The sequence below is a fragment of the Camellia sinensis genome, chromosome 5 (assembly GCF_055761805.1).
Source record: "Camellia sinensis isolate YWXY chromosome 5, ASM5576180v1, whole genome shotgun sequence".
NCBI classification, from domain to species: Eukaryota; Viridiplantae; Streptophyta; class Magnoliopsida; order Ericales; family Theaceae; genus Camellia; species Camellia sinensis.
Window position 1 is genome coordinate 96,645,155 of NC_138965.1, and position 72,089 is coordinate 96,717,243.

The window sequence follows — 72,089 nt, forward strand, 5'->3', positions numbered from 1 at the left end:
AGTTGTGACATGGCTAAAGAAATTTGAGACAAACTTGAAGTTACTTATGAAGGCACCAACCAAGTTAAAGAATCTCGTATTGATATGCTTGTTCATAGTTATGAATTGTTTAAAATGAAATCTGATGAATCTATTTGAAGCATGTTTACTAGAATTACTGAAATTGTAAATTATTTTAAAATCTCTTGGAAAAACATATACTAACAATGAGTTGGTGAGAAAAATTCTGAGGTGTTTACCAAAGAATTGGGAGGCTAGAGTCATAGCCATTATTAAAGCAAAGAACCTCTCAACTCTTAGATTAGATGAGCTCATGGGTTCTCTAATGACATATGAAATCACTATGAAAGGACATGAGAATGATGAGGATAAAAAGAAGAATGAAATTGCATTCGAAGCCTTATCCCATGAAGAAGAAAATGAGGACTAGTGAATATGAAGGATATGTCATGTTTAGTAGAAATATCAAAAAGTACAATAAGAAGAGCAATCATGGAGGAAGAAGACCTTTCAAGAAAGAGTACAATAAAGATAACATCCAAAAGAAAAAAGCCTATCATTTGCTATGAGTGCAAAAATTCGAGACACATCAAAATGGATTGTCCAAAATTGAAGAACTATGGAAAAGACTACAAAAGAAACAAGAAGGCTATAATAGCAACTTGGGGAGAAAGTGATGATGATAGTTCAAATGATGAAGCTGAAAATGATGAAGTAGCCAACTTGTGTCTCATGGCTCTAGGAGAAGAAGAATCCACTCAAGATGAGGTCACTTTTAATTATGAAGAACTTGAGAGTGCTTTCAATGAATTACATTATGAGTTTAGAAAAGTATGTGCCAAAAATAATGTGCTAAAAAAAATAGTTGCATCTTTATCTAACAATATGGATGAATTGAAGAAAGAAAACCTTGCTTTGAAAAATGACCTTAATACCATTTCTAGTGAGAAAATTGTTTCGAAAAATAATGTTGAAGATTTGAATAAAACTCTTGAAAATTTTGTAAAAGGAAGAGATAATCTCAACAAGTTTCTTGGTTATCAAAGATGTGCTTTTGATAAAGCGGGCATTGGATATGACCCTATTAAGAAACAAAAGAAACTCAACACAATTTTTGAAAAAGGACCTCCCATGACACACTCTCATATTACATGTCATTTTTGTATGAGGAAAGGCCATTACATATCTATTTGTCCATTCAAAAAGAATATGAACATGGGGATTAAAAATATTTGGATTGTAAAAGGTACTAATCATATTAACCAAGAATGACCCAAGAAATCATGGGTACCAAAATCCAACATTTGATTGTCTTGTTATAGGTTTACCTTAAGTCCAAAGTTAAAGAAGGGAGGTCATACTTTGATAGTGGATGCTCTAGACACGTAACTGGAGACAAATCCTTCTTCACTACTCCATCATCCGAAGATGGAGGATTTATTACTTTTGGAGACAACAAGAAAGGAAAAATCATTGGTATTGGTAGCATCAGTATCTCTCCTAACCCCTCTATTGAAAATGTTCTAATTGTAGATGGACTTAAGCATAATTTATTTAGTATTTTCCAATTATGTGATAAGGGCAACAGAGTTATTTTTGATAAATCACATTGCACAATTAATCACAAAGCACTATTTGTTGGTAATCGTCCTGACAATATTTATGTTTTTCATTTTAATAATCTCTATGCTAGTGATATTAAATGCTTGTATGCTTGCAATGATAGTAGTTGGTTATGGCATAAAAGACTTGGTCATGCTCATATGGATTTAATTGCTAAACTTTTGAGAAAGGATTTGGTCATTGGACTTCCAAAATTAAATTTGAAAAAGATCGATTTTGTGGTGTTTGTCAACAAGGAAAACAAACCAAAACTTCTTTTAAATCAAAATCTCATATTTCCACCTCTAGACCTTTACAATTATTGCATATAGATTTATTTGGTCCCTTAAGGACATCTAATCTTGCTAGTAAACATTATTGTCTTGTTGTTGTTGATGATTTTTTCAAGATTTACATGGGTTATGCTTTTAGTACACAAAGATGAAACATTCTCTTCTTTCACAAAACTTTGTCACAAAATTCAAAATGAGAAAAGTTTTCTTATTACTAATATTTGAACTGACCATAGCAGAGAACTTGAAAATGAGAAATTTGAATTGTTTTGTGATGAGTATGGAATTGGACATAATTTTTCAGCACCCAGAACCTCTCAACAATGTAGTAGAAATGAAGATAGAACCTTAAAAGAAATGAGTAGAACAATGCTTTGCGAAAACAATTTTCCTAAATATTTTTGGGCCGAGGCCATTCAAACCGCATGCTATATTTTAAATCGTGCCTTGATTAGACCTATTCTCAAAAAGACTCCTTATGAACTTTGGATTGGTAGAAAACCCAACATTAGTCACTTGCATGTATTTGGTTGTAAATTTGATTCAAAATTTGATGAAGCAATTGTTCTTGGCTATTCTTTGACTAGTAAAGCTTATAGTGTTTTTAATAAAAGAACTCTTGTTGTTAAAGAATCTATACATGTGGCATTTGATAAATCTAACATATCTTCTCCAAAGCAAGTTGTTAGTGATGATTTTGTAGATTTAGAATCAAACGTGAAAGATTCAAGCATCTACAAAGACGAGGACCAACCATGTGAAGTGGACAAAGAGAATGAAACCTATTCTCCCTCCTTAAGAAGAAAGTGGAAATAGTGATGATTTGCCACAAGAATGGAAGTTTATTCATAATCACCCAAAGGATGTAATCCTAGGTGATCCCACCAAAAGTATCACCACTCGCTCTTCATTTAGAAATATTTGTGGTAGCTTGGCTTTTCTCTCACAGATTGAGCCAAAGAAATTTTAAGAAACTGAATTCGATGAACATTGGATGATGGCTATGCATAAAGAGCTCAACTAATTTGAGAGAAACAAAGAATGGGATCTAGTGCCATTACCTAAAGATCATTCCATTATTGGCACAAAATGGATCTTTAGGAACAAGCTTGATGAATCCATAACCATTCTTAGAAACAAAGTTAGACATGTAGCACAAGGGTACAATTAAGAAAAATGTATTGATTTCGATGAAACCTTTGCTCCGGTTGCTAGATTAGAAGCCATTCACATGTACTTGCATTTGCTTGGTTTAGAGATTTTAAACCTTATCAAATGGATGTAAAGAGTGCATTTTTAAATGGTTTCATAAATGAAGAGGTTTATGTCAAACAACCTCTGGGTTTTGAAAATCATGCTTTTCCAAATCATGTGTTTAAACTTTCAAAAGCTTTATATGGTTTGAAACAAGCACCTCGTGCATGGTATGAATGTTTGAACAAATTTTTGATTGAAAATGGTTTTACTAGAGGAAAGATTGACGCAACACTTTCTGTTAAAACCAAAAATGATGATATACTTGTTGTGCAAATATATGTGGATGATATTATATTTGGTGCTACTAATGAAGCTTTGTGCAAGGAATTTGCTAAGTGTATGCAAGTTGAGTTTGAGATAAGCATGATGGGGGAGCTAAATTATTTCCTTGGACTTCAAATCAAACAATATAAGGAAGGGATTTGTATCAGCCAAGCTAAGTACATAAAGGAACTACTCAAAACGTTTGGTATGAATAACCCCAAAGTAGCCGGAACACCTATGAGCACATCAATTAAGCTAGACAATGATGAAAAGGGTAAGTCCATTGATCAAACAAAATATCAAGGTATGATCAACTCACTTTTCTATTTAACTGCAAGTAGACCCGATATTATGTTTAGTGTTTGCATGTGTGCTATATATCAATCAAATTGTAAATAATCACACCTTAGTATTGTTAAAAGAATTTTTAGCTATCTTGTTAGCACTCAAAATTTGGAACTATTTTATTCCAGGGGTGTAGCATTTGATTTGATTAGTTACTAGGATGCCGACTTGGTTACTCATTAGTATCTTGGTTTAGCGAAAAACAAAATTATGTTGCTTTTCAATGGCTGAAGCTGAATATATAACTTCTAGAAGTTGTTATGCCCAAGTACTATAGATGAAACAACAATTGGAGGACTTTGATTTGCATTATATCACATCCCTATTAAATGTGATAATACTAGTGTCATCAACTTAAGCAAAAATCCGATTCAACACTCATGCACAAAACATATTGAAATTCGACACCACTTTTTAAGAGATCATGTTCAAAAAGGGGATACTGTTATTGAATTTGTAAACACCAACAAACAATTGGCGGATATTTTCACAAAATCCCTAAGCGAGGAACGTTTCAATTTTATTCATGGAAAACTTGGAATGTTGAATTCAACTTAAAGTTTTTGTTGTGAATGTGAAACTTGAATTTTACTTAAAATGAGGTATGTGTACTATTAAATTGATAAGGAAACATTTATATCATTTGAATGCTATCAAACACTCTCAAACATTTTCATCTCTAAACTGGTTTTATGCTTTTGCTTGGCAACCCTGTTAAACTTTGCACTGTTATGTTTCTGGTACTATTTTGGATTCTCATTGACAAATGCTTCAAAGTGCCCTCATATATATTTCATGACATTTTCTCTTAAGACATAACAATATATTGCATAAACTTCCTATCTTCATGAACTTGTGCCTTCGATAGAACCTCCTTGCTAAAAATCTTCTTTATTGTGATGCAAACCATCAACTTATGTATGTTGATTTTCAGATTGGATCATGCTCAAAATGCTTCACATATCCTAATTAACAATTTGATATATCTATGGTTCTTGATTGAAATTGATTTATGCTCTCGCTAGAACTTGCTTGTTTACTTGAGATAGCATCATCTTTCATAATTGATGAACTCATTGATTCAAAACTCTTGCTATATATTTCCTTGCTCAACCAAATGTGTGCTCTACTATTGATTATTTGAGCTAAATTGTTTCTTGGTATCGCACTTATTGTTATATCATTTTGGCTAAACTTAGCATATCTCTCCATGACTTGATTTGAAATCTTCAAAGAACATACCATACCTTTGTGAAATCATGGCATATAACAGCACCTCATGCTACATTATGAAATCTATCATTTATGTGTTTTTGATAATGCCACAGGGGAAGAAAATGGCGATGTTTTATTTTAAGATAGATTGGGAAAGAAATGGTGATATATTTTTGAACTATATCTGTTATCATGCTATGCTTATATATATTGCTTTTGTGCTAACATGGTTATACATCTAGAAGAAGTAATCATTCAGTTTGAGCATGACTTAAGGGGGAGCTTTTCTTATTCTCAAACAAATCAAAACATCATGGTGTGCATCATCAAAAAGGGGGGAGATTGTTAGACATATTGTATTTTGATGATTGTTTTCTACTTTGTTTTAATTTTGTTTTGATTTATTTAAAAGAGAAAAATAGATTGAATACTTATAAATGATTTCATCATATCTTCATCCATGTTTATATCCTGATCATGCCATTCTTGAGTTCAAAATAAGGCTTAAATAGGTACCAAACTAGTGCACCAGAGTAGCAGAATGCAAGAGGCCAAAACCAACAAAGGCCAGTCAATCGGGCGATCGACCAGTTGGGCCAAAAGTCGGCGAATTTCTTCTGTAGCCTTGGGCAAGTAGGGACAACTGAGTGGATGTCTGAGTGGATAACCAGTGAAGGAAATTCGACCCAGTTCAGCTCTAGTTCAATCTGCTTCGCTCTGGACATTAGACCAACGGTATGCTCGACAATCGTAGTAGTCACCCTTCACGACCGGGACTCAACCAGACAACCTGGTGGTTGACCGGACGGATGACCACCAAGAGAAAATGTTCACAGTGGTAATCCAAGTAGATGACCACCTTGTGCAGAGCTCATTAAAACTATCAGATGTTGAGAGCAAAAAAAAATAAATAAATAAAATAAAATAAAATAAAATAAAATAAAAAAATTCACCCATCATTCAATGGGCAAAACACACATAGGTAACAAAGATTCTCTGAGCATTGAATTATTTATCATCTTCAGCCATTACTAACCCATCACTCAATGGGAAGAAGAAGATGGGCTCTATCAGAGTATAACAGAGCAACATCTCTGTTATATACAAAGCTCTGTACATGCAGTAAAGAAACACTGATACAGAGAGACATACAACGTGCTAAACATTTTCAATCTTTCATCAATCACACATTCTTCATCTCTCTGAGTTCTGAAGCAGTTCTTCATCTGGGTTTCATTTTTGTTCTTCAGAAAATTATACACAGAGCCTTATAGCTTTAACCCCATTTACTTGTGAGAGGTCCTTTTTGTTAATATAACTCAAAGCTTCAATCTTTGTAATATTTCTTGAGAGAGTTTCATTTCAAGCTTTCTATGAAAGCAAACTCTATTATTCAATCTAATAAGAGTGCAGCACACTCAAGTTTCTTGATTTCTTGAGAGTGATTGTGAGTTATCTAAGGTTTGCAAGAGTTTGAAGACTTGGAAAGTCTGTATAAAATCTATGGAGAATTGCTCCATTTTTGAAGAGGTTGCTAACACCCCTGTGAAGCTAGAAGATAGTGAAAAATCTCAAGTGAAGCTTGCGGAGTAGATGTAGGCTTCATTAAAGTCGAACCACTGTTAATCTATTTGCCTCATTTTCCCTTATGTTTTTATGTTGCTTCACTGCTATATCTATATCTGATATACTATTTGCTATTATTGTGCTAAACATCTAATATATTCAACTGATATAGCTATATGATTTTTGTGTTATTTGCTTCACTTGATTTGACAAACTCTTTGTGTTAAAATTCTTTCACCGGTATAGTTGTTAAAAGTATTTGCTAATATTGTGCAAAACATCAAATCACTTCATTTACCTCATATAGCTATCTGTTTTCATCTTTCATTGAGTGTTAGTTGATTATTTATCTATATCAAAATTTCTTAAGTCAAAATCATTCACCACACTTTTGTTTAGCTACTTTTCTACCATTTTCTCTTTGTGCTTGATCAAGTCATTTTCATTTAATTAGCTATATTTATCTGTTGTGTTAGTTATAATTTTTATTGGAGTATTATTAATTTTTATTTGTGGAAACCTAATTCACCCCTCTTAAGTTGCTTTTTGGGTAACAAAGTTGGATCTATTTATATCTTAGATTATATTATTATTATTATTATTATTATTATTATTATTATTATTATTATTATTATTGTGTTGTTGTTGTGTGCTAATAATGATGATGAAGAAACAAATTCCAGTTTAATTTAGTTGTTTAGTATATCCAGTGAATTCATATGATATAGTTGCTGTGTTGTTGTAATTAATTATTATTTTTTATTCTTGTGTTAAATAATTGCAGATCTTTGTGAAAAAGCTAATTGGAAGCAACAGATAGAGAAAGAAGAGATGGGGAGTGAGTGAACAAGTGAAAGAGAGACTCTCTAGCATAGAATTTAGACCCAAAAAAAAAATGAACAGATAGATAGAATTTAGGGAAAGAAATTTAACAAATGGTCAAAAATTTGAACAGATAGACAAAACATTTAAACATATAGATAAAAAATTTGAATAGATAAAAAAATTTGAAAAGACAGATATAAATTTGAATAGATAGTCAATGAAAATTCAAACAGATAAAAAAAAAAAAAAAGTCTAGAGGTGAAATTGGAAACAAAATGTTCTTCAGGACTTTTTACCAAACTATGTCACAAAGTGTGGACCTCTTACTAATAAAAAATATCGACCGGACCTATTGTTTTATCTCCTCCTTAGATTGGATTTATCACAAATTTTCTCCTTTACTATTATAATGTTTGACTTTTATAATAAAATAAATTCAGAATTTTTAATTTTAGTCGTTAAATTCAATCTAAACATATGTCTATTTTTGTTAAGTAAAATTGATCCAAAAAAATAGTATTATAGTCATTAAACTCAATGTAGATAAAATACATAAATTATCTAAAATATTACTTTCTACTGAATTTAATGACTAATTTTTTTTTTAAATTTTACTGAATAAAAATATGCAAATGCTTTAAATTAAAAAAATCAAAATATTAAGATTTAAATTGATAAAATTAAAAACTCATAATTTATGTTATTACAAATGTCAAATCGTAATTTATTTTTATTTTTTATAATTTCTCTTTATTTTATTTTATTTTTATTTTTTTTAGAAGTGGCAAACGTCATCCAAACTATATAATATTACTATATATTATTTTGGTTTTTTTTTTTTTTTTTTTTTTGAATTAGTGGTGCCGCCCTCATGAGCCACTAGTGGATAATCATTGGCATGGAGACAACAAGAAGTGGGATGCAAATTCGACTTTGTCAATAGCTATACATATATATCTCAATCTCATTTTCACAATTTTGTTCAAAGTCATAATCATTCAAATCCTATCATCAACCAACCAAACCAACCCACGAATCATTCGCTTGAGAATCTCATTGGCAATGAAGGGTTTTACCTGAGATATTTGACCAAATCGTAAAAAGAAATACGTTAACATCCAAAGATGCACCATCTTTCTAAAAATAATAAATCATATCTCAATGAATATCTCTTTTCTAATCATCATTTATATGTTTTTCAGGTAATTGGTTGTCCTTTATAGTCTTGTTTCATTTAAGAGATAAATGGTGGAATTGCATAGATGTCATGTTTGTTTTAAGAAATTGTCATAAAATTAAAAATATGTTTATGGTATTATGAAAAAAAGGAGGGGACTAGCAATAGCAATCCCATCTATTAGAGGTAAAAAAAAAAAAAAATTATTGTCTCTTATTTTACGAAAATAATAGTCACATTTTATATAATAAGAATTTTTACGTAATTTCATATATTTAATTCTAATCAATTAATATAACTGCACTAATACACAAACAAAGGTAATGTTAAAGGGTGTGTATCATATCTAATTTTGACATTTTTAGAATTTATTACCACAAATATCATAACTTAATTCTATGAGTCAAAACTAAAAAATAATAATAATAATTAGTTATAACCAAACATCACCTAAGTTATTACAGAAGAGATCTTGAGTTATAATTAAAATAATATCATAATCAACATCACAATAAATCATAATTAACACTACAATTTGTATAGTCAAGCTATAACTAACACAACAACCAAATATCATAAAAGCCGTAACTATGGGACATGCTACACACCCCAAAGAAGGTGTACATTATAGAATTTCCCTACAAATAAAATATAATTTATTTTATATCTTCAATCTAATATTGTTACACTAGTAATTCCCTTCTTACCGATCCTACACTACAAGAAAATGGGGCTTAAAAGATGGAACTTTTTGCGACGGCACATTTGTCATCGCAAAAAATGTGACTTTTTGAGATGGCACAACTTGCCGTCGCCAAAAATAGAGTATTTGCGACGGCGTAAAATGCTATCGCGAAAAATGAGAGTATTTGAGACGGTAGAAATTATTGTCGCAAAAAAAAAATAGAGTATTTGTGACGGCAGAGATTGCTATCGCAAAAAAATAGAGTTTTTGCGACTATAATAGGTATCGTTGCAAAAAAAAAAAGTAAAAAAAAAAAAATATATATATATATATATATTGTGGCTTTGAGATGGCTTCATATATATATAGTCACAAAATGGTTTAAATAAATGCAACGGTATTTTTCTGTCACAAAAAAAAAAAAAAAAAAAAAAAACAACGTCGTCTTACTCTTTTGAACATTTCTCTTTTCACTCATTTTTTCATCTTCTTATCTCTCTGCCTCTGTCTCTCTTCTCTTTCTCTTTCCCACTCATCACTCTTCTCTGTCTGTCTATCTCTCTCTTTCTCTATGTGTCTCTGTCTCTCTTCTCTTTCTCTCTCTCACTCATCACTCTTCTCTGTCTGTCTGTCTGTCTCTTTCTCTCTGTGTCTTTGTCTCTGTCTCTCTTCTCTTTCTTCCTCTCACTCATCACTCTTCTCTGTCTGTTTGTCTGTCTATCTGTCTCTTTCTCCCTCTCACTCATCACTCTTCTTTGTCTGTTTGTCTGTCTATCTCTCTCTTTCTCTTTGTGTCTCTCACCCATCTCTCTTCTTTCTATCTCTCTCATCTCTCTTCTCTCTCTATCTCTCTTCTCTTTATCTCTCTCGTTCATCTCTCTATGTCTCTCTCTTGTTTATCTATTTTCGCTCTGTTTCTCTCTCTCTTTGTCTATCTCTTTTCACTCATTTTTTCATCTTCCTTTCTCTCTTCTCTTTCTCTCTCTCACTCATCACTCTTCTTTCTTCTCTCTCTCTCTCTGTGTGTTTCTCACTCACCTATCTCTTCTCTCATCTCTTTTCTCTCTCTGTATCTTTCGCTTATCTCTCTTCTCTCTATCTCTCTCGTCCATCTCTCTTCTCTCGCTCATCTCTTTTCTCTCTATCTCTCTCTATGTCTCTATCGCTCATCTCTCTTCTCTCTATATCTCTCTCTGTCTCTCTCGTTCATCTCTCTTCTCTCTCTGTCTCTTTTTCTGTCTCTCTTCTCTCTCTCTCTCACTCTCACTCATCACTCTTCTCTGTCTGTTTGTCTTTGTCTCTATCTCTTTCTCTTTTTGTCTCTCGTTCATCTCTATTCTCTCTATCTCTCTCATTTCTCTTCTTTCTCTATCTCTCTCGCTCATCTCTCTTCTCTCTATCTCTCTCTCTGTCTCTGTCTCTATATCTCTCTTTTTCTATGTCTTTCTCTCGATCATCTTTTTCTCTCTATCTATCTCTCGCTCATCTCTTGTTTCTCTCTCTTTTTCTGTCTGTCTCTCTCTCTCTCTGTATTTCTTTCTCTCTCTCTCTCTTTATATCTCTTTCTCTCTCTATCTCTCTCTCACTCATTACTCTTTTCTCTCTGTCTCTCTGAGCCCATTGTTGTTGAAAGTGGAAAAAGTCAAAAAATGAAATGGGTCTCTCTTTCTCTCTGTCTCTTTCTCTCTGTGTCTCTCGTTCATTTCTTTTCTCTCTCTCTCTCTCTCTTTCACTCATCTCTATTCTCTATCTCTCTCACTCATCTCTCTTCTCTATCTCTCTCATCTCTTTTTAAATATTTTTTTTCCAATTATAATGTGTATGATCTCATCGTCATAAATAATAAAAAAATAAATATAAATACTTTAGGCCTAGACAAACATGTTTTTTAGTTTATGTTTTTAAATTTTTTTAAACATTTTGTTCAAACCAAACGCGTTTGTAATTTATGTTTTTCTAAAAATAAATAAAAAAACAATTTATAAAATTTTTGTAAAGATAAACAAAAAATGTAAACGTTACGAAACGTTACCTTAAATTTTCATTTGTGACGGTTATACTTGATGTCGCAAAAAAAAAAAAAAAAAACTCGAAATTTGATTGGCGCTCATTTTTCACCCTTAACCAAAAATCCCCAAATCTCAAATCTCTAATTTTTGAACCACAAAAATCCCCATCTCTCTCTCTCTCTCTCTCTCTTCCTCCTTGTATCTCTCTCTACGATATCATCGATCAATCCTTTGTGGTAAGTGCTCATCATCGATTCACCTCTGTTTGATTTGTTTTATTATATTTCTAGATCCTTCGCAGTAAGGGTTCATTGATCGATTCACCCTACGAATGTCAATCTCTACATGCAAGCCATTAATCATAACCCTAAGAATGTTCTTCCTCCAAATCCACTCCATCGACATGCGCCGCCCCTTCTCCTTCTCTGCCACCACCAGCAGCTCTGCCGCAAAGCCTAGCAACCACCTCTTTCGCAGCCAATCCCCCTCCTCCACCACATCTCTCACGAGCCCTAGTCATCTCTCTCTCTCTCTCTCTATGTATATATATATACTAGCAATAGGTGCAAACGATGTGATTGTAATTTTACTGCAATTTTACATCTGAATTTTTTTGATGATTTGGTGAATGAAGAAGATGCGCTGAATTTGAGAATGGCTAGCTGTTAATTTTTTTTTTAAAGTTAATAATATGGGTATTTTTGAATTTAAATCCTTATCAACCATATTATACTTTCTTGTTGTATGAAGCATCCATGCCGCTTCTTTCATCAACTGTACCTTGGCTATTATGATATAACTCAAAAGATATGTCTAGTTTCATCATTCATGACTTCTTTAGGCATGTGTTTGGTAGTCTTTATTTGGGGAATATTAAAAATAAAAAAAAATAAAAAAAAAAGCTATACCATAAAACAACCTTGGCCTTAATTTACATCTTCATAGGGCAACTATTTATGTTTATTTGTAATGAAGTAAATGTAATGACTAATTCTTCATCTTGATCTTGGATTTATTGAATTGAATTCTAGCAGGTAATGCCCTGAAGTGGTGTTTGGATGTTCGTATAATTGTTATATACTGAGTTTTTCATAGCAGTCAAGTATGAGTTATAATGCTTATAGAAATATGTTGCTACACGATTAATTTGAAAAAAAAAAAAAAAAACACTACATTTTATTGGATGTCTACTTGTTAAAATGAAAATAACTTTAGAAGTATTTTAAATTCTTATAGTGCAATCTGTACAAGTGTATCCTTATCGTACCATATTTTAGAGAATATTCCGTAACCGGTTCCCTTTCCTATTCCCATTCTAGTTCTCATTCCATATACTAGAACGATCCATTTTTCATTTCGTTCCTAATCTCTAGTTTTTGATTTCTAATTCGTGCTTCCATTTTTCTAACTTGTCTTCTGCAGGGTTCATTGCTATGATTGCAACTTTGGCTAGCCGAGATGTGGTAAGATCACAAGATCATGATGTTGTACATAACTTCCTACTCTTTTTTTTATTTGATTTTTTATATATAATTTTTTCAAAGATTTTCTGTCCATTCTCATCGTAGTTAGATTACATAACCACCTATTTTTATCTCTAAGATTCTCGATCCAAACTCTCTGTAGTTAAAATGTCATGTGTTATGCATAGATTGAGAAATTTAACACTAGATATATGGTTGCGGAACTCCAGGTTCAAACCTAGTTCATCTTTGATTTAGTAATGTATTAATTAGTGATCAAAATCATTGCATCACAGTGTGTAAAAAATGCAGGTTATGAGAGTAGTCACTTTGTGCAAATAATGCCAAAGGTTAGGCCTGTCTTAAGCCTTTGAGCACCCACATTTAGTGGAGACCAACACTGGATAATTCTTTTTAATCTTCCTAGTTGTACTTAATTGAATGTCTCCCAGATTGTCTCTACAAGTTCGGGCTAGTCCCATTTCTTCCTTCATTTCTTGCTAAGCAGTGACTGATGGCCAAACAGATATGTATTTGGCATAAAAAAGAGAATAATGATAATTTATAAGAACATAGTGAACATTTATGTGAGATAAACTTGTATAGTCTTGAAAGTTTGGCTCTTTGACCATGGATTACAAAGATACTAAAATAAACTACAAATCCTTGTGGAAATGTAGGGGGGATCTTGGAAAATCATGATTATACTAGATTTTTTGGGGGGGGAAATGTCTGATAATTCTGGTACATAGATGAGTTTGGCTTTGTTTTGGTTCTAGGTTTTCTTGAAATATTGTGCATTAGAATGTGGGCCCCATTGCTACACCATTATATATAGGTAAGCTTAGTTGCTTATATTTATATTTATATTTATGATGGGACTCGAATCAGGTTCCCGGTTTGGGAGTTAGGGCCGGATTTCACTCTTAAGAAACAAACTAGTTTCTTAAGAAACTTAGAATTTAAGGTGTTAATGCCCTAAAATCACCAAACGGCGTCGGATTACCATGAAACTTGGCACACACGACCACCTTGGCACGAGAGACTTATGGGAAAAGACGGGACTCGAATCGACTCCTGGTTTGGGAGTTAGAGCCGGATTTCGCTCTAAGCAAACTAGTTCTTTAAGAAACTTAAATTCGAGGTGTTAACGCCCCAAAATCACCAAACGGTGTCGGATTAGCACGAAACTTGCCACACACGACCGCCTAGGCACGAGAGACTTATGGGAGAAGACGGGAATCCAATCGGGTTCCCGGTTTGAAAGTTAGAGCCGGATTTCACTCTAGGCAAACTAGTTCCTTAACAAACTTGAATTCGAGGTGTTGACGCCCCAAAATCACCAAACGGGGTCGGATTAGCACGAAAATTGGCACACACGACTGCCTAGGCACGAGAGACTTATGGGAGAAGACGGGGCTCGAATCGGGTTCTCAGTTTGAGAGTTAGAGCCGGATTTTGGTCTAGGCAAACTAGTTCCTTAACAAATTCGAATTCGAGGTGTTGACACCCAAAAATCACCAAACGGCTAGGCACGAGAAACTTGTGGGAAAAGACGGGACTCCAATCGGGTTCCCGGTTTGGGAGTTTGAGCCGGATTTCACTTTAGGCAAACTAGTTCCTTAACAAACTTGAATTCGAGGTGTTGACGCCCCAAAATCACCAAATGGGGTCGGATTAGCACGAAACTTGGCACAAATGACTGCCTAGGCACGAGAGACTTTTGGGATCCAATTAGGTTCCCGGTTTGGAAGTTAGAGCCAAATTTCGGTCTAGGCAAACTAGTTCCTTAAAAAACTTGAATTCGAGGTGTTGACGTCCCAAAATCACCAAACGGGGTCGGATTGGCACGAAACTTGCACACACGACCGCCAAGGCACGAGAGACTTATAGGAGAAGACGGGACTCCAATCGGATTCCCGGTTTAGGAGTTTGAGCCGGATTTCACTCTAGGCAAACTAGTTCCTTAACAAACTTGAATTCGAGGTGTTAACACCCCAAAATCACCAAATGGGGTCGGATTAGCATGAAACTTGGCACACACGACCGCCTAGGCACGAGAGACTTGTGAGAGAAGACGGGACTCCAATCGGGTTCACGGTTTGGGAGTTAGAGCCAGATTTCACTCTAGGCAAACTAGTTCTTTAAAAAACTTGAATTCGATGTGTTGACACCAAAAAAATCACCAAACGAGGTCGGATTAGCATGAAACTTAGCACACACGACCGCCTAGGCATGAGAGACTTGTGGGAAAAGACGGGGCTCGAATCGGGTTCCCGATTTGGGAGTTAGAGCTGAATTTCGATCAAGGCAAACTAGTTCCTTAAGAAATTTGAATTCGAGGTGTTGACGCCCCACAATCACCAAACGGCGTCGGTTTGGCACGAAACTTGGCAAACACGACCACCTAGGCACGAGAGACTTGTGGAAGAAGACGGGACTCCAATCGGGTTCCCAGTTTGGGAGTTAGAGCCGGATTTCACTCTAGGCAAACTAGTTCCTTAACAAACTTGAATTCGAGGTGTTGACGCCCCAAAATCACCAAACATGGTCGGATTAGCACGAAACTTCGCACACACGACCGCCTAGGCACGAGAGACTTTTAGGAGAAGACGGGGCTGGAATTGGGTTCCCGGTTTGGCAGTTAGAGCCGGATTTCGGTCTAGGCAAGATAGTTCCTTAAGAAATTTGAATTCGAGGTGTTGACGCCCGAAAATCACCAAACAGCGTCGGTTTGGTACAAAACTTGGCACACACGACCGCCTAGGCACGAGAGACATGTGGGAGAAGATGGGACTCCAATCAGGTTTCCAGTTTGGGAGTTAGAGCTGGATTTCTGTCTAGCCAAAATTATTTACTTAATTGTCTTTGTAATTATATAGTAGTTAATTTTTTATGTTTTTTTGTAATTAAAATATTAACACATAATTATATTGTCATTAATTATTTTTATTTTTTGTTTTCAAATATTTCCCCAATAGCAGTTTGCTTCTTTTGGAATGCAGGCATGTGAAGATTGCGACTAACTTTTGTTTTTGTTACCCACGAAAGAATCATGACGAAAACTTTTGTTTTTGATTTACGTTATTTTGAATTATGAATAACATTATGTATTTAAACATTGTATATGTATTATGCAACATTATTGTGAGGGAGATTTCATAATTTGGCTTTGGGCCGTGGTAATGACCGGGCTAAAAAGAGGTCCGAGCGTGTTTGGGCCGAGCTAACGTTGGCTGAACTAGAGTGGATTGCTCGGTTGAGGTCTAGGGCCCATTCGGCAGAGATGATCGTCTATCAACCCAGGCTTATTGTTCGCGCATGTAGCTCGGCAAAAGGTCTCTCACAGACCAGCCTAACTGTCTGGAGCTCGGCCGTACTGGAATACTACCGAGCTCAGTTGTGATGGAGCTCGGCGAGTGGCACTGTTGGACTCGTTAAGTAGCTCGATCAAAGGAGGCCAGGGTGAGGCCGCTGGGCTGCCGAGTTCCAGCTAATGTTGTCTGGCGGTTTGGTTAGGTGGTGTTCGCTGGATTTGTGCTGACAGATGGGAGAGCAGCTCCACCTGTAAAGAGACTAATGGGTGCAGAGTTGAGCGCAGAAAGTATATAAGCATGACTGCGCCCCCCATGCCGAGAATGGAACATCATTTGGTGAGAAACACTCTTTGTGATTTATCTCTCTCTTCCTCTCTCTCTCCCTGAGTGTGTGTGCTAACTTGACCGTCGTAGGGGTTTTTCGGCCACACATCGCTGGGTAGCTCACCGTCGTTGTGCTCACAGGTCGATCGGATAGACAAGGAGCTTGGACGAAAGGAGTACGGGTTCCGCGGAATAATTGCTCCCCGTACAATTTGCGCCGTCTGTGGGAAGAGTTCAACAGACAAAACCTTGTCTTCCAAGCTCATCCGATCGCTTTCAATGGTGAACAACAACGAAATACCATTGTATGCCATTGACGGTGTTACCCCAGAATCAGCCAAACAGAGAGACGGACTCTCTGCCGTTCAGAACATGGCGAACCTGGAGACTTCCCCAGGAGGACATTTAAGAGATGCGCGAGATAAGCGCGGTAGAAGTTTTGATCATTCACGGAGCCCAGATGGACACTGGCGGCGAAAAGAATCGCACGCTAGACGTTTGGAGCACAAGTTAAGGGACCAAGACACTGTCATCCAGAGAATGGCGGCAGAGATGGAAGCTCTCAAACGCTAGGTCAAAGGGAAGGGTGTTGTTGGAGTGGGAGACCACAGTGAGCGCACCCAACCCTGCTGTTCAGACAGCCAGAGCCAACAGCGCACTCCCTCCCTTTTTATCACTAGAAGCTATAGGGGTGAAGACCTAGACACGCCTGCAGAGAAGTCTAGCACGTAAGATAGTACCTACCATCCCTCACGTTCGGTGACCACTTCGGGATATTCTTACTCCGTCGGTTCAGAGGACTTGAGGGATGTCCTGAAAGAGCGAGCTCGCCGACGGGAGGTCGAAAGGGTGTCGGCGCTCCAGCGGCTATCTTACGGGGGTCACACCAGTGAGGAGGTTATAATGCCGCCACCCCGCCCGGCCGTGCCTGTCCCTCTAGACACAGATTTGGCGAGGCTGAACGCCACCCCCTTCTCCCTTGAGATAGAAACCACACTGCTCCCCGCGGGCTTTTACCAGCCTAAGTTTATGCTCTGCAATGGTAAGACTGATCCATACATGCATGTAAGCCACTTTCGGCAGGTCATGGCCGGACATAGGCGCAATGACGCTCTTATGTGCCTTATCTTCCCTTCGAGTTTGGGCGAGCTGGGCTTAAAATGGTTTGAGAGGCTGCCGAAGGGAAGCATCGAAAGGTGGCAGCAGTTGGCGGAAGCCTTTGTGAATCGTTTCAAGACCAACACTAAAACGCCAAAGGAGGTGAACCACCTTCTCAGTGTCAAAATGGAGTCAAGCGACACACTCAAGGCATACAACTCCAGATACTGGGAAACCTTCAATGATATTTTAGATTGCCCAATCAACCTGGCAATCACCCAATATAAGCGTGGTCTCCCGGTCGGACATAGGCTGCGGGACTCGTTTACCATGAACCAACCGACATCTATGGGCCAACTAATGCAACGTGTCAATGAGCACATCCGAGTCGAAGACGATGCAGCCACAGCTACCGTGACGACAAGTCCGGTAGTAGAGAATAAGAGAGTAGTGCGAAAGGTTCACGCAGTCGAACAAGATGATGGCCATGCAAACCGCCATGGAAGAGATATAGGGAGTTCGGTTTTTGGAAGACAGCTATAAGAAGGCCGAAGAAAAGGGGCATAAAACTCGCGGAATGTAAATGGTCAATCCATTTCCAGAACATCGAACTCTACCAATCTAAAGTTTTGTTCTTAGTTCTGTTTTTGTAACCCTTTTTGCCAATGGCGCAATGAAACAAGTAGACCATTTTCTTGAAAGTTGTTGTATTTTTGCCTCGCCAAGCGGATTTAGTGCGGTCCAAGGGGCAACTAACAATCATTTGGATGGAAAGATCTAAATTCCTTGCCAGGAAAATTTTGCTCGGCAAGAGGTTTGTTAATGGTTTTGATCAACTTTGGAATTCCTTGCCGGACGGGTTTTCCTCGGCAAAAGGTTTGTTGATGGTTTTGATCAACTTTGGAATTCCTTGCCAGACGGGTTTTCCTTGGGAAGAGGTTTGTTGATGGTTTTGATCAACTTTGAAATTCCTTGCCGGACGGGTTTTCCTCGGTAAGAGGTTTGTTGATGGTTTTGATCAACTTTGGAATTCCTTGCCGGACGTGTTTTCCTCGACAAGAGGTCTGTTGATAGTTTTGATCAACTTTGGAATTCCTTGCCGGATGGGTTTTACTCGGCAAGAGGTCTGTTGATGATTTTATCAACTTTGGAATTCCTTGCCGGATGGATTTTACTCGGCAAAAGGTTTGTTGATGGTTTTAGTCAACTTTAGAATTCCTTGCCGAGCTGATCTTGCTCGCCAAGAAGAAAGTCGTCGAGCTGACCTTGCTCGCCTACCTTTGAGTTCCTTGCCGAGCTGATCTTGCTCGCCAAGAGGTAAGTCGTCGAGCGGACCTTGCCCGCGACCTTGGAGTTCCTTGCCGAGCTGGTCTTGCTCGCCAAGAAGAAAGTCGCCGAGCTGACCTTGCTCGCCGACCTTTGAGTTCCTTGCCAAGCTGATCTTGCTCTCCAAGAGGTAAGTCGCCGAGCGGACCTTGCTCGCCGACCTTGGAGTTCCTTGCCGAGTTGATCTTGCTCGCCAAGAAGCAAGTCGCGGAGCAGACCTTGCCCGCCGACCTTGGAGTTCCTTGCCGAGCTGATCTTGCTCGCCAAGAGGTAAGTCGCCAAGCGGACCTTGCTCGCTGACCTTGGAGTTCCTTCCTGAGCTGATCTTGCTCGCCAAGACGCAAGTCGCCGAGTGGACCTTGCTTGCGACCTTAGAGTTCCTTGCCGAGCTGGTCTTGCTCGCCAAGAAAAAAATCGATGAGCTGACCTTGCTCGCCTACCTCTGAGTTCCTTGCCGAGCTGATCTTGCTTGCCAAGAGGTAAGTCGCTGAGCGGACCTTGCTCCCCGACCTTGGAGTTCCTTGCCGAGCTGGTCTTGCTCACCAAGAAGAAAGTCATCGAGCTGACCTTGCTCGCCGACCTTTGAGTTCCTTACCGAGCTGATCTTGCTAGCCATGAGGTAAGTCGCCAAGCGGACCTTGCTCGCCGACCTTGGAGTTCCTTGCCGAGCTGATCTTGCTCGCCAACCTTGGAGTTCCTTGCCGAGCTGATCTTGCTTGCCAAGAAGTAAGTCGCCGAGCGGACCTTGCTCGCCGACCTTGGAGTTCCTTGCCGAGCTGATCTTGCTCACCAAGAAGCAAGTCGCCAAGCGGACCTTGGTCATCGACCATGGAGTTCCTTGGTGAGCTGATCTTGCTCCCCAAGAAGCAAGTCGCCGAGCAGACCTTGCTCGTCGACCATGGAGTTCTTTGCCGAGCTGATCTTGCTCGCCAAGAAGCAAGTCACGGAGCGGACCTTGCTCGTCGACCATGGAGTTCATTGCCGAGCTGATCTTGCTTGCCAAGAAGCAAGTCGCAGAGCGGACCTTGCCCGCCGACCTTGGAGTTCCTTGCCGAGCTGATCTTGCTCGCCAAGAAGCAAGTCGCGGAGCGGACCTCGCCTGCCGACCTTGGAGTTCCTTGCTGAGCTGATCTTGCTCGCCAAGAAGAAAGTTGCTGAGCTAACCTTGCTCGCCGACCGAGTAAAGTGAACCACCGAGCGAAAAGTCTAGCCCGACCTTGTAATGTAATTTTGGTCACGCAAATGTGGACAGAATTAAGAGGCAATTGTGAGGGAGATTTCATAATCTGGCTTTGGGCCGTGGTAATGACCGGGCTAAAAAGAGGTCCGAGCGTGTTTGGGCCGAGCTAACGTTGGCTGAACTAGAGTGGATTGCTCGGTTGAGGTCCAGGGCCCATTCGGCCGAGATGATCGTCTGTCAACCCAGGCTTATTGTTCGCGCATGTAGCTCGGCAGAAAGGTCTCTCACGGACCAGCCTAACCTGTCTCGAGCTCGGCCGTACTGGAATGCTACCGAGCTCGGTTGTGATGGAGCTCGGCGAGTGGCACTGTTGAACTCGTTAAGTAGCTCGGTCAAAGGAGGTCGGGGTGATGCCGCCGGGGTGATGTCGCCGGGCTGCCGAGTTCCCGCTAATGTTGTCTGGCGGTTTGGTTAGGTGGTGTTCATTGGATTTATGCTGACAAATGGGAGAGCAACTCCACGTGTAAAGAGACTAATGTGTGCAGAGTTGAGCGCAGAAAGTATATAAGCATGATTGCGCCCCCATGCCGAGGATGGAACATCATTTGGTGAGAAACACTCTTTGTGATTTATCTCTCTCTTCCTCTCTCTCTCCCTAAGTGTGTGTGCTAACTTGACCGTCGGAGGGGTTTTCCGGCCACACACCGCCAGGTAGCTCACCGCCATTGTGCTCGCAGGTCGATCGGATAGACAAGGAGCTTGGACGAAAGGAGTACGGGCTCCGCGGAATATTTGCTCCCCGTACAATTATGTAGTGGGATAATTTTGCTGATATGAATGAAAGAATATTTTTATTATGGATGAATTGTTATTTTTATACTGGAATTTTTATATTATTATGTAATTATCGGTTTCTTTTTCAGTTATTTTTCATTTAATACAGGTAATTTTCATATTTTTAATAATTCTATTGCAGTTTTTTTTTTTTTTTTTTTTTTGAGATGGCACCACACCGTCTCAAAAAACATTAGAACCAGATTGTTTTTGCGACATAAGTAATGCCATCGCAAAAGATATTGGCAACAGTTGAAAAAAACCTTTCGCGACGGTATTATTTGCCGTTGCAAATAACCTTTTAGCGACAGTGTGTCGTGTTGTCTCAAATAATTTTTTAGCGATGACAGGTTACCTGTCGCAATAAAACACTTTCGCGACGACATTTTTGCCGTCGCAAATAACACTTTTAGTGACGGCAACACAGTGCCGTCTCAAAAAATCTCAGATTTTTACATAGTAATGCCAACAGTAGAATTCCGTCGCAAAAAGGCAACTTTACCGTCGCAAAAAAATAAGCGATGGCATTGTGCCGTCGCTAAAACCTTTTAGCAACACCTTTTGTTGCGACCCCCCACTTGCCATCGCTAAAGGTCAGTTGTCGTCATAAAAAAAGAGTATTTGCGACGGCATTTTTCCGTCGCAAAAAGTCAAATTTTTTGTAGTTCTTGTTTGGCAAAAAAAAAAAAAATAGAACCTATGAAATCAATGGATTGCAAGCATGGATAATTAGCTAAAAGTAAATTTATTGACTTCAAACTAATCTTACAAAAAATTTAAATGTTAGTTTTTTGGCACAAATCTACCTTTTTGGAGGAGACTTTTTTTGATAACTTTTTAAAGTGTCTAAAGTAAACTTTTTAGTTGAAAATTAGTTTGCTATATGAGTTTTTAACTCTTTTTTTTATTTATTTATTTTTAAGCAAAATGAAAATTTGTTAACAAATAAGTTCACTTTGTAAGCCATAATCAAATCATAATGGTTAGTTGTGCTAAAAATTAATCTCAAAATACTAAATTCTTATTTCTTAGAGCATTCTAATGGCAAATAGGATAATAGCATTGTCATTGCCAAATTACTGCAATGAATAGTTGCATTTGGCTCAAATTATAGCAATGGTACTCTAATGGAGGGCAATCATTTTTGCTATTTTGGCATAGAAATTGGTGTGTGTGTACAAACCCAGTCCAAAACATATGCACAAAACAAGCCCCGCCCAACATAGCACAATCTGACCCATGCCCAAGACTAAGTTCAACACATGCATATACAGAAGCCTAGGCTAGTCCAAACCAGGACTAAGACTAAGTCCAAGTCTAAGCCCAAGCCTAAGCTTAGGACTAACACTAAGTGGCCCCACTTCGCACTCACATAAGTGACCTACATAAGGTATCTCACTACACCACGGTTGACTATTCACAGCACTTACGTCATTAAAAGCATCAGCTTAACCTTCCACCCCACAAGGTATCACTATATAAAGGAATGGACAAGAGGATTTACCTCTTTAGTGACTAACCCCTTACACGCAATTAGGTTATCCCTTTAAACCTAGATTTTGGGATCTCCAATCAACTAGGTTAGGTTTTCCGTTCCGGTAACATTCGTGCCTTAACCCCATTGCTCATGATGACTTCTTACTAACTCTTGATTTTGTCCTTAGGTTAACGAGTCTATAATATTGTCCTTAGACTATATATAGTCTACAGTGACAACAAACAAGAGTAGTCGTCGTATGGAACTATGTCTTCGACGAAAAATGTCTAGACTTTTATCTATGCCCTACCAATACTTGATTGGTTGTCGCAAAGTATTGAAAATCGCTAGCACAAGATTTGATCAACATGGAATATCCTCAAGAAAAGGCAAAGCCATTCAGCTACTTTAATACTAAATTCTGTAACGCACCGAAATAATTGCAATAAACCATCAACGACGATAAGTAAATAACAATATGAATTAGGGTATAATGTCCTACCATTACATAAGACTCAGTTATACAAAAGGGTGACACATACAAATATACATTCATAAGTCCTAACCCTGAATCTATAGCATGTGTCAACAACAAAGATATGAAATAGAAGTTAAATAGATAATTGAAATGCCTTGAAGGCTACAACTTTCTAAGACTATACTTGGTTATATCAAAATAGATTTAAATCCAATACAGATAAAGTCCTAGGCTTGTGCAAAATAATAACAACAAATAAACAAAATAAAGCTCTTGCTCCAATCCTCCCAAGTTACTACCTTCCTCTCTTGCATCAAAACACAACCCAAACCTTCCTGTGAAGCATCACAATACACCGTATAGCCCAAACCCCTCTCCAGAATAATCAATACTGTAGTAGTGGTAAGTCTAACCTTAAGCTCTTGAAATGACTTCTCACAAGTCTTTCTCTACCCAAATTTAATTTACTTCCTCGTCAGTCTAGTCAATGATAAAGCTAATCTAGAGAAATCTTTCACAAATCTACGATAATACCCGGCTAACCCCAAGAAACTACGGTTCTCAAAAGCATTCTTAGGTTGTTCCCAATCTTGTACTACTTCTATCTTGGATGAATCTACAGTCACCCATTCTCCGGATACCACATGGCCTAAAAACTTTACTTCTTTCAACCAGAATCCACACTTCCCGAACTTAGCATATAATTTGTGGACTCTAAACAGCTCAAGTACTACCCACAAGTGTTCCTCGTGTTTCTCCTTAGAGGGTGAGTAAATCAAGATGTCATTTACAAAAATGACTACAAAGCGGTCTAAAAACTCACGAAAAATTGATTCATCAAATCCATAAACATGGCAGGTGTGTTGGTTAGCTCAAAAGGCATCACTAAGAACTCATAATGACCATACTACGCACGAAATGTCATTTTCTGGATATCTTCCTCCTTTAAACTAGTGATAACTCGATCTCAAGTCTATCTTAGAAAAGCAATAAGGCCCCTTCAACTGAACAAATAAATCATATATACGAGGCATTAGGTATTTGTTCTTAACAGCCACCCGGCTTAACTTTTGGTAATCAATACACAATCGTAAAGCGCTATCTTTCTTTTTAGCAAAGAGAGTCGGTGCTCCCCAAAGCGAAGTCCTAGGGCAGATAAAACTCTTATCTAATAATTCTTGGAGCTAAATCTTCAACTCACTCAACTCAGCAAGTGAAAACCTATACAGTGCTATAGAAATCGGTGTCGTGCCAAGCACTAAGTTGATAGAGAACTCAATCTCATGATGAGGTGGTAAACTAGTGAGATCCTTAGGAAAAATATCCGGGTATTCACAAACTACCCTTGGCAACTCAACTCGCACTTCATCACTCTTACCACCCAAAAAGTTTGCAATGAGACAACTAAGCTCACTTCAACCACGCGGGGTCATATACCGGTGATAAAACTCTATCGGCTCTGTCCCCTATGAAATAAAAACAATCACCGCTCAAGGTACAAACAATAACCCTCTGATGGTAGCAATCTATGACAGCCTGATATGATGACAACCAGACCATACCCAATACAGCATAAAACTTGGCATATCAATCAAAACAAATGCAAAAAAAAAAAGTGGCCGACTGGCAACCTCTACGTCATAATCCCGACACCTCTGTTCCAAAACAATCTCACCACCAATAGGTGACTCTATACTGAGAGGAGATGCTAACTGAGCAAATTCTATACCCAAAGTCGATGCAAATGCAGACAAGATAAATGAATGGGATGCACCCATATCGATTAACACATTAGCAATAGAATTGCATAACAAGAAAGTACCTCTCACGACTGAAGGTGTTGGTATTAGGTTTGGCACGTAACAGTATACACACGTCCTGTAGGTCTCTGCTCAACCTTCTCACCCCTCGGAGCATAATCTTGATGCACTGACTGAGTCGAAGAGGCTCCCTGATTGGCCCTCAAAGCCTGAATTGACTATGCAGGCTGGTGGCTCTATGTCTGCCTCGAACCAAACACACTAGGTGTGCCACCTAACTGAGGGCAAAACCTCTTCAAGTGTCTTGCCTACCCACACTGATAACAAGTGAGCAGTTGCCCTCTCCCTTGACTTTAGCCCTCAGAAAGAGCCGCAGATGAAACAGACTGTTGCCCTCCTTCCCTTTCCGGGCAAGCTGGAGACTCATGGCCTACCTGGGCACACATAAAGCAGGTGAAATCTCCTTGACCACCTCTCTTAGAACCTAAACCCGATACTGAAAAAGTGGACCTCGACTGTGCTCCATGGGGCTGTTATGAGGTAGAACTGCTCTACCTCTTACTGTCCCCTTGAACATCCTGACTCCTCCTGGAGCCCCTCATCCACGCTTCTTCTATCTGCATCATGGTCTCAAGATGAGTCGTCGCCTCTACAAGGCGTCCACAATCTCTAATCATTGACCCAACCATTTTGAACTTGAGCTCGGTCCTCAACCTCTTCTCGAACTCTAAACAGCAGCACTCCTCAGTCGCCACGAGTTCCGGTGCAAACCTCGACAAACTAGTGAATGCGGCCTCAAACTCGGCCACTCGTGTGATTAACTACTTGAGCTTAGAAAACTGGTCCCTCAACTTCTCCCTAATAGTGGGAGGCAAACACTTGTCCTGGAAGGCATCGACGAAAGCCTCCCAAGTAACCCCAATGCGCCCACGCGCATACTTCCACCATTGACTAGCATCTCTCTTCAACTAGAAGGATGCTAAGGTTACTCTCAAACCACCGTCTTTGATGCCAAGCATTTCAAATGTCTTCACCATTTGTTTGAGCCATTCATCTACTTTCAAAGGCTCTTTAAGATCACCTAAAAACTCATCCAAGTTGGACCAGAAGAACTCTCTCTTCAATAATGAAGGCTCTGCCTAAGCTACTTGGGCCTGGACTTGATTCTCAGCCTTGAGAATGTCCATGGATTCTCGTAATGCTAGGGCCATTTCACAGGCTAAGGCGTCTATGGCCTGCTGACCGTCGGCTCGACCATATTAGCCTGACCAACTCCCTCCTTTTGTGCCGAAATATCATCCGGTATCGGCACCTCCTATTGTCTAGGCCTACCACGCCTACCACCACGACCACATTCTGACATCCTAATAAAGGTAACAAAAAAGATTAGCACGTTTACAAATGTGCTGAAGTTAACTTACTCGCGTTATAATGCGGTGGACAACAGTAATTCACTCCACATAAGCACGTAGTCACATAAACACATACGAATTTCCTTCTTAGATAATGATCGTCCCGCGACATTGTCAAAGTTCCAATTAGAAACAGCAGTGATTAAGTGCTCTTCTAATATGACTTCTAGCAACCTGTAGATCCAATCAATATCTTAGGAATTAAATATCATACCCATATAACCACATAAGCATGTTATCACATAGCATACCATACCATACATACTAATGTCTCTATCAAGTGAGACAAGCCCATTATGGTAATAACTACTTCCCACATATCCAAAGTATCAAACTCGGTACGCCCTGATACCAAATTGTAACGCTCCGAAATAATTATAATAAACCATCCACGATGATAAGTAAATAACAATATGAATTAGAGTATAATGTCCTACCATTACATAAGACTCAGTCGTACAAAAAGGTGACACATGCGAATATACATTCATAAGTCCTAACCCTAATCTATAGCATGTGTCAACAACAAAGATATGAAATAGAAGTTAAACAGATAATTGAAATGCCCTGAAGGCTACAACTTTCCAAGACTATACTTGGTTACATCAAAATGGATTTAAATCTAATACAGATAAAACCCTAGGCTTGTACAAAATAATAATAACAAATAAACAAAATAAAGCTCTTGCTCCAATCCTCCCAAGCTACTGCCTTAGCGGAGGTATTTCACCAACACCTGAAAATGGTTTTCCCGTATAGGATGAGCCAAAGCCGAGTAAAAATAATCCAACATGATATATGAATCTTAACAAAGATATAAGCGTGAAATGCATATGCAATGCCCACGTCACAATGTTTTACATTTCTTTCCAAATGATCATGCCATACTCAATTTATATCACAATTCTCAAATCATGTTCCTTACAATAGAAAACAATACGGGAAAAATCTCAAACCGGTACAACCTTTCACGGATATTTCGTCTGCGAAAAACCGTCAAACAACACCCATGTAAACGTAGCCTATGCAAGTGCTACTATTGTCATTTTATAGATATTTCGTCTGCGGAAATCGGTACCCATGTATACCCGCGTTTTTTGAGATTTTCACCTTGGACACACAGGCTAACTTAATTTGGTGATACATACCTCTTTCCAACGTTCACTCTTTTTTTCTCAAAATCATATACATTTGCAATATATTAAATGAGCAACAATGTTTAGTGCACATGGATGAGAAATTAGTTTTAATTCACCTAATCCTCATGCAATTTCTACAACAATCATAGTTATCCTTCACCGATAGCCCAAAATAGATATTTCTAAATAGATATAAAATCTCCAATATAGATAAACTTTTCAAAATTCAAAATGCGAGCGATAATACATATCCAACTCCACCATCCATATCAATATCCATCCAATTTCATATTTCCAACATCAATTCCACTTATTTAAACAAAATAAATATTAGAGACATTTAGGGCAAAACTCCTTTTTTCTTCCACAATCCGTCCTAAGTATCAAATCAACAATTCTATCACAACTCAACCTTATTTCCAATCCCACAACCATTTTCAATACATACATTTGAAAACCCCTCTTTTGATTTTAAACCAAAACCCTAGGTTTGTTCAAAATTCTCCAAATCACAAGATTGTTTTACAAAAACAAATAGCTAAGTCAAAAATCATAAAAGAGTGTAGAAGATCCCTACCTCAAAGCTAGAAGACGAGATAAGCAGGGGTGAAACTTGGATAAAGCCGAAACCCAACTCTATTCGGATGAGAACGATGCTCTAGGTGAGCTCTACCCTTTTAACAAAAGGAGTAGGGTGAAGAAATCAATAGATCTAGGTGTATTTGTAGTGAGATTGTGAGTTTTAGAGAGAGAAAGTCTCAACTTAGGATTTTCCAATTGTTACAGGGTCAATTTTCGTTTCAAAATTCCAACCTGTAATGGCACTAAGTTGGACACTTAGTCTCAGCCAAGTATGAATACACACACACACAGTGTTATAACAAGTAAGAATAGGCAGCAAGTAATTACAGGAAAGATCCCAACCTTTATTAATTGCACCAACAATACAAAGGATGCCTATGGAACTCTTACAAAACACTTAGTTAATTTTCGAGTTCCATGGCATATGCCTAAATAGGCTTACAATCAGTTTCAACTTACAACCAGCATTACAAGGAAAGCATGCCAAGTGGCATGGCAGTTGACACCCCCAACTGCCTAGGGACTTAGGAACATTTCTGGAGCATAACTGCTCTTAACTGCTACTATGTTTCAGGCTTGGTTCCAGGTGTCCAGACTTGCCTTGTCTTTGCCCATCATGGGTAACTGCTGCCAACTGACATGCATAACTGCTAGTAACTGCCATGTTTGTTTGCCTCATCAAGTCAGCCACGAATTTGGTTGTCTTAGCCTCCAGACCAAGTTTTGCCTACTGATTGCATTTAACCCCCAAGCATGCTGCAGCCCACATTCGGGTCATGTTAATGCCTTGCATCTGTGCAACGGCTGCACATACTTTGGCCAAGGGTTGTGCTGCTGCCTCAGCACTTGGACAACATTTTACCTTGCTGTCTTGGCATGCCTCCATCATGCCTTGGTCTTGGTTGATCATGGGCACAAGGTGCTGCCAATGCTAACCATGCAGCCTTCAAGTAGAAGGTGCTAACAAACCACCCCCACCAGAAGAAGCCGACGTCCTCGTCGGTAAAGCCTCTAAGTAGTCCGTAATTTGCTTCTCAAACTGCCATAGAGTCACATCCTTTTCCCAACTTGCATCCGCTTTGGGAGAACCCTTCCACTTAACCAAGTAATGAGTTCTTCGATTTTTCTTACTTTGTCCCTCTGTTTTGTGATCCAAAATCTGTTCCACCTCTTTGTCAAACTGTTTTCTGATCACCGGAGGGGCGCGTCAAGCTTGCGTCCGTGTTAGGTTTGCCTGATCCTTGTTATAAGGTTTCAGGTAGCTAACATGGATTGTTGGGTGTATCTTCAACCGGTCAGGCAATTTCAGCCTGTAAGCAACGTTTCCCACACGTTTTAGAATTTCAAAGGGTCCATCATATTTTGGAACTAAGCCGCGGTGCGCTGTTTTGCTACTTATCTTTTTCCAAATCTGTGGAGTAAGTTTCAGCAGCACCTTGTCTCCCACTTTGAATTCCAAGGGTCTTCGCCCTTTGTCAGCATACTTTTTCATCCGCTTAGCCAAACTGTCTTGTGCTTCATCTAGCATGTCTTGTTTAGCTCTTGCAAACCGATATGCTGCGGGACATCTACCTCCTGAGCCAATCCTTGCCACTTCATGCGGAGTGAGGGGCTGCTGCCCCGTGGCTAATTCAAATGGACTCATTCCTGTAGTAGATAACCGATGCAGATTATAACAAAACTGTGCGCTATCCAATAGGTCAACCCAATTCCTCTGACTTGCAGTCACATAATGTCGGAGGTATTCTTCCAGCAATGCATTCATTCTCTCGGTCTGTCCATCCGTCTGAGGATGATTTGCTGTAGAAAACTTTAATTCGGATCCCATCAAGTTAAATAGCACAGTCCAAAACCGTCCCGTAAAACGGGTATCCCTGTCGCTAACAATATCCTCAGGCAAACCAAAGTATTTTACCACATACTTATAAAAGAGGTCTGCCGCAACATCCGCGGGACAAGCATGAGGAGCAGGGATAAATACAGCATATTTAGAGAAACGATCAACAACAACCATAACAGAACGCATACCGTTCACCTTTGGCAACCCGGATATGAAGTCCATGGAAACAGACACCCATGGCTTCGTTGGAATAGGCAACGGTTGCAGCAGTCCAGCGGCCTTCTTTCTTTCTGTCTTGTCCAATTGGCACACCAGGCAAGTTTTGACGTAGGCTTCTACATCTTCCTCCATTTTTGGCCAGCAATAGGAACGAGACAGTAAAGCCATCATGCGTTGTTGTCCGGGGTGACCCGCCCATTGCGGATCATGAGTTTCTCTGAGCAATTCCAATCTTAGTCCACCAACACTAGGGACATATAGTCTATCTCCTTTGCCGTGGAGTAGATCATTTTCCAACCAATAGCGACGCACAGTGCCATCTTTCACTTGCTGAACCAGCCTTTGATATTCAGAATCAATTACAGCACTTGCCCGAATTCTTTCCAACAGTTGAGTTTCAATGTTTGATATCGCAGCAACGTAGTCCACAATTTCCTTCCGACTTAAAGCATCAGCAACCTGGTTGTGGCGTCCAGGTTTGTGTCGCCATTCGAAGTCATACTCTTCAAGGAATTCTTGCCATCTGGCCTGCCTTGGAGACAACTTCTTTTGTGTTTTGAAGAAGGTATTTGCCACATTGTCCGTCAATACCATGAATTTGGTTCCCAGCAGGTACACTCTCCAAATCTGCAAACAATGCACAACTGCTGTCATTTCCTTTTCATGGGCAGAATACTTCTTCTCCGCATCATTCAGCTTCCGACTTTCGAACGCAACCGGGTGCCCCTCTTGCACCAGCACAACGCCAATAGCCTTATCAGAGGCATCAGTGTGTAATTCGAATGGAAGTTCAAAATCAGGTAACCGCAAAACCGGTTCACTTGCAACAGCCACTTTCAATTTGTCAAAGGCCGCTTGACAATTTTCATCCCACTTCCAGGGTCTGTCTTTCTTGAGCAAATCTGTTAGAGGTGCTGCCTTCTTTGAGTATCCCTCAATGAATTTTCTATAATAGTTGGCTAAACCCAAAAAGGAACGCAACTCAGTCACTTTGCTTGGTTCTTGCCAATCCATGATTGCATGCACCTTTCTGTTGTCCATCTTTACGTGGCCTTTGCAAATTACATGCCCTAAGAACTTAATCTCCCGTTGGGCAAACTCACATTTTTCCTTCTTGACATACAACTGGTGTTCGCGTAACCGAGAGAACACCTTCTGAAGATGGGACAAGTGATCCTCTAAGGACTCACTATATATTACAATATCATCCAAATAAACGACAACGAACTGATCGACATAATCATTAAATACATCATTCATAAGATTACAGAATGTAGCCGGGGCATTAGTTAACCCAAACGGCATTACTAGGAACTCAAAAGACCCATACCTTGTAACACAGGTGGTCTTTGACTTGTCTCCTTCAGCCACTCGAACTTGCCAATAACCAGCACGTAAATCCAATTTTGTGAAGTAAGTGGCTTTGCACAGTCGATCGAACAGGTCTGCCACTAAAGGGACTGGATACTTATTCTTTATAGTCACTTTGTTGAGAGCCCGATAGTCCACACACATGCGCAAACTTCCATCTTGCTTCTTTTGAAAAAGCACCGGGGCACCGTAAGGGGCTTTGGATGGCTGAACCAGTCCAGCATCCAACAAGTCCGTCAATTGCGTTCGCAACTCCGTAAGTTCCATTGGGGACATTCTGTAGGGTGCCTTTGCTGGAGGCTTAGCACCCGAAATCAACTCTATCTTATGATCAGTGGCACGCCGAGGAGGAAGGGACTTTGGCAACTTCGGAGGCATCACATCCTCAAATTCCCTCAATACTTCTACCACTTCATCCGGCACTTCTACTAACAGATCAGGTTTGATTTCCACCAAGGCAGCAAGATAAGTCTCTGCACCCTTTTTCAAACCGTTGTGCACTTGAATGGCTGAGAGGGTCTCCGTCTTCCTCTTTGTGCCCTTGCCTTTGTCTGATTTACTGCAACCAGCGACAAAGCAAGGCTTGTCTTCATCCGAAATAAGTATCCCACCCAAATATGGCATTAAAGCCACTTTTGCAGTCACAAAGAAGTCATTTCCTAAGATGACATCGAAATCATCCAAAGGAACCACCATCAAGTTAACCCGTCCAGTCCAATCTCCAACTGTGATTGATACTTTGGAAGCCATTCCTTGCACCGATTGAGCCGCTGAGTTCACGGCCTTGATTCGACTGGCGCTTTGGGTCACTTGTAATCCGAGGGTCTGCACAACTTTTTCTGACATAAAGTTATGCGTGGCACCGGTGTCTACCATCGCAGCAATGTCGATACCCGCCAATGTCACCTTGACATACATTAGACCAGTGGTAGGGGCTTTGTCCACATGAATTGCATTGAGCAATTGTAAGGGATTTACCCTAGTCGGCCCCTCAGAATCCGACTCCCCTTTGCCATCTTCTGCGACCATAGCATTCAATTTCTCACGCTTGGGACAGTCTTTCGCTCTATGGGGTCCATCACAGATGAAACACCCTTTGTTAGATTTCCCACCGTTGGTCTGAGAAGAATCCCCTTTATGTTTGTACTTGGAACCCTCTTTCCCCTTCCTGAAACCAGACTTCTTCTCTCCCGTCTTCTCTTTTCCTTTCTTCTTGGATTTGCTGGTTTCAGTAGTGGGTTCCTTGCTTAACTTGTAGTCAAGCAACCCGTCTGCAGCAGCCATGGCAGAGGGCAAATCTTTGACACCGAGTCTTCGAAGTTCTAACTGGGCCCAATTCTGCAACCCAGACATGAAATTGAAGAGTTTATCTTCCTCCGACATGTTCTTGATGTCCAGCATCAACGAACTGAATTCTTTCACATAGTCCCTCACCGATCCAGCATGCTTCAACCGTTTCAAGGCGTCCCTTGCAACCCAAGATGTGTTGCACGGAAGGAATTGTTCCTTCATTTCCTTCTTAAGAGTATCCCAAGTTGAGATCTCTGTCCGAGCATCATCCCCGACACGAGTACGCCACCAGAGTTTTGCATCACCGGTAAGGTACATGCTTGTGATTGTAACCTTCTCTCCTTCTGGCACATGAGCAGCCTTAAAGTACTGCTCCATGTCCCACAGAAAATTCTCAAGTTCCTTTGCACTCCGATTTCCAGCAAATGCTTTAGGGTCTGGAACTTTGATTTTCGAAGGAGCCTTTTCAGAATTCGTATGCCCACAGATGGCCTTCTTCAGAAGGGACTGTTCATCCACAATTTCTTGAATTTTGTCTTTCCAAGAATCTGAAATGGCCAGGACATCAGACAGCACGTCTTTGAACCGATCTGCTGTCGAGGACTCAAGGGCAAGAAGCCTCGAGCCCACAACATCCAATCGATCCGACAGAGAGATATTCTCATCAGCAGGGTCACCAACAAGATTTTCCAACCGAGTTACCCTGTCTTTTAAGGCATCCATGCCAGAAACCATTAGAGCAAAACCGTGCTCTGATACCAATTGTTACAGGGTCAATTTTCGTTTCAAAATTCCAACCTGTAATGGCACTAAGTTGGACACTTAGTCTCAGCCAAGTATGAATACACACACACACAGTGTTATAACAAGTAAGAATAGGCAGCAAGTAATTACAGGAAAGATCCCAACCTTTATTAATTGCACCAACAATACAAAGGATGCCTATGGAACTCTTACAAAACACTTAGTTAATTTTCGAGTTCCATGGCATATGCCTAAATAGGCTTACAATCAGTTTCAACTTACAACCAGCATTACAAGGAAAGCATGCCAAGTGGCATGGCAGTTGACACCCCCAACTGCCTAGGGACTTAGGAACATTTCTGGAGCATAACTGCTCTTAACTGCTGCTATGTTTCAGGCTTGGTTCCAGGTGTCCAGACTTGCCTTGTCTTTGCCCATCATGGGTAACTGCTGCCAACTGACATGCATAACTGCTAGTAACTGCCATGTTTGTTTGCCTCATCAAGTCAGCCACGAATTTGGTTGTCTTAGCCTCCAGACCAAGTTTTGCCTACTGATTGCATTTAACCCCCAAGCATGCTGCAGCCCACATTCGGGTCATGTTAATGCCTTGCATCTGTGCAACGGCTGCACATACTTTGGCCAAGGGTTGTGCTGCTGCCTCAGCACTTGGACAACATTTTACCTTGCTGTCTTGGCATGCCTCCATCATGCCTTGGTCTTGGTTGGTCATGGGCACAAGGTGCTGCCAATGCCAACCATGCAGCCTTCAAGTAGAAGGTGCGAAAGTTTAGAGAGAGATATATGAAAAAGTGATGTAAAAAGTGATTTTTACGGATTGATATACGCACAATCCGCTTGAGCGTGAGAAGTGACGCTCGAGCGTCCAGTATCAAGACACAAAAATAATTACCACTTGAGCGTACGAAATGATGCTCGAGCATCAAGACACAATGAAAAAGACATCACCGCTCGAGCGCAGGAAGTGACGCTCGAGCGTAAAATACACACTCCCAGTAGTTTTACAGACAGAAGGTCAACAGCGCAACAAGAGTCACTTGAGCGCAATACCACTAAAGCTTAAGTAGCTTTGCTCGAGCGAAAAATAACAAGTCCCAGTAGTTTTGCAGACATGCAAAAGTACTGAGAGTTCACAAGGACCGCTTGAGCATAAGAAGTCGTGCTCAAGCGTAGAAGTAAAAATCTGGGCAACAAGGTTTTTGAAAAATGAGGTACCAACCTATTCCAAACACAACCAACACATCCCAATAGCTAAACTCAAGGAGAAAAAAGAGGAATAAGACAAGAATAACAACACAAAACCATGAAACCTGAATCTAGAATATCAAATGGGCGGGTCTTAAACCAGAGTCGCTATAAATTCTAATTCCATCATTGATCTTGTGATACACATCTGCTTGGAAGATCTCCAAGACACGATTACAGCTCCAATTAGAGAAAACATATCCACTAATGGATATGTAGTCTTTATATCAGATATCCAGTTGTTGCCTTTGTACCCTTCTAGTACAACTGGATATCAAGTGTTATGCAACCCATAATCCCGAGTGTAGTGTAAATAATCCAACACCCGCATAATGCCCTTCTAATGAGTAGTATTAGGATTATTCGTGTATCTACTAAGCCTGCTAATTGAGTCGGCTATACTTGGCCTTGTCCAACTTATTAGATACTTTAAACTTCCAATGGACCAAGAATATTCTAGTTGAAATACACCTTCACCATTATTCTCGGCCAAATGTAGACTCAAGTCTACCAGTGTCCTCGACAAACTTGTATCTGATTTACTAAATTTCTCAACTATCTTATCAACATAACGAGACTGAGAAAGTACAACACTACTAGATGTTCTGGTAATCTTAAAGCCTAAAATCACATTTACAAGGTCCGTATCTTTCATATTAAACTTAGAATACAACATCTAGTTGGTAGTATTGAATATCTTCTCACAACTACCAACAATGAGCGTGTCACCTACACATAGACACAACACAACATATATTATTGCCAATATCTTTGACATAAACACATTTGTCAATACCCACTTGACAACATAGTGTAATCAAATTTCTCATGTCATTGTTTTGGTGATCATAAAATGATTCTCAAGCTTACAGTCTTTCCTCGTCCTTGTTCCATAAAGATTTATTCAACTAAATCTTCATATAGGAAAGCTATGTGGACATCCATCTTGATGTATCTCTAGACTTCATACAATTGAGATTACACTCACCATAACTGGTAATCGCGTACCAAAGTAATCCAGGCATTCTCTTCACCGGTATCCTTTGATAACAAGCTTGTCTCATCGGCTTTCATTCACTTGCATCCCAGGGATTATTACCTCTGCAAGATCAAGTTAATTTAAGAACTACTTTCTAGAAAAATCACAACTTAAAAGAAGCTTTTAGCCTCACTAGCCACTATATAGGTATAAGAAGATTAGATAGAAGAACTTTAAAGTCCTAGTCTATTAACATCTTCTAGGCTTATCTCTTTCCTCATGAAAATCGATTCCTCAATTCCATGATTATATTCTTAATGTAAATCTGAATATCAAATTCGTCCACAAGAAAATCAATATGCATTATTTTATTATGCATAACCGTTGAACACAAAGTCAAGTGATTTTTAGGTCTATCCTACTCGCTTGGGTTTAGGTATTGTCACCTTTTGCATGACAACCCCCCCTCTCATTTGCCACCTTTTGCATGACACCCCCCACATTTGTAGAATTTATACGATGGCTCCCGGCCTTTTCGAAAATTCATACAGGGTCTTTAAACAATTTCTTGTGTCACAATGATTATGAAAATCTCAAAATCATATCACAGAAAACACATTCTCAGACTGTCATCAACCAAATTAGGTCATTTCCAAATTCAAGGCACCAAACAAGTTTGGTCCAACAAGTTACTTTGAAGTCGATAGTCTTATTATTAGGAAACACAGATCCCGTGTTCAATGTTCTACTATTCAGAACTTCATAACATGGCCAGTAGTCTTATAACTAGGAATCACTAATTTCTCAGCATGTAATCAATAGACTTTTTACTACTAGAAATCACAATATCTTGACATGTGATTAGTAGTCACTCCACTACTAGGAATCACAACGCCTTGACATAAGATCAGTAGACTCTTTCATTACTAGGAATCATCATGTGTTGACATATAATCCGTAATCTGTTCACTACTAAGAACCACAATCTCATAACTGTGTAGCTAGTGGTCTAACTCCTCCTAGGAACCGCCAGTTTTCTATCTTTGTAATCAGTGATCATATACTCACTAGAAGCCACCAATTCAAGAATATATTCAGAATTATAAAAATTCAAAAAACTATATTTACCTAACGGGCTATCTCATCTTTGCTTCTAAGCAAAGTTACATAGCAATCATACATGCTATAATTGACACAAGGATAACAATCTAATTGCCTCTAATTAATTCAAATATATTAGCATGCAATCTTATGATTCCTTTAATCATACTTGATCTTTCTAAATCTTTCTTTAAGAACCTCACAAGGCTTAAGGTTGTCAGATGGAACAATATTTTCTGTTGTCACTGCTTGAAGCCATTTCTGAAAAATCACAACAGAATTTCACTATTCTATTTTTCCAAAAACTAAACTTAACACTAAAAAATTCAAAGTCTGAAATTTAATTCAAAAATTGATCTCACCACTTACCCTAAAATCGAACATGGTCAGGAAAGTTTCTAGGAAGATTGGAGAGGCCACACCAATCCCACTTAAGACCCAGTTAACCTTAAATAAAACTTTCAAGCGCATATTGACTCCTAGTCCATGGGAAACAAATTTAGAATTAAGTTTTTCAGGGGATAAACTAAGTCAAAACAAATCAAGTTTACAAAACTTACAAGTAATTAAAAACTGTGATCAGAATTACACCATTCATAAAAGTTAACCGATACTCCTAAAACTGGGCCATTATTTCTAAATAAAAATCAAAAATATTTTAGCTAATGCTAAAATTTGGTTTCTTCTTCCAAAACAAAATACTTCGAAAATAATCAGATTATAACTAAAGATTTTCTCAAAACTTGGTTTCCTACTGCTTTGGGAATAAAAAAAATTAAACCCAAGGACTTCCTCTAACCACAAATGTTTGAAACCAAATCCATCTTAACTATCATTTCTGAACATAACTCAAAAATACTCTTCAGCTAAGGCAAAACAGTTTGGTTTCTATTACAGAAAACCAAACCACTTTGGAAATAATAAAATTAATCCCAAAGATTTTCTCCAAACTCGAAGGTTTATAAACATCTTTCCTTCCCCCTTTCCTTTCACTATGGTGAAACTATTACAAATTACAAATTAAAACTACTACAAATTACAATGCAACTGTTACAATTACAAATTATCTAAATTTGCAAAAACGAAGTTCATGGTTGCATCTGAAATCATCTGTTTAGCCAAGAACATGCTTCTCCACTTGTAATGCTTATCTTTGTATAAAACACATTACAAAACTCTATCTTCATTGCCGCTAAATCTCCATATTCAATGTTTATATACACACTTAGATACAAAACGAGTTAATGAACCAACAAAGTGAATATTACACAAGTAATTTTAGTTATAACTCGTAATGTATAATTCAAAGGCTATAGATGCATTGCAGTTACAAGAATGTCATGAGTTATGCATGACTATAATAATCAATTATATATATAGAAATATTATGGTCATAATGTTAGCAATCAAACCAAGCAACTATGAGCAAATATATATAACAATAGAGTTAAACTCTCACTTATCATTCCAAGAATAGAAAGAAAAAAAAATTGCAGTAATTTCCTTGATTACAAATCAAGACATGAAAGAACTCACAATTGACACAAAAAAAAACATAGAATGAATAAGATTAATGCCATTACAATGCCAAGTTGTACTACCATGCGATAGTGCAACATCATCATAAGCAAACACAGTAATAAGACTATTATACGTGAAAAATTGAAATTGTTTTACTAGATTTTCTCCCAAAACAAACCTGTTTGGAGATATTTTATACCGTCGGAAACGTCTCGACTAGACGAATCTCCTAACATTCTCAAAACATGAAATCCAACACTTTGTTTTTTCCAAAATTGAATTAATCGAATTAAATCAAAATGGTTAACAAACTTTCAAAACAACAAACGAAATAAATCTAAAATAAAACTGAACTATATAGTGAATAACTAAATTCACAAATATGTCCCAAAATTCGAAGGTCCAATATATGTCTTGTTTCACACAAAGGCAATCTTGTTCAAATAAAAAATTAGCAGTTCATTTTACTAATTCCAATTTGTTTGTTTATTCATATTATATATCCTCCTTTTGCATTTAGGTAAATCTGTAGAGAAGGTTAATTGCAATAGAAAACAAATAACAAACAAATCAAATAAATTAGTAAGAATCTTAGGAAATAAAATTTTTATTTTATCTTATCAGTTCTTAGTAACTTATGCACTAACAACCAAATTATTCATGCAATAACAACTAATTAACTTAAAATAAATTGTATGAATAAATTACTAGAAATGAACAGTTTAAAATAATCCAAAAACTCTAGGCAATTAAATTAATTTTAATTCCAAAAGTCACTAGAACAAAACTGTAATAAAACTAAATTATTTTATCAAAACCTATTTATATGAATTTGTTTTAAGATTGTTGGTATTTTCCCATAATAATATAAGAAAAATATATAAAATAATATAAATAGAAATGACAAAACAAAATTATTTATTTATTTATTAAAGAATGAAATATAGAATAAACTACATAACTAAAAATACATAAATAAATTAGATTACATCATGAAATATATTACAAAATGGTTTTTCCATGAACATATAAAATAATATGTAAGAAATAGTTCAAATCTAAGAGTTTGAAGAACAAAATAAAAGATGTAAACCGAAACCTATGTGATACCATAGTTTCCTTAAAACATATTCACCGCCTCCTGATGGGTGCTAGAGGTACGTCGGCGTCTGTCTCCCAAGATACGACGGTCGAAACTAACTAATGCAGAAGCACCTTCTAAATAGTTTCTGCGAACTTGACAATGACAGCACTCTCTCTCTAACAAGAATCAAAGAAGAAGCTAGCACAGAAAAGATAGAAAAATTTCTTTAGTATAAAAAATATTTTCTAACTTTATTTAAAGAAAATCACAAATTTTTCATTTCAAAAATATTTCTATCTTATCCATCTAAGTCCATGAAGGATACTATAAAACTTAGCATCAATGACTATCAACTCTAGCCATAAGGGCTAAAGTTACAAAGATGCAAAACTCCCATATGCATAATATTATCGTCAACTCTACCATCAAAAGATGAAAGTTACAAAGATTGAAAACGCCCCTTGCATTATATATATATATATATATAATGCTATTTAAATAATCCAACTATATGGTTCTCAAAATGGATACTAGTGTTGGGTTATAACCCAATCCAAACCCAATCTAAAAAATATGTACACGACAAACCTAGCCCAGCATAGTACAATTTGGCTCATGCCCAAGACATATACAAGCCTAGGCCAATCCAAACCAAGACTAAGACTAAGACTAAGTCCAAGTTTAAGTCCAAGCCTAGACTCAAGCCCAACTTCTATTGATGCCAACTTTATGAGACAATTCACATTCACAACTTAATGGTTTTAGCTCAATATTTCTGTATTTCAACTTTTCTCACTTAGCCTCTGTTTGGGAAGATGGGTTAGGTTGGGTTTGGGACTATTTTAACCAAAAAAAGACAAAATAGACTCTTTAATCCAATAAGACAAAACATCACATTCAACCCATAATCATTACATTATTTTTCTTACAAAAAGTCAAAAAAGCTAAAAAACCCTTATCAAACGTAGCTTTTTAGCTCCAAGTTAAAATAACCAAAAAGCCAACTCACATTCCAAACAAACCCTTAAGAGAATACAAAGTCACTCAAACTCATCTCAACAGGCAGTTAGGTCCCACTTTAATTTAAAAGTAAAATTGTCAAAAACCATTATTTTCCAACACTAATACTTTTGTTATGTTTTCATTTTTGTCTTTTATATATTGAAACAAAAAACAATGTGAAGTTTAGAAGAAAAAAAAACACATCCTCTTTTTCTTTTCTTTTCTTCTTTTTCTTTTTTTTTTTTTTTGCAAAAATAGATTTTAGTTATTCGAAAACAACTTTTTAGTGTTTTCTTAATGTGGGTTATTTTTAGAATTTTTTTTTTTTTGGGCTTATTTTGGAAAGTGGGTTAGAAGTTATTTCCTAACTTTTAACCCACTTCCCATCTCTTACAAAAAAGTCAAAAAATAACTTTTAACTATCTTTCCAAAACACCCCAAAATTAAAATAGAAAATGAAAATACAACCAAATTGGACCAATAATTACTTTATTTAAAGAGGTTACTCCTTTACTTACCACAAAAACTTGTATTTGATAATCAAAAAGTTAGTTTGAGTCCTCGTTTAGAAATATAGATTCTTTTAATAATTTTTTAATTTTTTTCAAAAAATATGTACAGAAAAATAGAGAGTGATATAATAATTTATAATGACTTTTTGACTTTTTAACTAAAGTGTATAACTGACAAACGAGACCTCAATGTCATTTAAAGACCGTGAACAATTTTCCAATGCCATTACAGTAATTAATTCATTTAGCCTTCATTTGGCATGTCAAACTTTTTGACTTTTTGGTTATTTTAGCAACAAAAAAACAAATTAAGTTTTTTAACCCAATAAAACAAAACATCACATTAAAACTAGGGGTATTTTTTTTTAAGGTCCCTAATATTATGATTTTATAGTATAAAGGACATCAAATATTTTCATGATGTCTAAGGTCCCTCAACATCAATCTAGAGAAAATTGGTCCAGAGAAAATTCAAGTCAGAGAAAATTGGTCCAGAGAAATTCAAAATTTCTCTACCTCCTTAGCCTTTCATGGACACTGCCAGAGAAATTTTCTTAGCCTTTCATGGACTCCAGAGAAATTTCAAATTTCTCTGCCGTGGGTTTGATCCTCCACCATTGTTGCTACTGACAGTTTGGGAAATTTTTTTTTTTTTATGAAGCAGTGTGTTTTTTACCATTAAAATATTAACTATTTTTTTAAAGGTAATAAACAGAAGAATATTTTCATGGTACTACATTTATACACAAGCATACACATACACTTACATACACACTTAAATTATGGCAAGTGTAGGATACATACATGCAGGTATTGAGTGAGCAAAAATTCTATGTTGCTTCAAAGTCATAGCTAGAAGGCTCTTTTCTAAGAAAACAGAAATACAAATAAGTATTTTTTAAGAATCGAACTGGATATAAAAGCTGTATTTTCAATCATATAGCTTTCTTCAAGTCAAATAAATAAATAACAATAATGAAGCTTTCTTCAGGTTAGAGAATATTGGTCCAGAGAAAATTAGTCCAGAGAAATTCTAGACTTCCCTGGGTTCAACCCAGAGAAAAGTTTGACCAATTTTCAAATCAGAAAAAATTGATAAATTCTGGACTTTCCAAGCCAGAGAAAATTGACTTCACCAATATTTAGTGTCTTCAGCATCTAAGCACTTCCCTTTACCTTCTTGGAACCATTACCATCTTTCATACGTGAGTTGTCCTTGCTCCAAAACTTTTCTTGTAGGCCATTGTTTCGCAAAGTTGCATCATAGGTCTCAACAAGTGCTCTCTGCTTCTCAGCATCAGGACAGAGTCCAGCCAACTCAATAACAAGATGTGACAAGCCAAACTGATTCACATAACCTACATAAGTCTTTGCATCCATCAAGCCCTGTCGATATTCTCCTGATATATCCTTAAATGCACTGTACTTCGCTTCATCAAAATCTAGAGCAGATCGTATTCTTTCTACCAAAGACTTGTTTGCAGTATGAACATCTTCCACCTTCAGCTTAGACTGGCCACTTGTGGGCAACTTACGCACCTGTGTTGCAGAAACTAGAGGAAAGCCAGAATCAGAAAGGTCAAAAGATGAACTGTCGGTAAGGTTCGGAGCAGACGTCAAGCCTCAACCGCTTTCCATTACGGCCAAGGTTCGCTGGCAGATCCAACGTGAAATTGTTCTCCCAAATCTGCAAGACCTCGAGATTCGGGAGATCTCCGATGAACAAAGGGATTGGACCCACGATCCGAGGATTCAAAAACCCCATCGAAAAGAGAAACCCTAATTTCGTGATTTCTGATCGATAGGTAGGAATCAATTAATCCTTTACTTTTTGCTTCGATCTTCAGTCTCTGATCGATCGGTGTTTCAGATCGGAGAGAGAGAGAGAGAGAGAATGCCTTCGCACGCGGATCTAGATCGGCAGATCGAGCACTTGATGGAGTTCAAGCCTCTAACGGAAGCTAAGGTCAAGACGCTTTGCGAGCAAGCTAGGGCTATTCTGGTTGAGAAATGGAATGGGCCAGATGATGAAGATTGTATAAAGGATTGAAATTTCTTTGATATATGTTTAGGGACCTTAGACATTAAAAAATAATTTTGTGGATCTCTTCCATTACGAAAAGTGAGAGAGGGACCCTAGGCCAATTTTCCCTTTAAACTATAATCATTTCATTTTTTCTTTTACAAAAGTCAAAACAACCATAAAGCCTACCTCAAACGAAGCTTTTTAGCCCAAAGTTAAAATAGCAAAAAAAATCAAAAAGTCAACTCACATCCAAAACAAACCCTTAGACTATCTTTGATAATAAATTTAGGTGGAAATTTAGAGGGGGAAAAAATGAAAAGCTGAGACAAATCTAAATAAAATATAAGCTAAATTATTTTACCATTTTTCTTTTCATTTCTAAATCCATAATCCAAACACAGTCTACAAAAATATCATCAACTAAACTAAACACAAATCAAAAGACAAATGTAAAATTTCAGTACATCAAATACATTAGCAACCCCAAATAGTAATAAGATCTCTGTAGTTGAGCAAAGTTTCATTACAAATCAATTTTTGTTTTTCTACAATCAAAAAGGGGAGAACAAGAGAAGTGGACGTTGCATCGCACAACGGTGAAACTCAAACCCTAGTATAACGCCCTGGTAAAGGAGTGCTTCCTCGACCAGGCCAACCCCTTGGTTTCCATAACAAGTTAACTAGGGCCAACTTAGGCCTTGTTTGCTGCAACTTACAAGAGTGCTTACAACTTCTAATTTTTTATTATTTATTTATTTATTTATTTATTTATTTTTGGAGGGTGTTTAGCTTTAATAAGTTAAAAAAAGAAAAAAAAAACACACAATTATTAAAAAACTGAAATGAATACTTTTCTTATTATCAACTCTCAGCTTGCAAAGAGTTGCACTAAATGAACCCTTAATATTGCTCTAAAATGTACCCAAACTCAATCACTGTTACTCATTCCTAGAGAAAACAAGAACAAACATAATCCAATCATTTGCCTATAGACCCTAGCATGTCCAACCATCATTTTAGAAGTTGTAACTGCAAGAGTTGTATACTTCCCATTTGCAATACTTTCCAAACAAATGTTCTATGGACAAAGCCCAGGTAGGTGCAGAATTTTCAATCAAAACGGAACGAATTGAAATAGTAAGTAGATCACAAGAAAATGACTTTATTACCAAACAACAACCAGATCCACGTATAGAACATGGTTGGTTAGCTTCATTAAAACTAATGGCATTGATCATATACCACAATTCAACAAAAAATAATTCTGCAAAATCTCCTAACTGTGACAAAGGCATATGGTACAAACTCACAGTTGAATATAATCGACAGTTCTAAACAATGATGTTTGGTGCATTATTTCAAGGTTATCCTCCAGAAATCATCAACAGTTTGAATCATTTGTGGCCTCACTGACCTCACTTTGTGTTTTCTTTACCTTGAGATCGTCGAGATAGTTCTGATAGATGTAAGATGCAAAACCCCAAAGAGCTAGAAGCAAAGCGATTATCTTTACACCGTTCATTTTGTCGTGGAAGAAAATCACTGCAGCAATAGGAGTAAGAGCCAAGGAAAAAGTACTGATAACATTCGAGAACAAAGAAGACACCGTGAAAATCAATCCAACCACACCAACAGAACAAACTTGCCAAGACACGGCTGTCCACACCAACGTCATCACATAAGCGACTTTCCCCTTGCCAAAACCATCCATTTCTCCCTCTAAAGTCTTCCATTCCCCGCTGGCAAAAAGACCCACAGTAGAAACACATGTGGCTACGAGCGAGGTATAAATTTGCATTTCCAAAACCACAGAAAACGTTTCCTTTTTCAAAACCTTTTGGAATGAAAGCTGCATAAGGGAAAGCAAAAGAGAATAAAGAGCAGAAGCTCCGATTGTACTTAGGAATCCGAGGAAATATTTCCCATTAGTGACTCCAGATGGCTTATCAGACTCATCATTCACCGCAATGAGAGAAGCAGATAAGGAAAGGACAACTACGGAATTCATAATTAGTGCAGTGAACTTCTGAGAATTGATAAAGAAAGAGAACACCGCATTAAACGCCAATTGGGTTGCACAAATGAGGGAATAAGTAGAGGCAGAGAGGTATAAAAGTCCAACGGAATAAAGCATATTATCACCTGCAATTAGTACTCCAAGAGCGAAGTAGATTGAGGAAATGATGGGGATAGAAGGAGAGGTAGAAGAAGTTGAAGGATCATGAGAGGAAGGGAGACAAAAATACGGGATTAGAAGCATTGGGAAAGCAACAGTTTGGACAAGCGTAGCCATCCATTTACTATTTCCTCCTTGATCGTAATAAAATCTTCCTAAAAGAACAGCAGCGGCTTGACCAACAAGAAGAAAAAGTATGTTAAGAGCCACCAAAAGCCACCGTTGCCAGTGATTAAGCTTGAGCAATGATGATCGGTCGGTCGAAGTTCCGTCTATTGTCAATATTGGCCCTTGGTTATCTGTATGTGCAAATGACAAAAGAGAAAGTGTATTAGTATCTCTTAAAAAGGATAGGTTCAAATGTCATTGTTTCTGAATCAAGATAAAAAGAATCCAATTGAACTAAAGAAAATCATAGAACAATTTATGAAATTAGCAGAGGTTGTAAAGCAACATAGATAACTTCTACCATATAACTCAAGTTTCATAGTTTCAAGAATCGTATCGTGAATAGAAATCCTAATTTTGTGAATCATGAATTGAATCAAATTGACTTGAGAATTGTAAGAGTCAATACAAGCTATAAAAAAAAAATGATGTTAAACAATGATATATATGAAAGAAAATAAAATAAATTGATTTTGGCACATATTATAAAATAATTCTTATATAAAGATATGATAACATCGTCTAATATAACAAGAGATGTGCACGGACCTTAAAATTATTCAAAAACAATAAAATTAAAATTATTCAAAAATCATGAATAATAAATAAATAAATAAATAAAAAATGAAGAAAAAATATTAAGAACAAGGTGGGTCCTAACTGCGCTTGATTGAACCCTATTAAAAACTCCGTGACCACCAAAATAACATATATAAAAGTAATAGTTATTTTCGTACTAGCCAGTCCTAGAAGTTGTATTACGTTATTTTAACTAAAACAAAAAGGTAAAAAATGATCGGAATCTAATCAGACACGACAGCTATGTTTGGTTGGTATTTGTGAAATAATTTTGAAAAATAAATTTCTGGAAAGAGTTTACAAAATTAATTTTGTTTGGTTGTATGTTTTGAAAATAGTTTTGGAGTTTGGGATGATTTAATTTTTTTTTTTTTTTGTAATTGAATAGATGGATGTGAGAAAAAACGTGATTGATTGATGTGTAAGATGTGAGAAAAAAGTGGTATTGGATCTTTTTTTTTTTCAAAAATTTTTAATCAAACAAATTTTTAAATTTTTTTCTCAAAAATTATCTCTCAAGAGACAAACCAAACAAGGACGATAGTTTTAAGAATTGTGTAAATCATAAAAAGTAAATCGTATCGTGAATCGATTGTAAATTGTGCAATTCACTATAGATCTATGAAGCATGGACACTCCAAAATTAGTGCCGTGGCGGTGTCCGACACGGGGACACGCCGGGGACACGGGGACACGCCGGGGACACGTATGGGACACGCCAGATGGCGTGTCCCTTTAATTTAATGATTTTTTTGCAGGGGACACGGCAGGGACACGGCGGGGACACGCGTGTCCATATGGGGACACGGCATGGGACACGGCGGGGACACGGCAGGGCTATTTTTATTTTTATTTTTTTTAATTTAATTTTTTTTTTTTTTTTTTTTAATCTTTTGCCTCTCTTATTTAGTACTTTTGTGAAAAATATTGTTGGATGTTGAATGTTTTCCCCTTCTCGTCTTAGTTCTTGTTATCGTTTATTATGACTTTTTTGTGCATTTTTTGTGAATGGATGATCTATTAATTTGTTTAAATGTAATGGTTATGTTTATTCAATTAATGTTACTATGTTAGTGTTTGTTAATTTTAATTTAGGATGAATGTAATATGAATCTACATAACACATAAAAATATATAAAATAAATAAAATAAAATTCGCCGTGTCCCCCGCCGTGTCCGTGTCCCCATTTTTTGAAAATTGCCGTGTACCGTGTCCGTGTCCGTGTCCGTGTCCGTATCCGTATCCGTGTCTGTGTCCGTGCTTCATAGCTATAGATTCTATCCCAAAATAGATTCACCCACATATTCGTATTCCTCTATGCACGAATCACAAATGGAATAGCGAATCATAAGATTCTAATAATAGGGATGGGTATGCATTAAACATAAAGAAGTTTTAACACCTAAATACAGCCCTAGAGAGGGGAAAAGATTTAGCACAATATGCTCTCTACTACCAAGTAATCGAAGTGTGAATAGAATTCATTATATCTTAGAAAACTTACAAGTCAATAATTATAGAATCTATTCATACCAAGGTTTTAAATAGCAATATCAAAGATAAATTGATATTAGTCATGATGTAGCGGGTATCAGCAGGATCGAGCATTACATATTGGAATCAAATGACGCATCCATGAATTTTTCAAATCATCATATTGGCCACGAACCAATTGTATTGGCTAATTTTCATTCCCATCGGTAAACCGAGGTGTCAGTATCGGAAGGCCAAAAATCTTATACGTATATTCTAAACAATAATTCACACCCTTCGAATTTCTTCGTTTGCAATTGCAAAATATGTAAGCACCTAAAAATTTAAATCATCCACAATGAGTATTATGCTAGACAAAAGAACAACTGCTAAATCAAACTCCATAATGCAAAATCCTTAACTTTGTGTTTGGATTATGGATTTGGATGGAGATTTAGAAAGGGAAAGGGAAATGAAGGAAAAAATTAGTTTATATTTTATTCACATTGTCCTCTCCTTTTTCCTTTCTATTTCCAAACCCCTATCCAAATTTATGATCCAGACACGGCCTAAGAAAAGTAATTGACCCAAAAGCCTTGAGGTACGTAATATTATAAAAAAGACCAGGAAGCAAGATAGTTGCTAATAATACTCCCTATCATTGCCTTTTGAGTTATAACTTATAACATCATACAATCAAACCAATACCAGATAAAAAGAATTGTCACTGCTCTGCAACATTTGAAGTAGAAAACATTGTTTGTGGCTAGAGAGAATGTAAGTAGATTGGTTACTGACTTCAAAAACAACAATTGCTTGGGTTGCAGTGACACTTTCCTTTTTCATTTCAGCAAAATCTCAGAGGTGGAGATGATTAAGGTCATAATGTGAAAAACCTTAATCAAATAATATTTGACTAATTGAAATATGGGTTGTTTGTAATAGAAACCAAATTCTCACTTTAGCTTCACTTTTCCACATTCTCTCCACAGCCAAAAACAGTCTTTAACTTTATCAAATTTTTTATATAAATGAAAAACATCAATCACATGTGTACCTCATAAAAGCCAAATTAATGAAACACACCACTTCGAATTACTCTCGAATCCAAACTTTACATAAGAATTTCCCTAAAAGTAGCACTTCCATGTTCCAAAAACCCAAAACCCAAGTCCTAATTCAACTCAAATGATAAAAGAAAAAATAGTCAGATCCCTCTATTCTCTTTGCTTTGTATTCCAGATTGGACAAAAGAAAACAAATGAGAACACTAACAAACAGTATCTTAAATTGCATAACAATAAAATAGCATTAAACCCAGTTTTTTTCTTATCAAATAAATCTAAATACAACCCAAATACACTATATTGACAAAAGTGATTGAAAAAAATGAAAACCCATCAATAATTTGCTGTTTCTTTGCAGAAACATCATGAGAGAGAGAGAGAGAGAGAGAGTGAACGACCTGTCATGTTCCGATGAGGAGATGACGATGAGCCGTAGAAAGAACAGACGATTTGCAACGCAAACTTGAGGGGATGGGGGTGGTCTTCGATTGGTTACGAGTACAATTTCAGCGATTGGAGGAAGAATTTGATCCGAAGTCTCATGAAAGAAAATTAAGGAAATTGATTTTGGCACATGTATTAGAAAATAATTCTAATTGCAAACCCACAGGCAATGGTGTGAGTGTGAACCTGATATCCAAGTTGTTCAATTTTGACTATGAAAACAAACTCAAATTCCGTTCTATTTGCCTTGGAATAATATCCTTAATGTACACACTAGTTATTAATTGGTAATGTTACATCATTTATATAATTTTAAATATTTATAATTTTTATAATAAATATATTTAGTAATAATATCATAATATTAATTAATACACTAATTAATATATATATATATATATAAATTAATTAGTGTATGTAATATTGCTAATTTGCCTTGTGTTTGTAATCAACAGTGATGCATATTCCCAGTGCCCCAGTGAGGTGTCACACCCCCACTGGCTCAAATCCATAAATAAAAAAAAAAAAAAAAAAAAAAAAAAAAAAACTGTTTTTTTTTTGTCAAATGATGGAGTGCCACCTCATTGGGGGTCAACCCCCAGTGGGTGTATGAGGCATTTCTGGTTTGTAATTAATGATTGAATTGTTTAAAAATGGAGCAATTGTGGTGGTGGAGTAGGTGGAAAAATTGTGGTGGTGGAGTAGGTGGAAAGACAAGTGGGAAAGACAGAGAGACATGGAATGATACAGAGATCAATTTTTTTTTTTTTTTTATTTTCCGGTTGTATTACATGTAACTTTTTTTTTAATAAAAAAATTAAGAATTTAGGATTAGAATAATGAAGCTCACACAAGGTGTGTGAGTTAAAAAGATCATTTCTCTTATATAATAGATTATTGACTATATTTATTATACAAGTTAAAAATATTTAAAAGAATAATATCATATGCCTCAATTAATATAGTAATTAGTGTACCACGTGATAATGTGTTATACGTTAAGAAGTTTTTTATATTTATAATGTGATTAATAAGTATGATCAATAATAATGTCATAACTAATGTTGGTACACTAGTTAGTACACTAATTAGTGCATGTAATACCACTATATTCAAAACTATACAAATGATATCACATCATCTGTCAATACACTAATTCGTCTATTAATCAATGGCCTCGTTTGGGAAGTGGCTATTTTAAAGGCTTTTTGGCTTTTTGACTATTTTTAGTAAGCTATTTTAGTTTTTGTGCTTGGGAAGATGGGATAGATTTTTATTTGAGTTGGTGTATTGAAAAATGTGTTAAAATGATGTTTGCAATTAAAATGACAATTTTATCCCTATTCTTACATTTTTCAAAGTAAATCAATAGGGGCAAAATTGTAATTCTACTACCTGTCACAGTGACAGGCTACCACTGTCACAGTGACAGCCACTTTTTTTCTTTTAAAAATTATTAATTGATCTAAATTATATTTTTTTATCAATTACAATTTATTATTTTTACTTATATTTTTTAATTATTCCACATAAATTCATGATTCCACCTCTCTACCAAGCAAAGACATTACGTGGCGGTGTGAACATCAAACAATAACTCCTGTTTTTCTGCTTCGGCAATTCTTTTCTTTTTTTTTTTTTTCTTTTTTTTTAATGCTAAATCCACCGAGTTTTTATACTCCGGCTGTGGTTGGAATGATGGGGATTGGTCGATATGATTCCATAATTAATTAATATTTTTATTTTTTAATTTTGAAAAATTTATTTATAAATTTTTATTTAGTAGATTTATAACTTATTAAGTTCATAATTTTTTTTAATATTCTATCAAGTCTTATATATTTAAACTTATATTTCAATAATCTTTTTTTCCACATTAGAATTCTTATATAGATTATTTACACTTTTATTATAATATATATATATATATATATGTATTACACAATATATCTAAGAGAGAGAATATCAATTATTAGATATATTTTATTTATGGTATATATAAAAAATTGTATATTGAATATGAAAGATTATTATTCTTAGTATTTTCTTTACCTTAATGTGAGAGATTTACTTAATTAAGAATCTTCCTTGACCATTATTTTGCATTAAGGTTCTACCATGGAAGATTTAAACCCTAAATTTTTTATGCTCTTAGATCCAAGATTTCATACATTTAATTGTTATTTATGCCATTATACTCTTGTTATTAGTTGAGTTTGGTTGTTTAGACAGTGTTTGAAACAGGTTGAGAATTAGTTTTTTTTTTTTTTCTTCAAAAGAGTTGCTGTCCATTTCATTTCTTGTTCGCTCGAGCGGTGCTTTGGTCCCTCGAACAGTCTTTGAGATCTCTCAGTATTTTGTAGGTTTGTAAAACTTCTGGAAATAAGACGATCTTCGCTCAAGTGGTCTTTTCTTCACTCGAGCGATCTTTTACAGGTCTGAACTTCTGAAAGGAGGTCATTGTGCACTAGTGTTTTGGTTGTTCGAGCGGTGTCACTTATTGTGACTGATGCTCGAGCGATCTATATATATATACATATCTCTCTCTCTCTAAAACACTCCTAAATCTAATTTCTTCATACATCTCTCTAGTTCTTGCCTAAATACCTCAAATGCACCCTAATCCGTTGATCTTGCCATCCAAATGCTTTAGAGAAAAAGGTAGAGCTCGTTGAAAGTTTCGTTTTAATCAAAGAAGATTTTGTTTTTGGCTCCGTCAAACTTATACACCTACTATATTCTTCTTCTACTCTTAAGGGAAGGATTTTTCCAATCTTTGGTATGATTCTTAGCTTGGTTATTTGTCCTTTAAAAAAAATTAGTGATTTGGGGATTTTGGGTTTAAATCTAGGGTTTGATTTTAAAATGTAAAAGAGAGGTTTTTCAAATGGATTCTTGAAAAAGGTTGTGGGAGTGTAACTATTGTTGAGTTGGTTGAAATATTGGAAACACCTTTCTTAAACGTGATTTTGAAAGTAAATGATGTTTTATTGGAAAATCATTGATGTTTGATTTATGAAGAAAGGAAAACATGTTGGATTTGAAAAAAGAAGATGAATGTATCTATTGATAATGAGAGTGGAGTTGAATATATATTATCGCTTCCATTTCGAAATTTATGAGATTATATCTATTGTTGAAAAATTATCTATTGAGTAGAGATATCTATTTTAGGCTATCGGTGGAAGATAGTTTTAATTGTTGTAGAAATTGCATGATGATTAGGTTAATTGAAACTAATTACTCATACATCTTGCAGTAAGCATTATTTCATACTTAAATATTGGAATATATTTTATTTTGAGAAAAATGGGTGTATACCTTGGTAAATCTGGTTAGAGAGTGTAATTGTGGTTTATCATGTTGGTCTGTGTGTCCTTGCTGAAAGTCCAGAAACCCGTACGGTTAAGTCCCAATCCTTCTGGTTAGTGCCGGTAAAATAGCTTTAGTAGTGCTTGTACAGCCTACTGACATATATGTACCTAGATATTCTTAGTATTTTGTATCCACTACCTTGTTTTCTGATATAAAATATATTTTTTTTGTGAATTGATATATAATATTGGCATTGCATTTTGTTAAGATGGAAAAGTATAATGTTTAGCAAATGGCATGCATATGCATTCACTTTATAACTTTGTTAAGCTTCATATATTGTGTTCAAGTATCTCTACTAGGCTTTAGCTAACTCTACGTGAAAAACAACTTTCAGGTATTAATGATATGCCTCCACCAAGGACATAGCTTGGGAGGACTTGGAGCTAAGAGCTTCCTTTTGTTTTCTTTTGTGTGATGATTTTTGTACAAGCCTTGGGTTTTATATGTATTGAGTTTAATTCACTTTTTGGCTTGGAAAGATCTAGCCATTAGGGCATAAACATATTTGTGCTTCCTTTTGTTCCAATTCATTTACACATGACATTTAGGATTTAGGAGTTATAAATGTATACATGCATATGTCATCTTTTGTACGATTAGGGAGTATCAATGAATAAATATTTTGCAAGTTATACTTTCTACAAAATATCATGTTATGAGTTGTTATTATTTTGGGGCGTTACAGAAGAACATTTGGAAGAGAAGATTAGTTGTAGACCGATAATAGAGATGATGATGGACTCGCAACATAGATGATAGTAAATTGGCGATGAACAATAATTTTTTTGCCACTATTACCCATAAACCGTAATCTCTTTGTCGATTTGTGTAGCAACCGATATTGTATAGTTTATTCGCCGGTATTAGACTGGCGTTGATTATATACAGATTTTTTAACAAGTTGCGTCAATATATATGAACTATTTGATGATTTTTTTAATATATTGTTTGATGATTTTTTGTATATTGTTTGTGAATTTGGGGTGCCTTCTGTACACCTAGCACAGCAGGCACTGTTGTGCGGTCTTATGGGCTTATTTTTGGATCTGTTTTGATAATCCAAACCGTTTACATTTTAGAGTACATCGAGTAGAACATACCTGTAAAAAATTAAGTTAATCGAATATCATTAACCCTTTCATCCACTCACATTTGTATCTTCAAAAATAAATGATATTGTGATTTAAAGTATTAAAATGAATACAAATGTGAGTAGATGAAAGGGTTAACAATATCCGATTAACTTAATTTTTTACAGGTATGTTGTATTCGATGTACTTTAAAATGTGACGGTTTGGATTATCAAAATGTATCTCAAAATAAACCCATCAAGCTGCACAACAGTGCCTGCTGTGCACCCAACACAGCAGGCACCCCAAATCCATTGTTTGTTACTATGCTTGTTGTTTGAACAATAATTTTTTGTTACCATTAAGCAATCGGAACAGTCAATTTTTTTCTTTCATGTTTTCATATTGCAGTGTGAATGTTGACATTGGTATTAATTTAGTTTTTTTAAGGCTAGTTGTATATTAATTATAAATTGTGAACATTCACATTATATTTTGGTATGAGTTTTTTTAAAAGTTTTTTCAAAAATTAGTTGTATATTTGCTGTTTTTGTTATTATGTTTGTTGGTTGAACAATCATTTTTGTAGTCATTTTTTACTTCTTTTTAATTTTGTTCTATATTTTCATGTTGCAATGTAAATGTTTACATTGGTATGCGTTTATTTTTTTTAAGATTAGTTGTGTGTTAATTGTAAATATTGAACATTCACACTATATTTTGGTATAGATTTTATTTTTTCGAAAGTTAATTATATGTTTGTTGTTTTTGTTACTATATTTGTTAGTTAAGCAATCATTTTTGTTACTATTGAACAATCGAAATAGTCAATTTTTATTTTTTTCAATTTTGTTTTATATTTTCACGTTGTAGGGTAAATATTCACATTGGTATGAGTTTATTTATTTTTTTAAGACTAGCTGTATTTTAATTGTAAACTGTGAACATTTACATTGTATTTTGATATGAGTTTTGTTTTTTCGAAAGTTAGTTGTATATTTGTTGTTTATTGTGAACACACATTATCTTTAGTATGTGTTTTATTTTTTAAAAAAGTTAGTTGTATGTAGGGATGTAAGAAAAACTAAAAAAATCGATTGAACTGATTGAACTAGACTGAATCGGCTATATTTGGTCTGTTTTTCAACAATAATTGGTCTGTGTGATTTTTAAATTTTATTTTTTTCGATTTTCGGTTCTGTAATGATTCAAGCACCTTGTGCACCGAACTAAATCAAAACCAACCGTTTCAACATATATTGCATTTATATAAAATATATATACATATAATCTAATAATATAATGATACTAATAAGTATAATAAATTATTAACTTTATCATTACTATAACTTAAGTTTGTAAATTCTTATTAAATATAATTTTAATTCTGACTCATTATTCTTAAAGCCTTAGTACTTTAAATTTTTTTTTTTGTATTTTCGTTAATCTAGAAATTGGAAAAATATTTATTAAATGAATAAATTAGATATGTTTGAAATGATAGACACATAACTAATTCAATGTTTTTATATAGATTAGTGACTATACTAGAAAGTGGCTCAAGTTTGAAAGATTCTAGACCGATTAAACTACACCAAACTGAACCGTTTCAATTGGTCTGGCTCGGTGCTGTTTGATGGGAGAAACGGTCAATATTGGTGCTCAAAGTAATAAAACCGACATTATCGGTTTGGTGGTAATTCTTACCCAATACAGATTGTACCAAACCGATTACATCCCTAGTTGTATGTTTGTTATTTACTATGAACATTCACATTATATTTCAATTTTAGTTTAGATTTTTTGTTGCGTTAATTTTAAAATTTTCACATTATAAAAAAAGTTATAAGTTCATAATTTGAGATTTTCTCTGTAGGATGAGGGAGAAATTTTCTTCATAGAATAAGAGAAAGATTTTCTCTTTAAAATGAGAAAAGAGATTTTATCCATTAAATTAGGGACTATTGTCATTTTTTATTGTATATTAGTTTTAAAATGGAAACAAGTGCAAAAAAGTAAGGGAAATTTATTAGAAAGTCCTATTTTGGGAACTTTTGTACGATTTGGTCCCACGTTTTAAATGGTTGATTGAGGAGTCCTTATTTGGTGTAATGTGTGACCAGTAAGTCTTTTTTCAAACGTGGATGGGTATTGGTTAGACAGATATACTCTCACTAGTTAATTGGGGAAGTTTTTTTTTTTTTTTTTTCCGAAAAAGTGTGACAGGTATGGTGTGATACTTTAATGTGGCATGCATTAATGTGGCACTCTAACGATGGGACACTCCAAAAAAAATTAAAAACTTCTTAGTGTACTTTTCCTAAATGTGACAATATAGTAGGTATGATGTGACACTACAAAATTTTTACTCATCCTTAGTGTACTTTTTCCAAATATGACAACGTGGTAGATATGATGTGACACTCTAAAAAAAATAAAAACTTCTTAGTATATTTTTTTCAAATCTGACAACGTGGCGGGTATGCTGTGACGCTCTGAAAAAATTAAAAACTCTTTAGTTTACTTTTCCTAAACATGACATGTGACACTCCAACATGGCAGACCCAATTTGATTGAATTACTGCGTGCCTTCACGTCATGTGTCAAAAAATAATTAGTAAGAAATTCACGTCTCACATTGTGCATGTTAAAAACAACCAAACTTTCAAAAAGCTACTAGTCTACTTTTTGAACAACGTGACACACAAACACCCCACCACATTCCTCATACATAACCGCGCCACTTGTCCCCCAACTATACTAATAATGGCAAAATAGTCAACAAATAATTTAAGGGACCACTTAGTCACCAAAAAGACATTTAGGACCTTATGGATTACAAGTCTATAAAACGGGATTTACTGATCAATTCCCCAAAAATTAAAAGGGTGATTTGTTCATATTACATTAAATAGAACCTAATGGAATACTCAAAAAATATAGGTTAGATAGAATAAAACACTTAGAAAGAGAATTTATATATATATATATATATATAAAAAGACCCTTTATTTTTATTTATTTATTATGATATTAAATCTAGTTGTTATTGATAATATAAGATTTCTTGTGATATTTTTATCAACTATTTTTCTAGTAAATTACATATCTTTACAGTACCAATACTTAGTAGATTTTGTAAAAAAAATTACGACGTTGTTGACAGTTTGTGATTAGTACTAGTAATTGATTACAATCTAATAATAGATCTTGAATGTAAAAATGGTGATAAACACTCATAAAAAAGAAAACCTTGTTACTTCTTATAGTTTTAAGATATTTTGATATCAGACTCGCTATACTTCCAAAATAAGAACAGTTTCTAAAGATTTTGACCATTACTTGACGTAGTAGGGTTCGGGCGTTGTTAAGCTTGCAGTTTATAGAGGTGACTAACTTCAATCTTTTTCTTCCTTAGATTAGGTTCAACACAGATATATTTCGTTTCGTATCTCAGACTGTAACTTTAGAAACTGCTTCTTTCGTTATGTAGGAGACCTACGATCAATAAAAGCAACACATACTTTCGTCGTAATCAAGGATACTTGGCTCGGAACCTTAGGTATTATAGCGATCCCGGTTGTCCCTTTACTATTCTGTTGTGTTCCGGACTTGGTTCCGTGAAGTTGGTAGTTGTATCTATCTTGTTGTCGTCCTTTAATTCCGCTTGATTGAGTTTTAGGATGTTTTGGACAGGGTTGTTACAGGTTGGTTAGGCCTTGGTTTCAATTCCTTGTTGCACAGTTTTTAGGCGGTCCGCTCGAGCGGGTCTTCTTGCGCTCGAGCGGAGATTACGTGCTCCCAGTTTTTTTTGTGTCCCTGCAAAACTTCTGCAGGTGTGGTTTTTATGCTCGAGCGGGTTTGTTTACGCTCGAGCGATGGTGCTCGAGCGGGTTTGTTGGCGCTCGAGCGGGTAGTACTTTCTGGGTATAAGTTCTGGGAGGGGGAAATCTATGCTCGAGCGGACTGGTTTTCGCGCTCAAGCGAAAGTGCTTTATTCCTATGTCTTGGAGCTCGAGCGTGTCCAGATTTTTGTTCCTGGCGCTCGAGCGTTGTGTTCTCCACTCGAGCGGATCATGCGTATATGAGTTATCCGCTGGGTGATTTTAAATCACTTTTTGCTTTTCTTTCTCTCTCCTACTTTTTCTAAAACCCATTTTTGAGAGCCCCTCTCTCTAGAAACTCCCTTCTCTCTAGGGTTTCATCTAGTTAGAGTGTCCTCCTTCTCTTCGGCCTTTGTAAAAGTTGTGTTGATCGTTGAGGGCGTCGTTTTGATCTGAAAATCTTGGTCTTTGGAGCACTTTGGTTTTGGTCTCTTCTCCATCCGAGCTCTAACTTCGAGGTAGGGATATCCTACTCCTCTTTATGAGTTTTGTTTTTAAATTTTTGCATTTCGATATGTTGGGGGTTGTTGGGTAATTTTGAGAGAGTTTGGGCCTTTGTGTAATTTTATAAAAGTTGGGGTTTTTATTTATATAAAACCTAAATGCATGTTTGGCATGGAAAAGTGAAATTAATGTTGAAACATTAATGAAAATGGAACCTAAGGGTTGTAATGTTAATTATGGAAAATGCCCTAATTACATTGGTTAATTAATTCGTATAATTAATTATGAGAAATGAGGAATTGATTTGGAAAGGTATGGGATTAAAGGGTGTGGTTGGATTATTTATCGCTCACCTAGTTGAAATGTTGATTATATATCCATTGTTGCATTTATTTTCTGTATAGAAATAACTGCTTTGGGCTATCGGTGAAGGATAGTCTTGATTGTTGTAGACAATGCATGATGATTAGGCAAACTGAAACTAATCACTGGAATGTGTCTTTGAGTATGACGGTTGAAAGAATACATTAAATTTATGTATTGTGTGATGATGTGTATAATTATTGTTTATATGCATTGTGTCGTGTTGGAGGAGATATGGGATGTACTCCACGGTTTAGGGGAAGATAGGGGATGGACCTCTAAACCGGATGTTGTTGGGAGAAGATAGGGGATGGACTCCATAGATAGAGCTCATATGCTTATCTAGTAATGTGTTGACACAGCTCATATGCTTGTCCTTGGAAGTGTGATAGTGCTCTTATGCATATCTATGGAAGTGATGATATAGCTTGTATGCTTATCTGTTGGTGTGTGTGATATAGCTAGTATGCTTATCTATTATGAAATGGGAAAGTGTTTAATATGAGTTACTGTCTCATATAAGTTGTTTGGCCAGGTTCTGAGCCATAGTTATAAATTGAGAATTGAAAAGAATTGGAAAATGGACTGTAACATGGACTTGTATGTCATGAAGCTGTAAAGTGTTATGGGTGAAAGTATCAGTGTTGGCCATCTATCAACTGCTAATCTTTTAGTCACTGTTCATATTTGGTTTAGTGTATTTCTACTGGGCTGTGGCTCACCCTATATGGGAACATCATTTTCAGGTACAGGTAGCATGCCACCTCCAAGGACATAGCTTGGGAAGCTAAAGGCGGATAGACTTTTATTGTCTTAATTCCTTTTGATGTATTACATGTAAATCCAAGCCAAGGGCTTAATGTGTAATTGAGTTAGTACTCCTTTTTTGTAACCAAGTGTTAACTTAGAAAGCTGTAAGCCCGTAGGTCATTTGCTTTTGTTATTAACATGTAATACTTCTGTAAAGAAATACTCTGATGAATTGAAGAATGTGGATCTTATATATATAAATGCTTGTCTAATGAGATGGGTTCTATCTATTATTTTGAGGGCGTTACAACTTGGTATCAGAGCGTACCGGGTTCGAATACTTTGGGTACGTGGGAAGTAATTAGGATCACAATGGGTTTGTCTCGCTTGATAGAGACTTAGATGTAGTGTCATATGCTATGTGCTTAATTGATAACATGCTTATGTGACTATGTAGGTATGGGATTTGGTTTCTAGGATGTTGATTGGGTCCTTGGGTTTCTGTGAGTCTTGTTGGAAAGGCACTTGATCAATGTTGTTTCTAACCGAAACTCTAGTAACGCCTCGGGACTATCATTATCCGGAAATGAAATTCGTAAGTGCTTATGTGTCTATGTGCTTACGTGGAATGAATTACAGTTGTTCATGCATTAGGACGTGAGTGTTTAGTTTTAGCACATTTATGAATGTGCTAATGTTCTGAGTTACCTTTATTAGGATATCAGGACGAGGACGCGGTAGGCGTGGCAGGCGTGGTAGGCAGGAGATGCCTTCACCGGAGGAGGTTCCGGCAGTGCAGGAGGGAATTGGTCAGGCCAATGTGGCCGAGCTAGCAGGTCAGCAGGCTATGAGTGCCTTGGCACGAGAGATAGCAGGAGCTATGGGTATTCTCAGAGCTGGGAATCAGGCAGCTGAGGCAGGGCCTTCTTTCTTGAAGAGGGAGTTCTTCCGGTCTAACCCGGATGAGTTTATTGGGGATCCAAAGGAGCCACTGAAGGCTGACGAGTGGTTGGAACAAATGAGTAAGACGTTCGAGATGCTTGGCATCGAGGATGGGGAACTGAAAGTGACCTTGGTATCCTTCCAACTGAAGAAAGATGCGGGTCAATGGTGGAAGTACGAGAAGGCTCGTGTTGGTGGTACATGGGAGGCGTTTGTAAATGCTTTCCAAGAGAGGTTCTTATCTGCAGTGGCTAGGGAGAAGCTGAGGGATCAGTTTAGCCGGCTTAATCCGCAGGGTATGTCTGTGGCAGAGTTTGAGGCCACTTTTACTAGTTTGTCCAGGTTTGCACCTGAGTTGGTGGCGTCCGAAGAACACCGTTGCTATGAGTTTGAGCGGAAGTTGAGGCGGGGCCTCAAGTTTAGGGTTGGTGGGTCTTACATCCGAGAGTATAGACATTTAGTGGATGTTGCAACTCATATGGAGCTTATGATGCAGGAGGAGGACGAGGAGAAACATAGAGGCTCCAAGAGGGGCCAGGAGGGTCAGGGTGATGGCAGGAGACAGAGGGGTTATAACCCTTAGCAGTCTCAGGGTGGAGTTACTAGATCGACCTTTCCGGTGCCGAGTGCAGGCTCGGGGAGAGGTAATCAGGGAGGTTTGACTTGCTTCACCTGTGGCCAGCTGGGTCACAAGTCATCGGTTTGCCCGCAGAAGGGCGGAGGTCAGAGAGCTGCTTCTTTTTCAGCTAGACCGCAGAGTCAGGGTTTGGGCAGAGGGCAGCCCTTATCTTGCTATCAGTGTGGACAGCCTGGGCACCTAAAAAGGTTCTGCCCACAGTTGAGTGCCACTTCAGAAGCGTCTGGTTCTAGACAGACGCAGGGGTTTCAGCCAGCTCAGTCTGTGCAGGCCTTGAGGGCCAATCCGGGGGCTTCGTCGTCCCAGTCAGTGCAGCAGTCGTATGCTCCGAGGGGCGAGCAGGTGGATCAGGGGCCTACAGGGCGCGTGTATGCTGTTACCGCGCAGGATCTAGTACCGGCTCCATCAGTAGTGAGAGGTACTTTTCTGTTTTGCAACTTGGTTGCTAGTGTGTTGATTGATACGGGTGCATCTCATTCTTTTGTATCTGCTGCATTTGCATCTGTTTTGGAATTGGAGCTAGCACAGTTAGCATCTCCTATATGTGTGGTATCGCCTATTGGTGGTGAGTTGATCTTGAAACAAGGTGTTAGGGGTTGTGATATGGAGGTCGCCGACCATAGGCTTCATTTTCCGTTTGTTGTCATGCCCATGAAGGGTTTTGATATTATTCTGGGTATGGACTGGCTATCGTCATACCGGGCTGTTATTGATTGCTACCGCCAGAGGGTCACGGTTTGTACCTTGAGCGGGGAGTGTTTCCATTTCTTGGGGGATCGGGTTGGTAGTGTGTTGCCACTGATGTATGATCCGCGAGGGCAGAATAAGCTTAGCGGTCTACTTGCTAGCTTTTTGAGTGGCGAGTGTGATGAGACCCAGATTGTCTTACCGAGGGTGATTTGTGAGTATTTGGATGTTTTTCTCGAGGACCTTGTTAGTTTGCCACCTCACCGAGAGATTGAGTTCTCTATTGATCTAGTGCCCGGCACGGCGCCGATTTCTATGGCACCTTACCGTTTTGCTCCAGCAGAGTTGGTTGAGTTGAAAGTTCAGCTCCAGGAATTGCTAGATAAGGGTTTTGTTTGCCCTAGTGTTTCACCGTGGGGAGCACCGGCCCTCTTTGCTAAAAAGAAAGATGGTGCCTTGAGATTGTGCATAGACTACCGGAAGTTGAATCGGGCTACGGTCAAGAATAAGTACCCTATGCCCCGTATAGATGATCTGTTTGATCAGTTTAAGGATTCCTGTTGTTTCTCCAAGATAAACTTGAGATCGGGTTACCACCAGTTGAGGGTCAGGGAGGAGGATATTCTGAAGACGGTATTCCGTACGCGGTATGGCCATTATGAGTTCCTGGTAATGCCATTTGGGCTTACCAATGCACCAGCAGTCTTTATGGACTTGATGAACCGGATTTTTCAGAAATTCCTAGATCGCTTTGTGGTCGTCTTTGTGGATGACATTCTTATCTATTCGCCTTCAGAGGAGGAGCACGAGTCACACTTGAGAGTGGTGCTTGAGTTACTTAGAGCCCATAGGCTGTATGCCAAGTTTGGGAAGTGTGAGTTCTGGCTAGGGGAAGTCAAGTTCTTAGGCCACGTGGTTTCCAGGGAAGGGGTGTCTGTTGATACATCCAAGGTAGAGGCAGTGCAAGAATGGGCACAGCCTAAGAGTGTGTTTGAGATCCGCAGTTTTCTGGGATTAGCTGGGTATTACCGTCGGTTTGTGAAAGATTTCTCCAGGCTAGCTTCGCCGTTGACTAGATTGACGCGAAAAGGGGTCAAGTTTGTATGGAGTGAGACTTGTGAAAAGTCGTTCCAAGAGTTGAAGGTTAGGTTGACCACTGCTCCGGTTTTGATTATTCCAGAGAGAGGGTCGGGTTACGCGGTGTATTGTGATGCCTCACGAGAGGGTTTGGGTTGTGTGTTGATGCAAGAGGGGAAAGTGGCAGCTTACGGCTCACATCAGTTGAAAATTCACGAGAAGAATTACCTTACACACGACCTATAGTTAGCAGCAGTGATCTTTGCCTTGAAAATTTGGAGGCACTACCTTTATGGTGAGAGGTTCGAGGTATTCTCAAACCACAAGAGTTTGAAGTATCTGTTTACACAGAGAGACTTGAATTTGAGGCAGAGGAGATGGATGGAGTTCATTGAGGACTACGATTTTGAGTTGCACTATCACCCGGGGAAGGCCAATGTTATGGCCGACGCCCTTAGTAGGAAATCCATTAGTGATGTAGCTTGTATAGCCATCCGGGAATGGGAGATGTTGGGTGCACTTGGCGAGTTTGATTTGCTACTGGGCAAATCCGTTAAGGCTGCGGCCTTATTTTCTGTCATTGCGCAGCCTACACTTGTGACACGAGTGTTAGAGGCACAGAGAGGTGACCTTGAGGTAGAATCCCTCCGAGAGAAGATCTTCGGTGGGAAGGTTGAGAAGGGTTTGTCTGTGTATCCCGACCAGAGTGTGAGATACCGAGACCGTTTGTTTGTGCCGGAGTCTTGTCGAGAAGAAGTACTCCGAGAGTTCCATCATTCGCGCCTTGCGGTGCATCCGGGAGGTACTAAGATGTACCGGGATTTGGGTCGCCAGTTTTGGTGGCGGGGTATGAAAAAGGATGTGACGGTTTTTGTGTCTAAGTGCCTTACTTGTCAGCAAGTGAAGGCTGAGCATCAAAGGCCAGCGGGTTTGTTGCAACCCTTGCCTATTGCCGAGTGGAAGTGGGAGCATGTCACTATAGACTTCGTTGTAGGTCTTCCGAGGACTCAGCAGGGTAGTGATGCTATTTGGGTGGTTGTAGACCGGTTGACCAAGTCGGCGCACTTCATTCCTATGCGCGTGAGAGATTCGGTGGATCATCTTGCCGACGTGTATATTCGGGACATAGTGAGATTGCACGGGGTCCCAGTGACGATCGTCTCAGATAGAGATCCTCGTTTTACTGCTAGGTTGTGGCAGAGTTTGCAGAGTGCCTTGGGCACTAGGTTGACCTTTAGTACGGCTTATCACCCTCAGACTGACGGACAGTCCGAGCGTACTATTCAGATCCTTAAGGATATGTTTCGAGGTTGTGTCCTTGACTTTAGTGGGACGTGGGAGAGGCACTTGCCCTTAGTGGAATTTGCCTACAACAACAGTTTCCAGTCTAGCATCGGTATGGCACCGTTTGAGGCCTTGTATGGCCGACCGTGTAGGTCTCCAGTGTGTTGGGCCGAGGTGGGTGATGCACCTTTGTTGGGTCCGGAGTTGGTTAGGGAGATGATGGAGAAAGTTGAGCTTATCCGTAGGAGGCTTGTTACAGCCCAGAGTCGCCAAAAGAATTATGCCGACCGTAGGATGAGGCCTTTGGCGTTCGAGGTAGGTGATCATGTCTTCTTGAAAATATCACCTAGGCGAGGTTTGATGAGATTTGGGAAGAGTGGGAAGTTATCCCCTCGGTTTATTGGTCCCTTTGAGATCCTTGAGAGGATTGGCGAGGTTGCTTATCGTTTAGCCTTACTGCCGCAGTTGTCCGGAGTGCATGACGTGTTTCATGTGAGTATGCTTCGGAAGTATGAGTCGAATCCATCCCATGTGTTAGATTGGACCGACTTGGAGGTAGATAAGGATGCCTCGTTTGAGGAGAGACCGGTACGGGTTTTGGATAGGCGGGATCAGGTCTTGCGTGGCAAGACCATCCCTTTGGTAAAGGTTTTGTGGAAACATCACGGAGTGGAGGAAGCCACTTGGGAACGTGAGTTGGAGGTCCGGGAGAAATATCTGGACTTGTTTATTGATGAGTAATCTTGTATTTAGATTTTGTAATGTTGTTGAACGTTAAGAGCATTGTATGTGTCTTACGTTGTAAAGCATTGTGAGTGTTTTGGTTAATGGAAGTTTGTTTTAACATTATGTATGTTAAGTATATTGTGGAAATGCAAGCATGATGATAATGTTGCATGTGTTATGGAATTGTGAAAAATGAGTTGAAATTGCTAAATTTCAAAAGAACGCATGTTGATAATGCAGGTTGTTATGAATAATGTGTATTGCCTCTTGAAAAGAGATGGGATTGACCGGTAATGGGTCGGGTTGTTTAATATTATGTTGTAATATTGTTGAGAATGGAGAAAACCTATTTTTGAAAAACTTGTGTTTAATTTCGGGGACGAAATTCTTTAAGGGGGGAGGTTATAGCGATCCCGGTTGTCCCTTTACTATTATGTTATGTTCCGGACTTGGTTCCGTGAAGTTGGTAGTTGTATCTATCTTGTTGTTGTCCTTTAATTCCGCTTGATTGAGTTTTAGGATGTTTTGGGTAGGATTGTTACAGGTTGGTTAGGCCTTGGTTTCAATTCCTTGTTGCCCAGTTTTTAGGCGGTCCGCTCGAGCGGGTCTTCTTGCGCTCGAGCGGAGATTGCGTGCTCCCAGTTTTTTTTGTGTCCCTGCAAAACTTCTGCAGGTGTGGTTTTTACGCTCGAGCGGGTTTGTTTACGCTTGAGCGATGGCGCTCGAGCGGGTTTGTTGGCGCTCGAGCGGGTAGTACTTTCTGGGTATAAGTTCTGGGAGGGGGAAATCTATGCTTGAGCGGACTGGTTTTCGCGCTCGAGCTAAAGTGCTTTATTCCTGTGTCTTGGAGCTCGAGCGGGACTTATTGCGCTCGAGCGTGTCCAGATTTTTTTTCCTGGCGCTCGAGCGTTGTGTTCTCCGCTCGAGCGGATCATGCGTATATGAGTTATCCGCTGGGTGATTTTAAATCACTTTTTGCTTTTCTTTCTCTCTCCTACTTTTTCTAAAACCCATTTTTGAGAGCCCCTCTCTCTAGAAACTCCCTTCTCTCTAGGGTTTGATCTAGTTAGAGTGTCCTCCTCTTCGGCCTTTGTAAAAGTTGTGTTGATCGTCGAGGGCGTCGTTTTGATCCGAAAATCTTGGTCTTTGGAGCACTTTGGTTTTGGTCTCTTTTCCATCCGAGCTCTAACTTCGAGGTAGGGATATCCTACTCCTTTTTATAAGCTTTGTCTTTAAATTTTTGCATTTCGATATGTTGGGGGTTGTTGGGTAATTTTGAGAGAGTTTGGGCCTTTGTGTAATTTTATAAAAGTTGGGGTTTTTATTTATATAAAACCTAAATGCATGTTTGGCATGAAAAAGTGAAATTAATGTTGAAACATTAATGAAAATGGAACCTAAGGGTTGTAATGTTAATTATGGAAAATGCCCTAATTACATTGGTTAATTAATTCGTATAATTAATTATGAGAAATGAGGAATTGATTTGGAAAGGTATGGGATTAAAGGGTGTGGTTGGATTATTTATTGCTCACCTAGTTGAAATGTTGATTATATATCCATTGTTGCATTTATTTTCTGTATAGAAATAACTGCTTTGGGCTATCGGTGGAGGATAGTCTTGATTGTTGTAGACAATGCATGATGATTAGGCAAACTGAAACTAATCACTGGAATGTGTCTTTGAGTATGACGGTTGAAAGAATACTTTAAATTTATGTATTGTGTGATGATGTGTATAATTATTGTTTATATGCATTGTGTCGTGTTGGAGGAGATAGGGGATGTACTCCACGGTTTAGGGGAAGATAGGGGATGGACCTCTAAACCGGATGTTGTTGGGAGAAGATAGGGGATGGACTCCATAGATAGAGCTCATATGCTTATCTAGTAATGTGTTGACACAGCTCATATGCTTGTCCTTGGAAGTGTGATAGTGCTCTTATGCATATCTATGGAAGTGATGATATAGCTTGTATGCTTATCTGTTGGTGTGTGTGATATAGCTAGTATGCTTATCTATTATGAAATGGAAAAGTGTTTAATATGAGTTACTGTCTCATATAAGTTGTTTGGCCAGGTTCTGAGCCATAATTATAAATTGGGAATTGAAAAGAATTGGAAAATGGACTGTAACATGGACTTGTATGTCATGAAACTGTAAAGTGTTATGGGTGAAAGTATCAGTGTTGGCCATCTATCAACTGCTAATCTTTTAATCACTGTTCATATTTGGTTTAGTGTATTTCTACTGGGCTGTGGCTCACCCTATATGGGAACATCATTTTCAGGTACAGGTAGCATGCCACCTCCAAGGACATAGCTTGGGGGGCTAGAGGCGGACAGACTTTTGTTGTCTTAATTCCTTTTGATATATTACATGTAAATCCAAGCCAAGGGCTTAATGTGTAATTGAGTTAGTACTCCTTTTTTGTAACCAAGTGTTAACTTGGAAAGCTGTAAGCCCGTAGGGCATTTGCTTTTATTGTTAACATGTAATACTTCTGTAAAGAAATACTCTGATGAATTGAAGAATGTGGATCTTATATATATAAATGCTTGTCTAATGAGATGGGTTCTATCTACTATTTTGAGGGCGTTACAGGTATGAGAGAGGAAAGTCATTAACTAAGCACCACAGTCACCCGATCAAAAGAGCAGCCTCTAAATCATGATATAAGTTTTATTAACTTTATATGTTCATATTCTGGTTTTTAAATAAATCATACAATTTACTATGTGAAGCATGTGAGTATAGACTATACCGTTCATTTTGGAACAATTTGATTTCATATATTTCTTAAAGAATTTTGAATAATGTAAAACTCAAAAGAAATTGAATTCACAAACATGAAAATCAATATTATTCCAAATTAAGCAACACAACCTCTATCCACCGGCATTCATATAGTTACATCAAGTAAGCAAGTAGCCACATGATAGGATGCTTAAACATAGTAAGAAAAACACACACAAGTGGGATGTTAAGGCATAAAAACTTACATATTTACCAACGCCCCGTGAACAGTTACAAAACAAAGTTAGTAAAACATGCACGATCTTATATACAAAACTCTAATGCAATATATACACAAAATGTGACTAGAGATTCAGCTACTAAAACATGACATGTGAATCATCTAAACAATATGAGGTAGCGCACATAATCACATATGAATTAATTAAATCCACAGATGCAAACTTAGCCGAATCAATATGCATGAAACATGGATGCAAAGCATGGATATGATGAAATAAAAAATATGATGCTTATGTACAAATAAGGAAAGCAAGTAAATAAAAGGGATAGAAAGAAATGGGATTGGAAGGCATACATAGAAAGGGGTAGAAAGAAGCGGGGTTGGGAATTATTACAACATCGAATAATTACAAAACCGAATAAAAGAAAATAAAAGACGTGGGATTGAAAATTATTACAGCAAAATCATAAGAATATATAGAAGAGATTTAACTAAAAACTACAATCATTTGCCAGAAAATCGCCTTGTTTATTGCTTGGGAAATACTTTGTTTTTGAGAATTTCTATTTTTCATGCAGCCAAACCAAGACAAAACAAGCAAAACCTTTCCAAGAGATGCATATGTACAAAAAGCTATCAAATGGAAAATCTAACAAGTATGAGAATTGAAGTTAGGAAACACCAAACCAAAGAAATAGATGAAAATCTGCATTCATCTCTTTGTGAATAAGAGTAAATTAATATTCAAATCCATACTATTAATTAAAGAGAGTAGATTGTCATCATTTCAAAGGGGAAATGTTACAAAGTTTGTGAAAGCTCTATAGGACTTCTAAGAAAATAGGGAAGGAAGGGGGAAAATACACATAACTCATCAAAAGTGGTTGAAGACTTATCTTCTTACTCATTAAATATGTATGTAAAATCTATTTCCATGTTCAAAATTAGTCGAGAAGAGAGTTTTTAACACTTTTAATGAGAAAGTCTTTATAACTTCAATTACATATTTATATTACATATTCTAAATATCACATATTTAAAAAAGAAAATACAAGAAAATAAATGAGAAAAAATCTAAGGAACAACTTCCATAACCCAAATATCACATATTTAATAAAGAAAATAAATAAGAAGAAATCTAAGGAAGAGACGCCCAGTTTTCCACTTACACAACCTAAATATCACATATTTAAAACAACAAAGAAAATATAAGAAAATAAATGAGAAGATTGTAAAAATTTACCTTTGGAGGAAAAGGTGAATTTTTGATTAACAAACTTTCTTCTTTACACCTTCACGATTATTGTATATGCTTTGAGATTTCAGCAAGATGTTTCAAGTTCTGACTTTAATGGAATTTTGGATGGTTGAAAAGGCTTTTTTTGCTCTCAAAATAACTTAAGGTTTTTCAAAATCAATTTCTCTCTCTCAAGATTTTTGAAACAAAAATTCCTTTAGCCAAAAATTTCTCCCTCTTTTTGAAACAAAATTTTTTCTCTTTTTCTATTTTTTATTTTTATTTTTTCAAACAACAAAATGAGGTGATATTTATAGACTTACAAAACACCCAAAACACATGGCTAGTCATGTAGTATTTTCAAAAACACATGGCTTGCCATGTGGTATGAGAGTCGATTTTTCAAAACTGCTAAATTTTTCGGACAAGAAAAAATTCAAAAAAATATTTTTGATTAGATCTAACATAATTTGGCCAAAATGGGTGAAGGTTGGGATTTAAAGCTTAAATTTGACTTTTTTGCTGAGAAATTCGTAATATTGCATATTTCAATTTTCATCATCGAGTGTTTAAAAGAAAGCACCTAAGTCTTAAGGCCTGTCAAAATAGGGTGTCTATAGTTGCCCCTCTTTAACAGAGCTCAATATGTCATTTCATGACGTGAGTGAATGTCAAAGCCCGAAAACGACTTTTTTGACAAGGCCGTAAGACTTGAGCAAACGAACAAGATGCTAATGCAATTTGGTTGAACCTAAGGGTTGCCTGCGTATCCCTTTGCAAGGAATCAAACCAGCGTAGTTCAGGGGAAGAATGCAAATGACATGCTCGAAATACAATTAAAAGTTAAGACTTACGTGCTTCGCGTAGCCTGATTTTGTTTCGAAAATTCATGATTTATGCAATGCAATACAATAGGTAATATGTGAGACAAGCCTCGTACAAATGATATAAAGCATAACAAAGGGGTATAATCCAAACACACTCACATTAGAGAAGGAAATGAGGGTTTTAATTAACAAGCGAGACCTAAACCGTACCTCAATACGAAAGAAAGGATTGATTTCAACTGAGTAAAGGAGAAATGAGTCTTAACCAACAAGCGACACCTAGACTATACCTTAATATGAAATAGGGAGTGGGTTTTAACTGAATAAATGAGAAATGGATCTTAACCAACAAGCGGAACCTAGACCATACCTTAATACGAAATAGGAGATTGATTTCAACTGGGCAAAGGAGAAAAGGGTTTTAACCAACATGCAAAACCTAGACCGTACCTCAATATGAAATAGGAGATGGGTTTTAACTGGGTAAAGGAGAAATGAGTCTTAACTAACATGCGAGACCTAGATGTAGACGTGCCCGAAGAACTCCCGAGAAAATCTTGTTTTGTTCTCTAGCTACTACAGTTCGGACTCAATGTCACGGTTCTGAATCTAATCTCACAATGTGCGATGTAAGATCGATAAATCACCAAAGAGTCCAAATCCGGCAAATCGTATTGAAAAATTGATTTTTAATAAAGAAGTGCCAAACATGGACTGCTTTGCCAGATATAGAGTCGCCACCTAAATATTTTATTTTTGGGAAATTTAGGAAACCCTGACTCGTGCCTAAGGCCACATGTCTGTCATCACCAAAGTTGCCTCGGCTTGGGAACTTGGGTACGAGAGGGGAAGGTCATGCAATGAGCAACCCCGCTCGCCCGATCAAAGATCAGCCTGTACTAAGCATGATATCTAGTTTTTGAAAACACATGTGCTCTTATTCCGATTAATTAGCTAGTCTTACTACGTGATGCGCACAACACACAAGTATAGACTAGATCGCCTAATTTGGAACAAAGCATCGCATATCTATTTGTTTGGAAATGGTTTTGAAGTTTGCTACTAGCAAGTAGGTTAAAACACGGATTTCAATGAATCGTTCCAATTCAAGTAATCCAACCTTCACCCACAAGCATTCAGGCAGTTATATCACAAAAGCAATTAGCCTCATGGCAAGCATGCTGTCATGTTAACATTCACACACATGCAAGATGCTAAAGCATGAACACTCACAGTGTACTCCGAGCCAAAACAAAGAACTAGTTAGTAATCATTGCATGATCCTAATTCATGTTAAGATGGGTAATTCAACACGGGCAAAATGCAACTAGAATAGGCTCGGCTATTCTAAGATGGCATATGAGATGCGACAATTTGATACATGTATTCAAGTAGGGCCTGAAATACAATGCAGTTAGTATGATGCGCCGAGCCTGGTGCATGCAATACAGATGAATGGATGCAAACATGCGAGCATAAGGTATGCTAAATGAAATATGCCCTAAAACTAACCATCGTAAGCGGTTAAGTAAAAGGGAGAAAGAAATGGAGGTTGGAAGACAGGCATCACACACACGCACTCTTATTACACTAATTGGCTTTCTCAAGGGAGAGATCGAAAGAATAATACAAACCATCTAATTAACTAACTAACAAGCTAATTAATTTTTACACAATCAAATGAATAACTAGCTACAACTAATTATTACAACACTTAAATAATTAACAAATTAATTAAGCTACGAAAAACAGTAAAGAAGCCTCGGGGAGAAGGACAAATGCATGCTCGGTCGGCTTGGCTCGGAAATCCGTTGCCATGCCTCATGTTGCCTCTGTTTGCACTGTTTTGCACCTCTGAAAACTGTGAAAAGTCCTGTGATGCTCTAGAACCACTTCAAGGACATGCTGAGAGACCATCGGCCAAATGGTGAAGCCATCGGCCAAAGGAAAGGTATCATCGACCATTTATGAGGTCATCGGCCAAACACTTTTAGCCGATCGGTACACCAGATAGCCGATCGGCCATCTTTTCCTGTAAAATCACGCATTCCAATGCATGATGGCCAAAGGAGCCAAGTGTGCAATTCAACATGGCATGAATGCACAAAATCACATAAGGGGCCTCAACCTCCATCATGTTTGATCAAGAAGCAAGGCAAAGATGCAAGCATGATGCGATGAAATTAGCATGCAATAACATATAATGGAATTAGCATGTAACAACATGCGATGTATCAAATATGCAAAAAGCATGCAACAACATGCAAGGCAAACATGCAACAACATGCGAAGATGGACTTAAACTAAAATGGACAGCTCTCAAACATGCCCAAATCAGTGGCCAAAAGTGCTAAAATGATGGTACCGAAATGCAAAACAAACATGCATGCCAATTGGCCCATAAGCTAGGCAACAAGACATAACTCTTAAACATGAGTGAGGTGTGACGAACATGAGAATGTGGCAATGCGATAAGCTCTGAAAATATGTGAGGAATGATGCCAAATCAACCAAACAAAGCAAGTATAGCATGCAAGAAAGCCTAAAACTTAAGGCTAAACAAGGGATTCAAACCATGGCTACACAAGGCAAGCCCCAAAGAGCCAAGGACGCCCAAAACAGTCCCAAGCCAGGTCAATATGAGACCAAAAACAAGCTTAAACCTAGCCAACACAAGCTAGAACAAAAGTCCAAAAGCATAAGGCATGCAAGGCTACAAAGGAGGTGTTATACTACACCTATCAAAACCAGACATGGCATGAATTATCCAATGAAAAACAGAGTTATGGCATATCAAAATAAGCCCAAAAACCCACTTAGATGGTATCCCAAAGACCTAAGCATGGAGGCATACATAATGGTCCATTCAGGAGGCATACACAATGGTCCATTCATGAGGCATAAGGCATCAACTCTTTAAAGCATTAAAGGAGTGATAAGTGCAAGTATATGGGCATGAAACATGGACTGAAATAACATTTCAAATGACGTCAAATCATGATAATAGTCCAAATAAAGCACGCTAGTGACTTGGACACTCAAAGCTAACAAGCTAGGTCGAACCATGGCTATACAAAACAATGCAAGCATGACCAAAACGACACCAAACAGACCTTAAGGATGATAAAAACAAGGCTAAAAGCTTCTTTGGGTCAAGCCAAAATCATGCTAAAAACATGGCCTAAAGCACAAAGCATGTTAAGGCAATTTCATGGAAATGCACTACAAGTGCATGAGGCATGCAAAGGCTAACCAAACCAAACCTAAACAGACGTATGACATGGTAAGACAACACCAAATACATGCTGAAA

The 72,089-nt window shown here is 37.5% G+C and overlaps 1 protein-coding gene and 1 long non-coding RNA gene across 2 annotated transcripts; both read right to left on the bottom strand.

The window, feature by feature from the left end:
- Positions 1–26,325: 26,325 nt before the first annotated feature.
- Positions 26,326–39,237, bottom strand: LOC145790742 (uncharacterized). The gene is made up of 2 exons (XR_014329853.1): positions 39,070–39,237; positions 26,326–26,643 (listed from the first exon to the last, which is right to left on the bottom strand). It is a non-coding gene; the product is annotated as an uncharacterized LOC145790742 (long non-coding RNA).
- A 4,507-nt stretch (positions 39,238–43,744) lies between these two features.
- LOC114311325 (putative purine permease 11) lies at positions 43,745–48,900 on the bottom strand. Its single transcript, XM_028257458.2, has 2 exons — positions 48,446–48,900; positions 43,745–45,058 (listed from the first exon to the last, which is right to left on the bottom strand). The coding sequence occupies exons 1-2, from the start codon at positions 48,450–48,452 to the stop codon at positions 43,965–43,967; spliced, it is 1,101 nt and encodes a 366-aa protein (XP_028113259.2). The 5' UTR covers positions 48,453–48,900; the 3' UTR covers positions 43,745–43,964.
- Positions 48,901–72,089: the final 23,189 nt, after the last annotated feature.